Source organism: Chelonoidis abingdonii, chromosome 2 (genome assembly GCF_003597395.2).
Source record: "Chelonoidis abingdonii isolate Lonesome George chromosome 2, CheloAbing_2.0, whole genome shotgun sequence".
NCBI classification, from domain to species: domain Eukaryota; kingdom Metazoa; phylum Chordata; order Testudines; family Testudinidae; genus Chelonoidis; species Chelonoidis abingdonii.
This window is the reverse complement of record NC_133770.1, coordinates 281,787,336-281,859,424: the sequence shown is the minus strand read 5'-3', so window position 1 is coordinate 281,859,424 and position 72,089 is coordinate 281,787,336. Positions and strand designations below refer to the sequence as shown.

The 72,089-nt window shown below is 43.3% G+C and overlaps 1 long non-coding RNA gene across 1 annotated transcript; it reads left to right on the top strand.

Moving 5' to 3' along the window:
- Window positions 1-20,057: 20,057 nt before the first annotated feature.
- Window positions 20,058-64,313, top strand: LOC116826541 (uncharacterized). The gene is made up of 3 exons (XR_004374094.1): window positions 20,058-20,151; window positions 62,451-62,523; window positions 64,196-64,313. It is a non-coding gene; the product is annotated as an uncharacterized LOC116826541 (long non-coding RNA).
- The last annotated feature ends 7,776 nt before the right edge of the window (window positions 64,314-72,089 follow it).

Here is a 72,089-nt window from a genome sequence, read left to right as displayed (position 1 = left end):
GGGTAAGGGGCAGGGAGTCCTGGGGATAGTGAGGGGGCAGAGGTTGGGGAGGCGGTCAGGGGATAGGGAATGGGATGGGAGTTGGATCGTTTCCATTCCGGGGGTTTGTCAGGACTCAGTGGGGGGGGGTTTATGAGGGTCGGGGCAGTCAGGACGAGGAGCAGGGGGGAGTCCCAGGTTGGGAGTGGGGGGTTCTCTGGGGGACAGTGAGGGGACCAAAGAGCAGGATGGGTTGGGGTCTGAGGGGGGCAGTCAGGGGGCGGACGTGGTTGAGTCGGATAGGGCGGGCCAGGCTGTCTGGGAGGCACAGCACTTCCCTGGCCCTAAAGCTCATTCAACAGCTTGAGGCTTCAGAGAGCCAAGCTGTTAGCTTTTCATTAGGGCTACCACCCCTTTCCTTCTCAAATGCCAAATTGTATATCTTTTTTTCAGTTGCCATAGGGGATTCATGTCAGGGGAGGGTGCTTCATTTAAATTAACTGGGGAGGGATACATGAGAAGAGCACTATCTTCCCAACCCTACCAGGGGACCCCCCCTCCTGCATTCCGTGAGGCTCAGAGGGTTAATTCAGTGGTTCTCAGACTTTATACTGGTGACCCTTTCACATAGCAACCTTCAAGTGCTACCACCCCTTTATAAATTAAAACACTTTTTAATATATTCTAACACTATTATAAATGCTGGAGGCAAAGCGTGGTTTGAGGTGGAGGCTGTCAGCTCGTGACCCCAGTAACAACCTTGTGCCCCGCTGAAGGGTCCGACCCCCAGTTTGAGAACCCCTGGGTAACTTTATTTAGCACCCTGTGTCCATTCACACGCATGTGCTATTTTGAGCATTTGGTTTTCACAGATAGGCTCATCCCAGATTCTGGACAAGCTCAAATGCTGAGGTTCATGGAGTATGATACATAAGCAATATTTAACAGGACAAACCCCGACAGTAACCATCCCAACAGTTGTGAGGACCTGCCATGGAACCAGACTGCTCTAAGGAAAACAGATAAATCCATGGAGGTTAACTCCATTAATGGCTAGTAGCCAGGATGGGTAAGGAATAGGGTCCCTAGCTTCTGTACTCTCAGAGGTGGAGAATTAGGGGACTCAGATGTTCTGATTTTATAGGGACAGGACCCCAGTGTTTTGGGTCTTTTGTTCTTATGTAGGGTCCTATTAACCCCCACCGCGTCCGTCTTGGATTTCACACTTGCTGTCTGGTCACCGCACTGGAAGATGCATGACAGTGAAGAGATCATTTGATCTATTGGCCACTGTTAGGATTTACTCTCGTCTGCCCTGAGGGGCACCTGGCAATTGGACATTGTCACAGACAGGATACTGGGCTAGATGGACTTATGGTTTGAACCAAACAAGTACATAATGAGCTGTTTCTAAAGAATGTTCTAGAAAAATGGAAGCCCCCAGTTAAGAGGAACAGATATGAGTCAAGAAGCCAGCAGAGTAATCAGAAACCCTGAAAATCCTGACTGATAGGCTCAGGTGTTGTTCCATTAACAAGCTGAAGGTGTGTTCAAAGTTTTGGATTTTTAGCAGGATAAATTTTTTATTGTTATCTTTTAAACAATACAAACACAGCAAGCAGCAAACCATAACCTTCTGAAAACCCCAAAACCATAATTCAGGTTTCGGCAGACTAATTTCAGCTTTCAATTAAAAAAAACACCAACAAAATTTGAAGGAAAGAGACATTTGTTCTGTGTACTCTTATTTTTTCTGCTTTTTAAAAAACTCCTAGTTTTCGATCCAGGAAAAGTTTGATAGAAAATATATCTTCCAACCCTTTTAATTGAGCTTTAGTGCCTTCTAACACTAGTGATGCTGATGAGAATCAGTTGATACCTTTGTAAAGAAGTTTCTCAAACACTGGGTTTGTGCTGAGAGCAGAAGGTTTATTTTTTTCAGCACGGGCCGCCTGTGGGTGCGGAGCAAGTGGCAATTTGCACCGCGGCCCTGCAGGGGCCCCCATGAGGATATAGATTGTATAGCATTGCAATTTTTTTCTGGAAGGGGCCCCTGAATTCTTTTTGCCCCAGGCCCCCCAAATCCCTCTGGGCGGCCCTGCCTCCCCAACATTTTAATCACTATGCAATCTGGATGAAGTCGCTTCCACAGTATGTAACTAGAGTTGGTTTGAGGCATTCTAGACTTTTCTGGACACTTGACTTTTGGGCACTGCTGGCCATATCCTTCTGAATCAGAAATGTCCCCACAGAGTGTATGGTGGGAATGCTGGTTGCTGTTCGTTCCTGATTCTTAGAAATACCCGTGAGAAGAAAGCAAAACTTCCCAAGATCAGTGGATCCAGTGTTGTTTAAGCAGTTGAAGAATCATCCATTCTTTCCAGTGTGGCGAGGACAATCGACAGGGTGCCATGAAAAGATAATCTGTCAGATTTAGCAAAGGAGCAGAAAAGCTATGAAGATGAAGAGCAGAACAACAAGCGAATAAAAACATTTTCAATGGCTTAACTGTTTGACTACAGAGTTTTGGAGCAAAAACATAAAGAAAACACCCTACACATACAGGAAAGCCTTTTCCCTAAAATACTGAAAAACACAGCTGACTTACCCTACTTGAAAGCAAATAGAACATTTAATTGATCAGAGCTCAGCAAACTTAATCCACAAGCAGTACAGGTCCAGCCCCCACTCAAACTCTTTTTTTTACACACTAAGGCACATAAATTCAATACACATCTGCTCATAAACCCCCTCAGACAGAGACCAACACCTAACAAAATCTCGCACCAAGCATGCTTCAAAACACAATACTCCGCAAACAAGGATTAGGAAACAATCATACAGAGCCAACGTGTACCAAGAAGCCTCCTAACTGCAAGACAACCCAAGAAAGAAACCAAACAGGACATCCACTGGCCATCAATACAGCCCCAGCTAAACCCCTCCAACGCATCATCAGGGTCTACAACCCATCCTGGACAATAATCCCACACTTTCACAGGTCTTAGTGGTAGGCCATCCTTGCCCACAGACAGCCTGCCAACCTGGAAACGTATTCTCACCAGCAACTGACACCGTACCATAGTAACTCTACCTCAGGAATCCAATCCATGCAACAAACCTCGATGCCAACTCTGCCACATATCTACACCAGCGACCCATCACAGGACCTAACCAGATCAGCCATACCATCACTGGTTCATTCACCCTGCACGTCCACCAATGTAATATACGCCATCATATGCAGCAATGCCCCTCTGCTATGTACATAGGCCAAACTGGACAGTCACTACGGAAAGGATAAATGGACACAAATCAGATATCAGGAATGGCAATATACAAAAACCTGTAGGAGAGCACTTCAACCTACCTAGGCACACTATAGCAGACCTTAAGGTGGCTATCCTGCACAAAAAAAAACTTCAGGACCAGACTTCAGAGAGAAACTGCTGAGGCTTCAGTTCATCTTGCAAATTTTGACCACCATCAGCTCTGGACTAAACAAGACTGTTGAATGGCTTGCCAATTACATGAACCAGTTTCTTTTATCTCTCCATGGTTTTCACACCTCTTACTGCTAGAACAGGGCCTCACCTCCCTGATTTGAACTAACCTCGTTATCTCTAGCTTGCTTTGCCAGCATATATCTACCTGCCCTGGAAATTCTCCACTACCTTGCGTCTGACGAAGTGGGTATTCACCCACGAAAGCTCACGCTCCAAAACGTCTGTTAGTCTATAAGGTGCCACAGGATTCTCTGCTGCTTTTAATAAATTCAATGTTAACCAGAGAGACTCTGCTCCCTTTTTCTGAGAAAAAAAGCAAGACACTCTTCTACAGAAAAAAGTAACTTACAGAACAGCACTTTCTACCACACTCACAGTCAGAAAGAAACACTACATTAATACATAACAGATAACAAGCCCAGCCTTTTACAACTATCTTTCTCCAATTACCAGCTAAAGAAAAGACAACTCCTCCTCCTCCTCCCTCGCCAGTCACAGACCATTCCAGCGCATTGCCCTCTAACTGGTGGTTGCTACAATTCGGCCTTCATGAGAGAGAGAGCACTACGAGAAGCCCCACGTGAACAGATCCTGGCTCTCAACTTTGCCTTGCATGGCCCCCTTCCCTAGGCTGCCTATCAAAGCAAAGCTGCTCAAAGTAGCCATCTCTTTTCATTTGCATAAACTGAAGACACACACAGGCCACTCAACCAATCTTCTCCCTGCTCTACAGAGCCTAAGACAACAATCTTCTAGCTCAGTGGTCTCCAACACTGTGCCCGCGGGGCCATCTTAATGCCTCCGCATCCTGGACCCCGGGAGAGCACCAGCCAAAATGCCACCAAATTTCAGTGGCATTTGGGTGGGGACGCCTCTTGATGACACTGCTTGCCGTCGACATGTGACGACATCGAGAGGCGTCGCTCCTGAATTTCAGCAGTGACACCTCTCGCTGACGCCAGGATCCTCAATGAGGGATGTTTTCTGAACCTGAAGGCCAATCTTACCATTCTCCTACTAGCAGGAAATCCCACCTTTTCTGAAAATCATTCCAGAAACTTTGATAGGGCTTCCACACTCCTTAAACATCCCAGATGCAAGGTGGAAAATAGTGAATTTGTTACAACCCCCACCTCTCATCTTCCTTGCCATATCCTTCAGCTACCAAACAACCTCTTTATTGCTACAGTGGTTTATTCCTGTAAGAAGTCTTTGTGCAATTGGTGGAAGGATTCACATAGAATCATGATTGGAATGGACCTCAAGAGATCTTCTAGTCCAGTCTCTTGCACTCAGGCCAGGGCTCAGTATTATCTAGACCATCTCTGAAAGGTGTTTGTCTAACCTGTTCATAAAAACCTCCATAACCTCCCCAGACAATTTATTCTGGTGCTTAGCTACCCTGGTTAGGAAGTTTTTCCTAATGTCCAACCTAGACTGCCCTTGCTGCAATGTAACCCTTTTGTTTCTTGTCCTATCCTCAGATGTTAACAAGAACAATTTTTTGCCCTCCTTCTTGTAAGAACCTTCTATGTTCTTGAAAACAGTTGTCATGTCCCCTCTCAGTCTTCTCTTCTCCAGACTAAACAAACCCAATTTTTTCAATCTTCCCTCAGAGGTCATGTTTTCTAGACCTTTAATCATTTTTGTTGCTCTTCTCTGGACTTTCTCCAGTTTGTCCACGTCTTTCCTGAAATGTGTCACCTAGAACTTGACACAATACTTCTGTTGAGGCCTTATCAGCACAGAGTAGAGCAGAAGAATTATTTCTTGGGTTTTGCTTACAACACTCCTGTTAATACATCCCAGGATAATGTTCACTTTTTTTTGCAACAGTGTTACACTGTTGACTCATAGTTAGCTTGTGATCCACTATAATCCCAGATTCCTTTCCAAAGTACTCCTTCCTATGCAGTAATATCTCATTTTGAATATGTGAAATTAATTGTTCCTTCCTAAGTGGAGTACTTTTCATTTGTCCTTATTGAATTTCTTCCTATTTACTTCAGACCATTTCTCCAGTTTGTCTAGAACATTTCGAATTGTAATCCTATCCTCCAAAGCACTTACAACCTCTCCCAGTTTGGTATCATCCGCAAACTTTATAAGGCCATTATCTAAATCATTTATGAAGATACTGAACAGAACCAGACACAGGACCAATCCCTGCGGGACCCCATTTGATATACCTTTGACTGTGAACCACAAATAACTGTTCTATGAGAACTGTTTTCCAACCAGTTATGCACCCACCTTATAGTAAATCCATCTAGGTTGTATTTGCCTAGTTTGTTTAGGAGAAGGTCATGTGAGACAATCTCTTACTAATGTCAAGATATACCACATCTACCACTTCCCCCCATCCACGGGCTTGTTACCTTGTCAAAGAAAGCTATTGGGTTGGTTTGACACTATTTGTTCTTGACAAATCCATGTTGACTGTTACTTATCTTATTATCTTCTAGGGGTTTGCAAACTGATTGCTTGATTTTTCACTCCATTATCTTTCTGGGTACTGAAGTTAAGCTGACATGTCTGTAATTCCCTGGGTTGTCCTTATTTCCCTTTTTATAGATTGGCACTATATTTGCCCTTTTCCAGTCCTCTGGAATCTCTCCCATCTTCTATGAGTTTTCAAAGATAATCGCTAATGGATCAGATATCTCTTCAGTCAGCTCACTGAGCATTCTAGGATGTATTTCATTAAGCCCTGGTGATCTAAAGACATCTAACTTTTTAAAGTAATTTTTAATGTGTTCTTTTCCTATTTTAGCCTCAGATCCAACTGCATTTTCACTGGTGTTTGCTATGTTAGACGTCCAATTGCTACTAAAAAACTTTGGTGAAAACTGAAACAAAAGTCATAGAATCACACGGCTTGGTTACACTTGCAGATGTAGAGCGCTGGGCGTTAAACCAGCTGTCAAGGTTCCTTCCCCTCTCTGAACTTTAGGGTACAGATGTGGGGACCTGCATGGACACTTCTAAGCTTAATTACCAGCTTACATCTGGTATCGCTGCCACCACCCCCAAGCACTACTATTCTTCCCTGGGTATCCTTGAGAGACTTCACCAATTTCCTGGTGAACACAGATCCAAACCCTTGGATCTTAAAACAAGGAGAAATTAACTATCCCCCCTCCTTTCTCCCACCAACTCCTGGTGGATCCAGATCCAATCCCCTTGGTTCTAAAAAACAAGGAAAAAATCAATCAGGTATTAAGAAAAAAGCTTTTAATTAAAGAAAAGAAAGGTAAAAGAAAGCCCTCTGGGAGAGATTAGCATACCAGCTACTCTCACAGACAACAGATTCCAAACACAGAGGATGTTCCCCTGGGCAAAAATCTTAATACACACAAGAATACCCAAATTTTATAATTCCCTTAATGGTACCAAGACAAGTTACAAAGGAAATAAATATAAACCTATTTATCCCTTTCTAAAACTTACGACTCTGATAAGAGACTGGTTCCTTGATCTTTTTCACTCCGGTTGAAACTGAAACTGACTAAACAAAGGAAAACTTCCCTCCTTCCTTTTGAAACACCTTGTCCTCCCATTGGTTCCTCTGGTCAAGTGTCAGCTAGGCTAGGTGAACTTCTAAACCCTTTACAGGTAAAAGAGGCATTAACCCTTAACTATCTGTTTATGACACCAGCCTTCGGAGATCACAGCATTTCAGCAGCGGGTCCTTCTGTGCTCTGGAAGACCTGGAGCAAGTGAAGGACCAGCTGCCAAAGTGCCGCTGAAGACCTGGACCATCGCCAGGTATTCAAATCGGGCCCCGCTCTTCCAAAAGCTGGCCCTGGCCAGAGTGGTCTCTTACTATACTGCCTATTTTTCCTAAGCAGTGGGATAGTTTGCTCTTGTATCCTTAATAATATCTCTTTGAAAAGCTACCAAATCTTTTAAACTGTTTTTCCCCTTAGACTTGCTTCACACCCCAGAGTGACATAATTTACACTGACATAAGTGGCGTGTAGACATAGCCAAAATGTCTGCAGTGTGGTGCATGGGCAAATCTAAAGCAAGGGCTCTGGTTTAGAGCCAGGCAAAAGTTTTTCACTAAAATTTTTTTTCACCACAATTTTTTTTCCACCATGAAATGCAGATTTGACCAAAACATTTTATGAATTTGGTTCAATTTCACCAAATGTTTTAGTAAAAAACTCCTAAAAACTCTTCTGAAAAAAAAAACCTGAACGATTTTGTTTTGACACTTTCAGAATGAAAAGTCTTGATTTTTTCAGTTTGAGATGACCTTTCATTTTGAAATTTCCTTCAGTTTTAATTTAAAAAAAACAGGTAAGAAATCCTCAAATCAAAACAAAACATCTTGTTCTAGGGGAAATGAAACATTTTATTCAACGCAAAGTGATTTTTTTTACTTTTTGGCTCACAAACATTTTTCTGTTCCGGTTGATCCAAAACCAAACATTTTCAATATTTTGGAACTGCCAGCGAATCAAAAAAAAAACACAGTTATTTGCACAGCTCTACTTTACCTGCTAGTTTCCAATGGGAAATACTGTTTGTAGCATGTGGATGGGTAGGTTGTTTTATTCTAATTCTTCGTTAGGGTTTTAATTAGCTGCTGACTCTCTAAATGAACACATTATTGATTGTGTTGTATCTGATGGCACTACTAACCACGAAAGGATGGGTACAACTTGGGCGGAGTTTATCTGCCAGTGTAAACACACATTTCCAAATGCTAAATGCAATCACATGCAACAAAATGCTGCACAGCAAGATTCATCTGACAAACTTCCACACACAGTTGCTCTGGTCAGACATTCTGGGTGAGATACTGCATGGGGAAATGGGTGATGAAAGACTAATGATGATGATATTTAGTATCCTCAAAGAATTATAGGACAAGTAATTACCCCTGAGAGATAGATAAGGATTGTTATAATCACTAAGATTGTGAATGGGTTTATGCAGGTGGGACCACACACTGCGTGAGGGACAACTGGCAACTACAGTGCCTCCATATGACTTGTACTGGTGGTAGTGCTAGTCTTCCCCAAAAAGAAGTGGGGAGAGGCAAGTGGGGTCATGGATGTAACTCAGTCAACTATAGCCACTGGAGTTGGCTGGTCACAGAGTGGAGCATATATTATGCCCTCTTTTGGCCCAGCAGAACTGCTACTGAGACATGAATTCCTCCGGAGGAAGTACAGCGGCCAGAATTCCTCCTGGCTAGTTTGTGTTTCACTATCAGCTTTTTATGAAGACTCCAGTCCTATTGCAGCAGATCCCCTTCGCACACACTTCCTGCAGGGGGTATGGCTCTAAGCCACAATCAAGCTAAAGTTTCAAGACAATCCAGCACACTGAGTACTGAGCTTCCATGAGAATCTCACCACAAGTGAGACAATGCAAGCTGTTGGGTGCTGAATGCTTCTGACAATTGGGCCTTATCAGAGGGCTTGTCTACACTGGCACTTTACAGCGCTGCAACTTTCTCGCTTAAGGGGGTGAAAAAACACCCTCCTGAACGCAGCAAGTTTCAGCGCTGTAAAGTGCCAGTGTAGACAGTGCACAGCGCTGGTAGCTAGGCCCCTCAAGAAGGTATTTTTTTTAGAGCACTGGGAGAACTCTCTCCCAGCGCTCTGCCGTGACTACACAAACCACATTAAAGCCCTGCCATTTGCTGTGGTTACCTCTCTCCTCCCCTGGAGCTGTGTTACTCCAAGACATTTTGAGCAGTGTGGAGAATTAAATGCTCATTTCCCATCATTGTTGTGGGAAGTGAACCAGCACGCTGAAAATGTAGCCTTGTTTGAGAACAAAGAAACATTAAGATGAGTTGTAGACATCATTTGGAAATCAACTGCTGAGTTCTAACAGAAGGATCTATTTAAAATTTGCCTGCCCTAATTGAAGAGCTGGATAGAAACATTTCCAAAAAGAAAAGTAATAGTCCAACATGATATCCACAGCTCCAAACCTACTTTGATCATGATTCATTTTGCTTCCTAACAAGATATGTGGAGTATTGGTCCAACAGTACCAGAGTTTGCAACGTGCTCTGCTGCCTGCTTTAGTTACTCCCTGCTGAGAAATAAGTTCATTAATGTTTATCAATCAGCTGTTGTCTCTGCTTTTGTCTGCCCTTGTAACCCCAGTTTGCCTAGCTCCTGCCTTCTCCAGTATTACTTTGTTTGTTCGATGTAATTACTTTTTTTTTTATGATCTGTTCCCTTGGCAGAATCTTCTATATCAGCTTGTCAATTATAGTTGTAAGCTTTTGTGAGGACAGAAGTATGCTTGCTTGGTTTAGGCAAGGTTAAAGAAAGCACACTTAAAAACTTAAAGATTAAAGGAAGGTTTGAATTGTATGAATTCCATCAAGCCATAAAATCAATATGCTGGGGGGGGGGGGGGGGGGGGCAGGGGAGTGTATAACTGGGATTTTCATGACTCACACAAGGAAGAGACTAAAGGAAACATCAGTGAGCTTTCAACATTTGACTTTCATCCTTCCTTTGGAAGTTCTTTGTACAATCATGTTTACCATTTTTTTCCCCTCTTGCCCATTATTAATTTTCCTCTGAGGAGGAAGCTCAAGAGATAAAAGTTTGGGAAGAATTTATATTCTCAGTCTTTGCATCATGTGGAAATAACTAAATTGATACAGCAGTAGTTTGACTGTTTCAGCAAGATCAAAATGGATTTTTCTACAGCCTAAAGGCTGATTAATCGTCTAATCTTTGTCTTCCCATATCATGATTGGAAAATATAAGACACTGGGGTCTTTTCATATAGTGTTGTCAGGAAAAGTTCAGGTTCAGTCAAAAATCTTTTGATCAGCCTTATTTGTATTATCCAAGGAGCTAAGAACTTCAAGATGGTCTTCTGTGCATCAAAGATTATGCAATGCCGCTATTACACATGAGCTGCCATTCAACAGTCAGGCAGACTGAGCAATATGGATGAGAAGAAATGTTCGACTGAAACAAAAAGTAATTGAAAAATAATTAAACTTCCTAAAACATGACAGCCATTGCAGCTGGACTCCTTTTCACATCCCTGTGTTGCTAATTTAGAAAGGCACCTAGTGAAGGTATGTCAGTGTAATTCCCAGCCATAACAAATAATGTGCTTGATCCTGTTCCCACTCAAGAAAAGAATTTTTCCACTAACTTCAGTGGGACCAACATCATGCCCAGTGAATAGGTTAAACCATGCGATCCTCCAGAGTGCATGACTGAGGGGACATTAGGCCCCAAAGTCCTGTTTATTCAGTGCATAGGAGGAAGTCATAATTGGCTAGGGCAGGAAAGGGCAGCTACTGCTGCCTGCAGTGTTAGGTGACCTTACAGAACATTTCTAAGCAAGGTCATGGCCCTTCCTCCCCTGGTACCAATAAGCAGCTGCAAGGAGAGCACAGACTACGTGTCCGTCCAGCAGGGACACAAAGAGACAATGCAAACCATGCTCCCCACAGACTCCCATGACTTCTACAGCTGTAATTCCGCTCTCCAACTTACCCTGGGGCACAGGCTGCTCCCTACCCCCTCATATGCTAAAATGGATAAATCCAGAGGTGAAAGAAAGCCGATAAGCCCCTGTACAGTATACTGGCAAGAGCCAGTGCACCGTACTGGGGTGGCCTGGCTTCCCCAGGCAGCAATTTAAATTGCAGCCAGAGACCTGCTGCCAGAGCTCTGGAGTAGCAGCAGGGCTCCAGGGGTTATTTAAAGGGCCAGGGCTCCCACTGCCTCTAATGCCCTGGGCCCTTTAAATAGCCCCCAGAGCCCCGCCACCGCTACCCCAGGGCTCTGGGGGCTATTTAAAGGGCCGGGGTGGTAGAGGCCCTTTAAATAGCCCCTGGAGCGCTGCTGCCGGAGCCCTGGGGTAGCAGTGGCAGTCGGGGGCTCCAGCAGCGGTTTAAAGGGCCCAGGGCGATAGCGGTGGACAAACCCTGGGTCCTTTAAACTGCTGCCAGAGACCCCGGCTGCCGCTGCTATCCCGGAGGAGGAGGGGGAGAGCACTTACCGGTACAGGGCAGGCCAGGGCTGGCTCTGACCCCCCCCATCCCCACCCCTTCTGCCCGAAGCCCTGCCCCTTCTGGGCACCAGAGCCAGCCCCAACCCAGCCCTGTACCAGTAAGTCCCTATTTCTACTTTCACCCCTGGATAAATCCATAATTTAGTTAGGTGACATATTAATGGGATTGCAGATATTTACCAGCAGATCCCTGTTTGAGTGGATCAAAAAATCCTACACATTTTGCATGAAATCCACCCCTGTTCAGAGAGACCAGCACAAGGCTTAGGTGCTACTTCAATCTCACCTAAGAGGGATATAAACCCACAGGCCCCAATCCTGCAAAATCTTATGCAAGCACTTAACTTTAAGCATGTGAGCAGTCCAGATGATGTCAAATAAAAAGTTCAAGAAAGCAGACCATTATGTAGCATTCATCATAGAAAAGGGCAATATGGCAAATATATTAGAGCATTCAGTGATGAGGGACAGGGAGGCCGACACGTCAAGGCAAGGACTGCAAGACGTCTGGTCAGGTGAGATTTGAAAAAAGGTGGAAGTCAAGTCAAATGCCCTCAGCTTGGCATGTGGACTTGGAGAAAAATTTCAGAGAAGAACCAGGCAGACTCCCGATAGAAGCAGCTAAAGTGGGACTGCTACACTGGGAGGGGAGGGGGAAAATAGGATGCAGGTTGGGCCAACACCTCCCTGAATCCAGAACTGTGCAGAGGACTCTGCCGACACACTTTGGGGTCACTGGGACCGAGGTGGTGCCTAAGGTTGCCAACTTTGGTTGGCCATATTCCTGGCGTTTCATCACATGACATAATATTTAATTAAAGATTAACCTTTAATTCCTGGAGACTCCAGAACAATCCTGGAGGGTTGGCAACCCTAGTGGTGCCTCCCCTTCCCAAACCATGTATCTTCGAAAAAAACTGCAGAGAGCAGCCAAGCCAGCCAGAATCTCCAGCTGGCAGAAGTAGAGGCAGCAAAGCAGGGACCTTTGTACAGTCAGAAAACTTTCTGTAGTTCTGAGCAGACTTTCTTGTAGGTCTAACAACTGACATGAGACAAGTCTGAACAAGCCAGAACAAAACAAGTAATTCCAGAAACAGCTACCTATTGTGAATGTTTACAGTAAATAAGGGAGGCAGAAACGAACTAAACTAATCTGGGTATGTTTATGGTAAACAAAGCAGGCAGGAATGCCCTGAACTGATAAACTTGTTTTACACAATCTGCAAAGTGACTGGTCCTTACATGCAAAAAGTAGAGATGTCTGTAGCTAGGAAAGATGTATATAAACTGAGTAGTATGTGACTTGAATTGGAACTGTGGTAACACCCTGTACCTAAACCTCCTGTGTCTGGGTCTAGAGTGGGCAAAGAGCTGTTACAGGCCTAATAAAGTAACCCGACTGATGCGCTGGAGACTGAGTTTTTTGGATCCCAGAGAACTGTATGAAGTATTCTTCCAGGACTGGACAAGGTGTTCTAGATAAGCTGACTGGAGAGGTCTCGGAGGTAGAGTGACTAGGTGTCCGTTTTTTGACCGGAACACCTGGTTGAAAAGAGACCCTGGCAGCTCCAGTCAGTGATGCTGCAGCGCTAAGGCAGGCTCATCCCTACCTGTCCTGAGGCACTGTGCTGTGTCCCAGAAGTGGCCAGCAGGTCCAGCTCCTAGGTGGGGGGGCCATGGGCTCCGTGCGCTGCCCTTGCTCCAGCACCGGCCAATGGGAGCTGGAGGGGCAGTGCCTGCAGGAAAGAGCAGTGCATGAGGTGCCTCCTGCCCCCCTCCCCCGCCTACTAGTGCCGGACCTGCTGGCCGCTTCTGTTGTGCATGCAATGCGATGCCAGGACAGGCAGGCAGCCTGCCTTAGCCTCCTCCCACTGCACTGCTGACCAGGAGCTGCACGAGGTAAACCCATGCCCCAACCCTCTACCCCAGCCCTCAGCCCCCCAAAACCTGGAGCCTCCTCCTGCATCCAAAGCCCTCATCCCTGGCCCCAGCCCAGAGCCCGCAACCCCAGCCCAGAGCCCTCACTCCCTCCTGCACCCCAACACCCTGCCTCAACCCTCAGCCCCTTCCCACACTCCAAGTCCCTCAGCCCCACTCCCCAACCTGGAGCCTCCTCCTGCACCCCAAACTCTCATTCCCGGCCCCACCCCAGAGCCCGCATCCCCAGCCAGAGCCTGAACCCCCTCCCGCACCCCAAAGCCCTGCCCCAGCCCAGTGAAAGTGAGTGAGAGTGTGGGAGAGCTAGCCATCAAGGAAGGGGGAATGTAGTGAGTGGGAGCAGGCCTCAGGGAAGGGGTGGGGCCCTGGGAACAGGCGGGGCTAGGGTGTTCAGTTTTGTGCAATTAGAAAGTTGGCAACCCTACTCGGAGGGAATCCCAGCATTTCTCTGCCCAGTGCTGACTGGATGTTTGCTCCAAATCTCCCCTTTCTATCTTGTCATTTGAATTTCACTCCGTACCTGTCCCACCTCTTACCCTCTTCTTCCCAGCCCTGTCCCCCTATAGCCAAGAATAAAAAATATTAAATATATTTAGTATATAGAGGTGAAATGAAAGTTTTAATTAATGTTGTAACACAGGGCCAGAGGCCTCAGGCCTGCAAAAAATTTAGCTTAGCCATACAAGGCTGTAGGCCTGAAGCAGGTTGGCATGAATAGTTGACCGAAAGACAACCTTGTCCCAGTAAAGTGTAAGATTATAGTAAAAGATGTGTTAAGTGATGATGTTCTGAAAATTATGCAGCAATAGTCTGAAAAATATATTGTAGTGTGCCAGTTAATACTGTAGAATGTAACATTTCAGGGGATTCTATAGTAACCTTAAGTTGCTATAGTAGCTCGTTGATATAGCTGTTATAAGACTAAGGGAACTGAGAGCAATAAGAAATGAGGCACAGCTAAATTAGTGGGGTGTGAAAGCATGGATATGGGGAAAGGGATTGGAACCCTTATGCATATGTGTAACCTGAAAGTGAGAACTGGTGTTCACATGGCACTGTTGTAGCAAGTGTTGCAAGGTATTTACCTGCCAGATAAGCTAAACGTTCATATGCTCCTTCATGCTTTGACCATAATTTCAGAGGACATGCTTCCATGCTGATAACGCTCATTAAAAAAATGTGTTACTTAAATTTGTGACTGAACTCCTTGGGAGAGAATTGTATGTCTCCTGCTCCATGATTTTACCCACATTCTGACATATATTTTGTGTTATGACAGTCTCGGGTGATGGCCCAGCATATGTTGTTTGATTTAAGAACACTTTCACTGAAGATCTGACAAAACACAGGACTCAACCCAAGGTTTAAGAATCTGAAGTGCCTTCCAAAATTGGAGAGGGACAAGCAACACTCTGATGCAGAAATTACAGAACCCAAACCACCATAAAAGAAAATAATTTTCTGGTGGTGGCATCTGACTCAGATGATGAAAATAAAGGTGCACCAATCCATACTGCTTTGGATCATTATCAAGTCCAGAACCCACCTGTTCTCACTTTCAGGTGACGTTGTGAATAAGTAGCGGGCAGCATTATCTCCCATAAATGTAACAAACTTGTTTGTCTTAGCGATTGGCTGAACAGGTAGGTCTGAGTGACCTGTCGGCTCTAAAGGTTTACATTGTTTGGTTTTTTTCAGTGCAGTTATGTAAGGAAAATAATTCTACATTTGTAAGTTGCAATTTCACATTAAAAAGATTGCACTACAGTACTTGCATGAGGTAAATTTAAAAATGTTATTTCTTTTGTTTTTCATTATTACTATGCAAATATTTGTAATAAAAAATAATAATATAAAGTGAGAATGGTACGCTTTGTATTCTGTGTTGTAATTAAAATCAATATATTTGAAAATGTAGAGAAACAGCCAAAATATTTATAATGAGTTTAAACTGGTATTCTATTATTGTTTAACAGTGCAATTAAAACTGTGATTAATCATGATTAATTTTTTTTAACTTAGTTAATTTGTTTTGAGTTAATCGCTTGAGTTAACTGTGATTAATTGACAGCTCTACTACAATGGCATTTTTAGGAAAACATAGAGACAATACACAAAAATCAAGACGTGGCGTCGCTTCCAAGAACTCAAAGAGTCTTAAGCAATAACACAAACTATTGGCGTGTATGGCAAGAAGCTCAGCAACAGAGCTGGGGCCCTGAGAATAGAGGTTGCTAACATTCAGATGCTATGAGGACAATGTATTCAAGAAGGCAATTCTGAGATGTGTGTAACTAGTGTTTCCTCCTGGGTGGTAGGAAAAAAAACTCTTGGAAGTGCTGTGCTGCAGTGTTCATTGCAGTCTAATCAAGAAGAGGATTTGTAGCAGCTGTGAGAACACTATTAAACTTGAATCTCATGGCTAAACAAAAGAGGTGCTTGTTGACAGAGGTTGTTAGATGGGAAGAGGCCAAAAAGGATATGAGCCACTGGTGCAGATGATACCTTGCAGAAAAATTAGGTTTAATTTATTTCTTTGCTTGGGAAAACAAATCCACCTGGAACCAGGAGAGCTATTTGGGTGAAATCAAAATTAAAAATGGAAGCGTAACATCCACACATTAAAATAAATGGGGAGGGGGAGGAATGGACAAAGAGGTTAGAAATATTTGTGTATCAACTAAAAATACTGGACCAGTTCCTGAGCAGTAATAATTCAGCATAGCTGAAGTTGAGTTCCACCAGTTGAGGATCTGGTCCATTATTCCGAGACGTTTAATATTATTTCATGTTTATCAAAGAATCATAAGACTGGAAGGGACCTCAAAAGATCATCTAGTCCAGTCCCATGCACTCATGGCAGGACTAAGTATTATCTAAAGTCTAGACCATCCCTTACAGGTGTTTGTCCAATTTGATATTAAAATCTCCAATGATGGAGAGTCCACAACCTTCCTAGGCAATTTATTGCAGTGCTTAACCACACTGACTGTTAGAAAGTTTTTCATAATGTCCAACCTAAACCGCCCTTGCTACAATTTAAGCCCATTGCTTCTTGTCCTATCCTCAGAGGTTAAGAAGAACAATTTTTCTCCTTCTCCTAATAACAACTTTATGTACTTGAAAACTGGTTATCATGTCCCTTTCAGTCTCTTCCAGACTAACAAACCCAGTTTTTCAATCTTCCCTCAGAGGTCATGTTTTCTAGACCTTTAATCATTTTTGTTGCTCTTCTCTGGGCTTTCTCCAGTTTGTCCACATCTTTCCTGAAATTTGATGCCAGAATGGACACACGCTCCAGTTGAGGCCTAATCAGTGCAGAGTAGAGCGGAACAATTAATCTCATGTCGTGTTAACACTTCCTTGCGATACATCAGATTGATGTTTGTAACAGTGTTCACTGTTGACTCATATTTAGCTTGTGGTTCACTATGAGCCTCAGATCTCTTTCTGGCAGTACTCATTCCTAGGCAGTCATTTCCCATTTTGCATGTGTGCAACTGATTGTTCCTTCCTAAGAGGAGTATTTGCATTTGTCATTATTGAATTTCATTCTGTTTACTTCAGATCATCTCCAGTTTGTCCAGATCATTTTGAATTTAATCCTATCCTCCAAAGCACTTGCAACCCTCCCAGCTTGGTATTGTCCGCAAACTTTATAAGTGTTCTCTATGCCATTATCTAAATTGTTGATGAAGATATTGGAAGCAGGAACAGACAGAGCTGATCCCTGTGGGATCCCACTCATTATGCCCTTCTGGCATGACTGTGAACCACTGATAACTACTCTCTGGGAACGGTTTTCCAACCAGTTATGCACCCACCTTATAGTAGCTCCATCTAGGTTGCATTTCCCTAGTTTGTTTATAAGACGGTCTGCAAGACAGTATCAAAAGCTTTACTAAAGTCAAGATATACCACATCTACCACTTCCCCCCATCCACAAGGCTTGTTACCTTGTCAAAGAAAACTATCAGGTTGGTTTGACATGATTTGTTCTTGACAAATCCATGCTGACTGTTACTTGTCACCTTATTATATTCTAGATGTTTGAAAATTGATTGCTTAATTATTTGCTCCATTATCTTTCCAGGTACAGAAGTTAAACTGACTGGTCTGTAATTCCCCTGGTTGTCCATTTTTTCCCTTTTTATAGATTGACACTTTGACAGTGTACCCCATAAGATTTTATGGGGTGGGGTTGCTCATAAATGTATATATGATATAACTGGAATAGGGTTTTGCTACATATGCCATGTAACATATCTATGTAAAGGTTATGATCTACTGGTTATGTTCATCCTAGTTGTATGCAGGCACCATTCATGTGTTCAAAGTTATGAACATTGGCTGTATAATTGCTTGATTTCTAAGTAGCCTTAGTTAGAACATTTGGTCACTTTTTGGGAGAGGAATGTGCAAATTAAGTGCTCAGTCCAGAAGCACTTAACAGACAAAAGAGCTGGGAAGGCTCCAATCCACATAAGAAGTCTTCCTGGAGACATACAAAATACCATGTGGAAATTGGCTTCTGCCTGTAAAGACTGAGTCATGCATAGACATGTGACTTGCCCAGGTGACTCCAGAACTCCATCTTGGAGCTGGACTTTGCATAAGAGAGAGGAGGGGATCTCCACCCACAAGAGAAAGTCTATTTAAACCAGTGGGAGACCCCTCCATTTTGTCTTCAGCTGGCTAAAGAAGAATCCTCTCCACCTCCCCAGGATACTTAAAGGAAACGGGAACAAAGGATGCTAACTGCAGGGGATGTGAGTGATTGCTGGACCCAGGCTAAAAGGAGATTAATCTGTAAAAGAGAGCATTCTGGAACTGGTGAGGATCTTATCTGTATTTAGTTTGATTAGACATAGATTTGCGCATTTTATTTTATTTTGCTCGGTAACTTACTTTGTTCTGTCTGTTACTACTTGGAACAACTTAGATCCCACTTTCTCTATTTAATAAAATCACTTTTTACTTACTAATTAACTCAGAGTATGTATTAATACCTGAGGGAGCAAACAACTGTGCATATCTCTCTATCAGTGTTATAGAGGGTGAACAATTTATGAGTTTATCCTGCATAAGCTTTATACAGGGTAAAACGGATTTATTTGGGTTTAGACCCCAGTGGGAGTTGGGCATCTCGGTGCTAAAGACAAGCACACTTCTGTGAGCTGTTTTCAGGTAAACCTGCAGCTTTGGGGCAAGTAAATCAGATTCTGGGTCTTTGCTGAAGTAGACAAGAGTGTCTGGCTCAGCAAGACAGAGTGCTGAAGTTCTGAGCTGGCAGAGAAAACAGGGATAGAAGTAGTCTTAGCACATCGGCTGGCAGTCCCAAGGGGGTTTCTGTGATCCAACCCGTCACAGACACTATATTTGCCCTTTTCCCAGTCCTCTGGAATCTCTCTCATCTTCCATGACTTTTCAAAGATAAACACTTTTTCCTGTGGGAATCCAAAATAAAAGCTATTTACATACAGCACAACTAAAATGCACCATCAGTGGGGTGAAAAGGTGGGGAAATAACAGTGGTGATAAGGGAAATACTGGGTGAAGACAGGAAGGGAAACCCAAATTCTTACAAAAGTGCCATGGCATCTTTAATATCCATTCTGTTCTTTTCTAATACAGTCTTCATCTCATAGTATCCTTGCACCTTCAGCATGACTGGGGTATGTCATGTGTGGTTCCACGCAGATTAGCTAGGACATTGGGGCCTAATTCTGATCTCTTTGATCAATTTTATGGCATTTTTACTTTGATGTGAGTGCTAATCCTGATGTACTTTTAAGTGAGATCAGACTTGGACCACTGGTTTTTTGGGTCTCATGCAAAACTTCACAGTTATCTGCCTTGGGAGCAGAGATAGGTCAGAACCTCAAGGTTCAGAGTTATACTGTCCCAGTGCTTGGGCTGTTTGAATATGGAGTTGTGGTTTGATATCGACTGTGGTTACAAGGACGAGGTTGACTCTGACAGAATTTGATACAGTGGTTCCTGTCCTTTCAAACTTGATCTCATTTGCTATCCCAAACCCTACATAAAGATGATTTCCAAGCTGTGTAGACATTTTTATAGCAAGGCATAATACTGAAGGCAGTGAGAGCTAGTGTATCTAATTCTGTATTAAATTAGGTTGCCCATTATTTCCCTTCATGTGCCTGAGGCTCAGTAGTGTATATCTACCTACAACTGGGGCAATCCAAGAGAGTTCTGTTTCTGCATTGTCTGCAGCTCAAGTACAATGCATTCGTTCTGCGCTGGGTAATATGCACTACCTAACCAGTCTCAGGCTTCTTTAGGTCTATATACCGCAGCACAGCCATAAAAAAGCACAGCATTAAATGTGCAGGCCTGTCAGCTGGGTGGGAATTTGGCAATTAATTTTCATGTCACTAAATGAGGTCTATTGTAAATAATAAAAGTTGCTGGCCAACAGTGTTCTCTGAAAGAATGAAATAGCGAAATGGATATAATTCCACAAAACCTGAGAAAGGCCCCAAATTTGACATATTTTTCTGATATCACTTTGGGAAATCAATAACGGCTGGGTTGCTTTAGTCTCAAAATAAAAATCCCACATCTGTTTTTTCTTTCCAATGCCAGCTGTCCAGTACCGTGAGCCATTGTACAATAATGAGCTGCCAGGCCACTGCAGTGCAGAATGTAGGAATCAAAAGCGTCAGCAAATTGCAAAGAAGCAACTGTAAATAATGCCTTTGCATTTAGCAACAAAGTATAATGGGGAAATACCTATGCCAGGGTACCTGTTTTTTACAATAGAGGCAGTGTGCGTAGGGCACTGGACTGGAACTCAGAAGACCTGGATTCTTCCTGGCACAGTTACTGACCTTCTGTGTGACTTCGGGTAAGTCGATCTCAGGGCCATCTTTCCCCTCCCATCTTTTGTCTATGGAGACTGCAAACCCCTTACAGTAGGGACTGTCTCTTACTGTGTGTGTACAGTGTCTAGTGGCACAATGGAGCCCTGGTCTCATTCGGAGCCTCTGGGTGTTACTGTAATACAAATAAATAATAAGAATAAATGGGGCAGTGGAGATGTCTGCGAAAGGTGATGGGCCTGCACAATAAATAACATTATAACAAACCATCAGGGCCAGACTGTATAGCAACAAAGTTATTTATCATTAAGAAGTTTCACACTTTAATACAAATCTAAATTAAAAATAAAATCAAGTCCCCAAGTCAAATTTTGCTCTCAGTGACAGTAGTTTCAATGTAGAGTAACTCCAGTGAAGTCAACAGAGCTACTCTGGATTGAATAAAAAGCAGAATTTGCCCCATATCTAGCAAATAATTTTATTTACTTTCTAAGTCCAGGTAATAGAGGTATGGAATGGCTTCCGTATGAGGAGAGATTAATAAGACTGAGACTTTTCAGCTTGGAAAACAGACAGCCAATGGGAGACATGATTGAGGTCTATAAAATCATGACTGGTGTAGAGAAAGTAGATAAATAAGTGTTGTTTACTACTTCTCATAAAAAAAGAACCAGGGGTCACCAAATGAAATTAATAGGCAGCAGGTTTAAAACTAATAAAAGGAAGTATTTCTTCACACAATGCAGTCAGCCTGTGGAACTCCTTGCTAGAGGATGCTGTGAAGGCCAAGACCATAACAGGCTTCAAAAAAGAACTAGATAAACTCATGGATGATAGGTCCATCAATGGCTATTAGCCAGAATGGGCAGGAATGGTGTCCCTAGCCTCTGTTTGCCAGAAGATGGGAATGACCAACAGGGGATGGATCACTTGATGATTACCTGTTCTACTCATTCCCTCTGGGGCACCTGGCACTGGTCACTGTCAGAAGACAGGACATTGGGCTAAATGGACCCTTGGTCTGACCCAGTAGGGCCATTCCTATGTTCTTATGTAACACATATTTTTTTTATATATGAAATATGTTTATTTTCCATGTCCCATCATTCATCTGGTTGGTTTTTTTCTTCCAGTGTATTTGTATATTTGAAATAAATCCTTCATTAAAAGGACCAGAACCTCAGCTGGCATAATGCAGTTATGCCAGTTTACACCAACTGAGGATCAAGCCCATGGGGACAAATCCTGAGGTTCTAACTCCCGTTGACTGTAGTACTGTCAGTGAAAGGAAAGACTGAATAAACAAGAAGTAAACTCTGAACATGAATCTGTGGATTTGGCCCATTAGTTCTTGCTTGACAGTAATTTTATTGCTTTATTAATCTGATCCCCAAACTTCCATTTATGGCAGGTTGCTGGAATATGCATGAAGAGATTCAAGAGGCTTCTTAATTGCTATAATTCCTCCCCCTCTCCAAAAAAACAAAAACAGAAAAACATTTTTCTATTATCCAGGGCCAGTGATCAGTTTCATTTCAACATTATGTATATGTCACATAGTGATTCAGGGCCTGGCCTTGCATCTGAAATGCAAGTGTAGACGCCTTCACTCAACACTGACTTCAGTGGAAGTCTGTATAAGCGCAAAGGTTTATGCTAGCAAATCGCAAAATAGGCCTAGGTCTTTTTGGAATTGGAAAGGCACTATTAGATCTAGTCTTCCACTGCCAATACAGGAATGCTCCCTACAGTATGTTCTCCAGCTTTTTATTTTGCCTAGTTTTAAAGGACTCAAATTATGGAGCTTCCACCTCTTCCTTACAGACACAGTTTCACAGCCTATGTTATGAACATACAGTTTAGGGTAGCATAAAATCCCTCCTGATAAGCTGTACTGAATTGCCTTACCTGTAAGGGGTTAATCAGTTCAATTAACCTAGATGGCACCTGAGAAGAAGGACCGATAGAGAAGGAAGATACTTTCAAATGTGGCGGGGCGGGGGGGTGTTGTTTGTGCTCTCTGTGTTTCTTCTCTCTCTGGATGGAGAGAGAGACCAAACAAGAAAAACATCTCCTGAAAACATTCCTGAAATGAGCATATAAGATTACAAAAATTGTAAGTAAGGGAAAGGAAATGCATTAGATTATCTTTTGTTTTGGTTTGTGAATTTTCCCTATGCTAAGAGTGAATGTTATTCCTGTTTTTGTAACTTTGAAGCTGAACCTAGAGGGGAATCCTCTGTGTTTTAAATCTTTTTATTACCCTATAAAGTTACCTTCCATCCTGATTTTGCAGAGGTGATTCTTTTGCTTTTTTCTTTATAATAAAGTTCTTCTTTTAAGAACCAGATTTATTTTCAGTGTCCTAAAAACCAAGGGGTTTATTCTGTGCTCACATTGTAACCAGTTGGTTGGTAATTATTTTCAAGCCTCCCCAGGAAAACGAGTGAAGAGGCTTGGGGGGATATTTTGGGGGAATAGGGCTCCAAGTGGCCCCTCCCTAAACTTTTGTTTAAATCACTTTGGTGGTGGCAGCAACACCGTCCAAGAACAAGGAAAGAAATTTGTGCCTTGGAAAAGTTTTTAACCTAAGATGGTGGATTATAAGCTTAGAGGGTCTTTCATGTGGGCCTCCACAACTGTACCCTAGAGTTCAGAGTGGGGAGGGAATCCTAACAGCCTGCTACTGTAGATCTCAACAACAGGAAGTATTTTCTGACATCCAGACAGCCCAGATTTTCCTATAGCTTTGGGTGAGATTGAATTTTGCATGGTGGTCTTCATAGCCCATTTTTTCCTGTAGATTTTCAGAATTTTAATCACAGCTTTTAATTATACCAAATTAATGATTTTTCCATAGATAATTGGAATATGAATTGATAGCATTTAACCATCATCTCTCCCCCATCCCCACAAAAAATGTTTTGAGTTGTCAAACAGTGATTTTTGCAGCACTAACTCATTGCAGAGGCTTTAGATTGCTGATTCTATTTTGTCTTTGATTATGCCAGTCAAACCACTATTCAGTTTGATCTGTATATAAATTGTGTTTTTCTGGCTCTAATTCCAAGAGGCTAATAAAATTTTGGGCAGCATTTTGACAAGGGAAGTATATCTGATTTGTCCAACATATTTTATAACCTGATGCTTTTCCAGATTTTGATATTATGCTGAGTGATTTTGGTGGTTTGTACATTAGATTTTTAACTGTAAGCAGAATCACCTGCATACATTAATAATATATGGGCATTTGTCTTGTCCTTTTTGTATGCTTTTTTGGTTCCAGTAGTGTGTGTTCACGTTTCAAGTTCTAAGATGAATAATTGTGTTTTTCTGTGTATTGTTAGTGGCAGACATTTTGCTATCATGGTTCATGACAGATGGGCATGTGTATGGTGCTTTGATTAACTTTCCAGATTTATATTAAAAGCTGCATTTATTGAGCTTGTAGTATAGATAGACTAGAGTGAGACTATCAAAAGATTTTTCAGTGTTTGGTGATTTTGTTGCTCTTGATGTTTCTCTCTTTCCTCCTAATATTGTATCATTAATGAGAATCACTAGATGTAGCTATTACAGATGTTCTTGTTAGGTATGTTTGACGTGAGTGACCTGAGAGCACAACTCTCATTGACTATGTCTACACTGCTGCTGACAGGTGTGATTCCTGGGGCGGGGACAGACAAACTCCCACCAGCTCAACCAAAGCTAGCATGCAAAAAATAGCGTGGATACTACAATACTGTCAGTGGCTTGGGTAGCTGCCTGAGTCCAAGCCCACCCAATCCTCTGGATCTGAGCTCAGGCAGCTAGCCCGAGCCATCACCAGTGCCACAATGTCTATATTGCTATTTTTAGCTGAGCTACTGTGTAGACATATCCATTGACTTTTAATATAATTTATGCTCAGCATCTAAAAAGAACTGCATCACAGCTGTGAATAAGCATTTCATCCAAGAACTAAATGTTTATACATTCAGGGCAGGATTTTCAAGAACATCCAAAAGACAGAGATGCACAAGTTCTACTGACAGTCAGTCAAGTTAAACAGGTAGCCCTTGAAAGAAATGCTTATTGTCAGCTGTGAATTTTATTTTTTTCAGTTAAGCATACCACCAAATAAAACCTCTCCCCTGTGCCTGAATTTCACCTAAAACTCATTCTTAGGTGTAGTTGTTGCCTACTGGTTTATATCCATGCTATCAAAACAAAACAGTACATCCTGTTGAGACATTACAAATACATGCTTGTTTGCATACATTTTGTTTGGTGTTGATTTATTAAAGGGAGTTTTAATTAAACCCAAGTAAAGACTGCAGGATTTTTCCCTATTTTGTTTAGTCAAGCCTGTATTCCTCAAAAGATGGTTGTTGGGGAATTTGGGTTAGTTATCATTAGGGTGACCAGATAGCAAGAGTGAAAAATTGGGACACTTTTTTTGAGAGGGGGTGTAATGGTTGTGTATTTAAGACAAAGCCCCTAATATCAGCAGTTCCGATAATATCAGGATGTCTGGTCACTCTAGATATTATCATCAGACTGCTCCAAATCATTTAGCTTTTTGCTCCATGAAGGGCTGCCATAACAATAGGGCTCAGTAGATTTTGCTTTTTCCAATATTGTTGCAACATTTCATTACATTCAGTGCCATGGGTTGCATCTTTAAATCAATCTTCGCTGCACTCAGAACTCTTCAGAACCAGAGCTTCCCACACACTGTCAGGGCTCTAATGTACTCTTAAAGCAAGAGAACAGATGAAGCACTGCACTCAATAGCAGTGTGTCACGCAAAAGCATTCTGTATGATCACTTCATTCTGTAGTCCGCGTTCCTAAGATTACTCCTCCTAGCACATATGAACAAAATACACCCTGTAGTTTGTCTGGGATTTCCAACACTTTCAGTCATATTTGTCGGAGCCCTGCAAACAATCTCACCCTCTCACTCTTCCTTTATAGACAGAAACAGATATATAGAAGCATCAAGTGTACTAGGCAAGATGTTATACTTTATGGCACCCTTGCAAAATTTTCATTCAGAAGTACCAGTCCAGGCACAATATCTACTCATCCACCTTTACCTTAGTGATGATATTTTACGCACCTGAGGTTAGCGAGAGAGTCAAATTTTGCAAGGCTGCTGGATTGTATGGATACATTCTGTCTTTACACAAGCAGAGCAATCTATGCCAATAGGCCAATTGCCACTGCAGGAAAATTTGAAATATTGATGAACATACCTCAGGGGCCCAGAATCTCATATTCATCTTCCTCTTTTTCCTCCATTGAATCAACTGAAGTGAGCAAAAACTGCTTTAGGGCTAACAGTACATAAAGTGCTTAAAGCAGATGCTACCATCTGTATCTAATTTAAAAATACCAGCAAAGAAGAAGAATATAAAAATAAACCCTGGGAGTAATTCAGAGTAAGGGTGAGGTAGGAGCTTATTGGTTCAGCTTGTTATAGAAGAATGATTAGAATTAGTGACAGTGGTCCTTCTCCCATTGTGGGAATATCTGTGAGTGATTTATCTCCAAGTGTTGATGGATGGATGGTTATAGCTAACAAGAACCATCCTAAATATCTGTTTGCCACTGCTGACTGAACATGTCACATGCCAGTCTTGAGTCAGGATACTTGAAAGACAGCTGAGTATGGCAGAAGAGGGTGGTGGTTGAAAGAATGAGTATCCGTTCCTCAGCAAATTGGAGAAGAAATTATTTTCCCCTCTCACTACTTTTCTCTTACCCTTTATGGTCAAATCCTGCTCTCACTTGGAATTACTAGTGTAAATAGAACCAACAAAAAGGGGCACTAGTCCTCTACTGAGGGTTATAATTAATTCGCAATGAGAGTTACTTATAGTGGGGAGATGGATAGCTCAATGGTCTGAGAATTAGCTTGCTAAACCCAGGGTTGTGAATTCAAGCCTTGAGGGGGGTTGCTTAGGGATCTGGGACAAAAATCAGTACTTGGTCCTGCTAGTGAAGGCAGGGGGTTGGACTTGATGACCTTTCAAGGTCCCTTCCAGTTCCAGGAGATTGGTATATCTTCAATAATAAAACCTCATAGCCTTCAGCATGAGAATCACATCTCATTGTTGTCTCTTCTGTACTATTTGGCCCCATCTAATATTTTGTTCTCTTGAGCAGGTATAACCTGTTGGCAGCAGTTACATCTAAAAATAATCTAGTCAGAAGGAGATATTCAGGCAGAACAGACTTTGCTGGAGATATGCTCAGTTGTCAAAAAGCGTTTTCCCCAAGATTTAACTTCAGCATAACCCACTTTGTTCGTTTGAATGTACTATCGGTAATAGCACCACCTGGTGACTTCCAGTAATGTTACATCTGCTTCTTTAAGATCGGAGAGGTGTTAGTAGTCCCAAAACACTTTCTAAAATAACTCCCTAAGAGTATCACACACACAAATTCCAAAATAAAACATTTTGGATACATTTTTCTCTCTGAGTTTAAAAGGTAGTACAGATGATATTTTGAAAAAGACAGGTCTCTTCCATGATGAAAATTGCCTTCTTGATAGCTGATTTTTTTTCTCGCATTTTGATGTTGCTATTTTTTTTTATCCCTGTGATTTTTAGGCCTCTGTTCCATGATATAACCATGGAACATTTTGACCCAGATTCTGACAAGTTACTCTGGATGAATCGGACTTAGGGCTATATGCACAAAAGCGCTTAGGTACATAACTGCCACTTTAGGTGGCTAATCCCAACATTTAGGTGCCACGGAGGTCCTCAAAACCCCTGCTGAGTCGTCACCTAACTTTGTAGGTGTCTAAAATCTCTAGGCACCTAAATGTCCACTGGTGAAGTCTCCTAGGTGTCTAAAAATCTGAGCATCCACACAGCCATCTCAGTCTAGATGCCCAAGTGCCAATCACCTAAACCCAATGTCATCCTCAAACTAAGCATTTCCCCTACCTATCGATGCAGTAAGCTGCCTCAGAAGCTGCCTACCAGATTGTACTGCTCACAAAATGCCAGAGGAGGTGGTATCCCTTTACAATGTTCAGGGCAGTCATTAGAGCTCTCACCCCCGATGGGAGAGACTCTGGTTCAATTCCCTTCTCTGCCTAATGTGGCAAAAGAATATGAACTGGAGTCTTCCTATTCCCAGGAGAGTACCATGACCACTGGGTTGTGCAAATTTGCTTAGTCTCTTCTCTTGAAGCTGTTCCAATGTATATAAACCTGGGGAAAGCAACCTTTGGCACATGGCCCATCAGGGTAATCTGCTGGTGGGTCATGAGATGTTTTGTTTACGTTGACCATCCACAGGCACAGCCCACTGCAGCTCCCAGTGGCCGTGGTTTGCCGTTCCTGGCCAATGGGAGCTGTAGGAAGTGACGCAGACTGCAGGGATGTGCTGGCCACCAGTTCCTGCAGCTTCCATTGGCCAGGAACAGCAAACTGTGGCCACTGGGAGCTGCGGGAGGATGTGCCTGCTGACGGTCAATGTAAACAAAATGTCTTGGAGCTCGTCAGTGAATTACCCCGATAGGCCACGTGCCGAAGGTTGCCAACCCCTGGTATAAATACTTAAATGGGCACTGGGACAGAGAGAGTCAGAATGACTCTACAGCCCCTTGGTTAGTGCACTTACCTGGGATGTAGGAGACACATGCCTCCCACTTCAAGGCTTATTTAGTTATTTATGCACAGTGGAACAGCTTTAACAGGAGAGAATGAGAGCAACCTGAATAGCCCATCGGGTATTCTCCTGGAAGTGGAGAGACCCAAGTTCAAGTCCGATGAAGTGGACTGTAGCCCACGAAAGCTTATGCTCAAATAAATTTGTTAATCTCTAAGGTGCCACAAGTACTCCTGTTCTTTTTGCAGATACAGACTAACATGGCTGCTACTCTGAAACCTGTCTTTGTGCTACTTGTAAACTAATGCGTCCATCAGGGAAAACCAGATTTTTCACTGCAAAAAGGATCTTTCTCTCCATAATCCCTTGGTGCTCATCTTGTGCATGTGGCACCATTTGATTTTGTGATGTAAGCGAAGGCAGGATTAGGCTCTGACTGTTCCACTGTAGCTGACAGCTCTGTAGCTTTCCACTACGTTGTAGAGTTAAGCTGTTTTTTTCCTTTGTTTACACTGGCCAAGGTTTTCAAAAGTGATTCATGATTTTGGGTGCCTTGATTTTGAGGTGTCCATGTTGAGACATCTCACAGGGGGCTGATTTTTCAAAAGATGGGTGCTCAGCACTTTCTCGGGATTCAGTTGGGTGCCTAAGAACTGAGGCACCAGAATCACTAGATACTTTTCAAAATCTTGGCCCTTGCTCCTTTTTGTGCTCTTCTGTTGTTTTTCCTCTTATTTTGTTCACCCAAGCAGCTATTGCACAGACATGGATGCTGCTGCAGCTACTGTATCAACTGAGCTTTATTCTTCCACCTGTTAACTCTGACCCCCACTTGCTGTACCTGCCTCATACCTTCAAGGCATAAAGCTGACTTTCCTCAATTCTCATTTAAAAAATGAAACAAACAAAACTTTTTTCCCCCATGAAGAAAGGCGAAAACCAGGCATTTCTCACAATATATAGACATTAAGTTATATTCCCACAGATCTCTTGGCAAATGGCATGAAAGGACATGATGAAAAATTCAAGGAGTCTTTACTGAGTTTTTGTAACAATATTATATACTTTAAAGAGTTTGCCTGAGAGTAGAAGTGATTCTGTAAAGGAGCTTCTTGCCTTAGATGTGGAACAGCTTGACAGGGAGAAATGGTGCTTTGAAGAATACCGCTTCAGGACAAAATGCTATCATATGAGAGAGAGAAAGCTCATCAGATGGCTCTATTATGCCTCTTGCAAGGTTGAGGCATGCCGTGGAGGCACTTAAGCAGCAGTGTATTGTGGCATTATGTTTCCTGGGTATTGAGGGTAGAGCCCTGGAAAGACTGGATATTGAGGGTAGAGCCCTGGGAACACTGCTTGCTCCCCAGTCCAGCTCTAGTGGTGCATTGGGGGATTCTCCTCACCCCAGCAAGCTGTCCCCTCCCCTTCATGCTCTTCTGGCTATTTGTAGGTGGTGTACTGTACTTTCTGCACATCCCCCCTACTTGCAGGCAGGCAGGGGAGGTATAATTTAGCGCTATCTGTGGGGAGAAAATGGCCCTAGGAAGCCATTCTCAAGGAGCCTAGCAGTCCCCACTTGCAGCGGAAAGCACAGTGGTGACACTCAGTGCTCAGTACTGTGCACCAGAAGTCTGACAAGTTATACAAAATCACACACGCACATATATTTGTGAAGAATATTAACCATGCAGTCAGCATAGGCTAATACTTGGCATAGAAGGAGGGATAGCTCAGTGGTTTAAGCATTGGCCTGCTAAACCCAGGGTTATGAGTTCAATCCTTGAGGGGGCTACTGAGGGATCTGGGGCAAAATCAGTATTTGGTCCTGCTAGTGTTAGGTAGGGGGATAGATTCAATGTCCCTTCCAGCTCTGGGAGATAGGATATCACCATTATTAATTTTTTTATAGTCTACTCTGCTCCCTTAGGTCAGTCTAATCTGTTTAGCCATGGAAAATGGCACGATGACATGAATATATCATAGCGAACACCAGTCACAGGTTACAACCTTCAAGGCTGAGTGTAATAAGCCTGTAAACAGCCTGGAGCAGAATAAGCAGGACAGGGGGGATACCTAAAGATACTGGAACTCGAACCCAACCCAGTGTAAGATGGATGCTGGAAATAAATGGTCTGCTGGGAATGGGTATGAGCCCAAGCAGGAATTTCTCTGTATGAATGAGAACCATCCACGCTTATTCACAATCCACATAAAGTGGAGGAACATGGCAGTGTATGCCCGAGTGCATGTGCTGAATGAATACAAGCCTTGATCAAAATTCAAAAGGCACTGTAAAGATGTCAACACCAGCTAGATACAGAATGTCTCTTGATTTCCAAAGCAGTGGCCAAGTGGCCGAAATATACTAGTGCCTGGTATGATTTATCTCTTCAATAGGAGAGGGAAAGGAGGTACTTCCTCACTTTTAAATTTATAAAGCATTTTTGAAAGACTGCTTGTAGAGGAAAGATGCTATATAGCATGATTTAGTATCACACAGAATGAAGAGCTTGCCACAGCAGATCTGAACATCAGTTCACCTAGTTCAACATAAGCAGTAACCTTAGCCCCATTGTCCTGCCCTTCTGGCAGACCACTGCAGCACTCATTTGACAGGACTCCTTTGCAAGGAAGTCTTTGCCATGTTCATTTGGTGTCTGAAACTGTGATGCTCATGGTGAACTGCATCTTTAAATAGCTAGCTCTTTCCTACTGTGTGCTATGTGCTTAGACTAACCCAGACGGGTCAGAGAAGACACACACCACGAGTTTTCTCAAGGCAAAGTTACTTTTGTTATTCTATTAATCTAAAAATATGTTATTCAGACCAAAAGGATCTGTTCATTTTTTGCGCATGGTAAAACAACATGTTCTATATCTATCAACTAGTAAAAGGAATCTGCTTTAGTACTTCAGATGTTTCTTAAAGATTGCCAATGTTCCTTTAACAGCACTGCAACTTTAATTCACCACTGATCTTCAAGCATCTATAAGAACATGCCAATAAAGCTGGATTTAGCTTGCCCCTAAGCAAAGTATAACTTTTATCCCAATACATTATCAGCAATGCGTACACATCAGGAGCTTGCAATGTATTTTTTGAAATCCAGTAACTCACTAGAGCTGCTACATAGATTATTTAGCAAAAGGAATCAAAAGAGATTGAATTTGTCAAATGATTTGTTGTCTACACAGAATCTGACATGTCAGGATCCTGTTGTTTTGCTGCCAAGTCATGTTTTTACAATATGTTTATCCTGAATATATAATTAAAATATAATTAGCCCTACTTTTGCTTCTCCAGTATCTTTATTCAGATGCTACAAAAATACGTGGCAGATTTTTTTTTCACCTCCAGGCCACCCATTTTCTTACCAAATCACAATAGAAGTCATTGCATGAAAACTCTTGTGCTGGGTGTTAATCAAATGAAATCAACAGTGTTTCAGATGGTATAAAATTTGACACAGTAATATACAGAAATGAACCATATTCCTAAATGCAAACATGGGGAAAATGTCTGGATCCGGATGCTTCCAGATCTGAACCTTGTGGCAGCCTATATAATAGACTGAACAGAGACCCCTTAACTGAAAATCCTCAAACTTTGGGAACTTCCATATCCTACCCAAACTTCATGTCTCTCCCATCTCTAATAAAAATGCACAATAAGCTTCACTGTTAATTAGCTCAGTTTAACTAATCTTTAATGCCTTATCTGAATGACATTATGTTTGCATCCCAGACATACTAGCATTCCACTGAAGGTTGGTCTTTAGGATTTAAAATATTGAACATGACAGCACAGTACCATCGTCCCTGATTTGATTGCTATCTTTTTGTCTAGAGTGCTGCAGGCTCATTCATGCCTTTGATGCATTGTAATTAACAAAGTGTTTGTCTTGGTGAAAAAGATCATCACTGATCTATTTTTCTGTATCTTTTGAATGTTATTCTGCTCTATTTTTCCATAGACTTATTTTTTTTCTCTGACATAAAGAGAGAGAGAACCCCCCACCCCACCTCCAGCAAGGTAAACACAGTCACAAAATTTATCATAAAGAATTATTTCCTCCATTTTGCTTACCTGAAAACAATGAGCAAATGTGTTCAGTTACACCTGTGCAAAACCACTGCTATCAACTGGAGCACATGGATGAAATGTGACCCAGGGTCCCTGTTAAAAATCCAGTCTTCTCATTGCTGCGTTCACATAAGTTTAAAACAAATCCTGATCTTGGTTGAATTATTGTAATTTCAAAATGACACTATTGAAGTAAATGGAATCACTGAGTTCACACCAATTTGATGGACAGCAGACTGGACCATCAGTGCCCAATTTATCTCTCACTTACACCAGTATAAACTAGGATTAACTCCACAAACATCTATGATACTTCACTAATGTAAAAACCTGTCAATGTGAGTGGGGAAGAGGCAGACCCTTCAAATTTAAAATGTACTCTGGATCCCAGAAGAGGTGTATGTCTCTCTGCAAAGTGAATTCAAAACCACAACAGAATTAAACACCCCTATTTAAACAGAAAAAAACTCAAATTGAAGTTACGTCCACAAATTAAATAATACATAACTTAATGATTATTAATACATAGCATTATTATTAGTAGCACCTAGAGCAGAGGTGATGCACGAGGTGAGGGGACATGTCACATGGCCCCTCAGATTCTGCTTTCCTTTTCCCACTGCACCTAGAGACAGCAGGGGACTGGGTGGGCTTAGTTCTGCTTGTTTCTTAACAATTCAGCGCCTTCCACTCTCCACTGGGGCACAAAGCAACTGATTTAATGGAAGCACAGTCTGCACTGAGCTCCCCTCCTCTTCCCCTCGCTCCCTGGGTTGGGCTGTCTTCCACCACTGCTCCCAGGTTCACACTCTGCAGGCAAAACAGCTCCCGACCTGCAGCATTGCCTGCCTCCCCTCGCCAGCCCACTGGCCAGGCACCTCGCAGGACAGGGCTTCTCACCTGAACAGCTCTGCTCCAGCTGCCAGCAAAAGTCCAGCCAAAGTCACCAGGCTAGTTTCAACTTTCCCCATGTCTCTTCCCCTCCCAGAGGCAACACCAGCCTTTCAATTGTGTCCCTCCACCATCAAGAGTTACTCATCATCTGTGGCCTAGAGGTTCTAATCAGGGGTCAAGGTCCCCATTGTGCTAGCTATTGTACACTCTAGACAAGCATTATCCATACAGTCTTACCTTATGATCTGAGAACTGGTGGATACATCAAACAAATAGGGGAAAAGGTGGGAAAGGACAAAGTAAGAGAGAAGCAATCTTGGTAGGCAGCTTTCACAGCACATCAGCTACTTAGCTACTGCTGAGTGTTTTGTAGGCCTCATGGCAGGGGATGGTTTTAAAGGAGGATAATGTGATGCCTTTATGGATTTTTACAGGGAGTGCCTCCCATGTATGATGGACAGCTTGGGTGAAAGGTGAAGGCCTGGAGGGTAAGTTGGATTAATAGGCAGCGAAGTCTGGCATGTTTGGCTCAGCAGTGACAAGAGCTGATGGCTCAGTAACTAAAGAATTAAATCAAGTAAAGTTTATATTAAATAAGCCTTAAAGTGGCAGCGTAGGAGCTTGCTCATGCATAGCTGCCATCATGAGCTCATCCTCCAGTTCTTCTCCCCAGTAGTAACTGCTGTATGACACCTTATGGAATCACAACTTTAGAAAGCATTCCCTCCTGCTGTACTCACAGGGCATCCTGACTCTAGAAGGAGAGGCCCCCGGGTGTTGTCCTGACACCAAGGGGAGGAGAATGGATACTCCCTCCTGCCCTTTTCAAGGAGCTCCAGCCTAGCTCGAGCCCCACTAGCATGAGTCCATCTATCCACACTCCACACTCCAGGAAGAATTGACGCTGTTGTGTATTCGTATGAGGTTATGCACTAAGAACAAAATTCACTCATATTAAGAGGGGCCGAGAAAGCTCACAGTGCAGAGCAAGGATCCCAATTCTGCTGTGCAGTGCATGGGTGGCTGCAGTGAGGGTATGCAGCAAGTCTTTGCACACCCCCATTTGCTTGCTGCACAGCTGAACTCAGAGGGGGTAGTTCAGGGCAGGCCAGAGAAGGTCGTGTTCATGTCACACAGAGCTAATAGCCATAGCCCTCAAATTATTTCAGCCCAGGGGCTGGAGTGGTCGCTATGGAGCGTCTGCCCCACAATCAATGGGAGTTGTAGGTGAATTCTGTACCCACAGCCCCAGCATAGACTTCTCCCACCCAAAAGCCATTTCTTCATGCTCTGTGTAGAGCCTGTATCTTGCAGGGGAGGAAGGAAATCTCACACTAAGATGCCAGTCAGTTTGAACGGGACACCACAAAACCAGTTGGCTGGGGTTTTCCCATTACCACAGTGTGTGTCCATTTCAAAAGGTTTTAAAGTGTTAATATTGCTCATGCTGAAATAAAAACATTTGCCATACTCTGTCTAATCAACCACAATGAAAGTGCCTTCAGCACCCTCCTCTTTTTCCAGCCACAATGAAATTGTCTAGAGACCTTATTTTCAAATGAATCCCCACCTATTTTTTTAATGACAATAGCACTCTTCAAGGGAAACCATGAAAGGCAGCCTGAACTAAATGCTTTCACACAAATAAATGCATTAACTAATTATTTTGAAATGTCAGGATGTAAAATAGTTTGGGATAAAACTTGATCCTCAGAGAGAACACAAAAAAGACCCTCCCTGCCTCTGGACCTTATCACATCTCTCAGTGGGGGTGCACACAGACTGAGCCATCTTAGCATTAGCTGGCATGGAGGGGACAGAATAGGGGAGAATCTACGGTTAACACTAGAGTTGGCTGAAATTTTTTTGAAGGAACAGTTTTCTGTCAGAAAATACAATTTTGTCAAAATCTAAATGTTTCGAGGGAATGCATCAATTCTGATGAAATTTTCAATGAAAAAATTTCAGAATGGTTCAAAATCAACCTGGATTATTTTATTTTGTCCTGACGTTAGCATTTAGTTGTGTTTCAACTCTTTCATTTTGTTCCAATTTTCTCATTTCATTCTAACTTTCTCGTTTCATTTTTGACTTTCTTTTTTCATTTCAACTTGAAGTGGAAAAATTTCCATTTCAGGGTGGTGATTCTTGTCACATGTTGCCCAGGGTGTTCTTTCATTGGATGAGGGAATGCTGTTTCAGGATGGCTCCATTTAGCCGCACAAAGTCACAGTGTGAGTGTCAGCTCTCTGTTCCTGGTCACGCTCCCTTGATTAGGGTTTGAAACTGAATTCCCAGCAACAGGTACTGCATCAGCTTCTCTTATCCCACAGCTGATGGCTACTGCTGTGAAGCAAGACATATTCATTGATCCCACCTCACATAGCCTGCCCCCCTGTTTTGAATGATGAAAAGAGGGAGCTGGAGGGAATTCAGGTCGGACTCACAAACAAATAAAAGGAATTTTCCTAATGCTACTCCCAATGCCAGCAGTGTTGCCCTTTCTCTCACGCTCCCCATCTGAGAGCTGTGTTAGAGGAACCCGCAGACCTCAGCATGAGGCTGCTTGGAAGCAGAATTCTTCTATGTTGCAACTTATGGTGGGGAAGAAGGTCAACTCTTGAATCTTGAGGTTGCTCAGTGGAGAAGTTGTTGTGGACGCTCTGCACCATGAACCCCAGGAAGCAAAGAGAGGGGAACGAGATTTCCTTGAGGACGGGGAGCCAGCAGAATCCACTTGGCCTGAGGCACACAGCTCGCACTCAGAGGAGTATTTCTCTCAGGCACCATCAATCACTCAGGTGCTGGAGGTGGTGATAGCAATGATAATGAGCAGGAGGAGGTTAGCTCAACTCCATTTAATCCACCACCACGTGAGGCTACTTCCCTTCTAGAGGCTGACCCCAGCAGGCTAATGTCCGGAGACCATCATCTTTCTCTAAAATTTTGCTCCACTAGTTTGGCTCTGGAGAGGATGCAGTTGTTAGACACAGCTCCTAGGTGAAGGGGAATATCACTGCCTTCACCTCCGCTGGACAAGGTTTGGGTGGGAAGACTTGGGAGGAAGCTCCCACTGTATACAGGGGAGCTCCTTTCAGAGTGGTGCCAGATGATCATATTTGGTTGTCAGATGTTGGATCACCACATGGAGTGACAGAGGGTCCCTCAGGCTCTTCCTCCCTACCCCTTATCTCCCATTATAGGAGCGGGAAGCATTTATTTATTTGTTGTTTATTTAATTTTATGTATGTCAATCAGTCCTACCTAACCAACCTGCCCCTTGCCCTTCCCCTGTCTAACCAACGCATTAGAAATTGAAGCAAAATGGCCACTATTTGGCTTCCTGTTCCAAGTCAAATATGGTAGAAACATTTAGTTTTGACATTACTGAAATGAAATAGTTTATTGTTTCCGAAGTGAATTATTTTGAGAAAAACTTTGAGCTTGAGGCTTTGTGTCCCAAAGGGAGACCAAACAATATTTTAAAATCTCAAAACTTCTTGCAAGGCAGAAATTCCATTTTCTGGCCAGTTCTATTTATCACAGACCCAGCAGTTTCAAACTCATGAAGGGGCAGCATCCATTATTGCAGCTCAACCCATGGACCCAAAGCCTGAGCATAGTAGGCAAATGAATTGTCCTCTTCCTCTACCACCCAACCACCATTTAGTTCCCCAGATGAAGCTGCTTGACAGATGGTTGTGCAGAGAATTTGGGGGTGCACTTAAAAAATCAGTTAAATCCATTTTGGATGGACAGCATTTGAAAATAATGTCCACTGCAGAATCTTTCCATCTCCTGCAAGAGTAGATGGACATACACATTTTTATAAACCATCCACCAAGTAGGTTCATGGCTTTGTGTCTTTGGTGGGGATAAAATACCCTGTTCCATCCCTATAGATGCTTCTCATGATTACCTATATTACAGTTGAACCTAAAAGCCCAATCAGGAATAGGTCCCCTTTGAATAGGTGCTGAACAAACAGGTGAGAAGACAAAATGCTTTATGTTTTATCATTTCTTAGTAATGACTTTGGGGCACAACTTCCAAAAACTTCTGGGTTCAAACCTTGAGGGGTAGAAAGATAAAAGCAGCTCATGTGTAAATCCCAACATGGGTTGCCTGACTGGGAATCTAAGGAAGAGCTGGAGACATTGTTATCAATTGTTGAGAGACTGTCCATCGTTGGGTCAGGGAGGATTGAGCTTCCAGATTGGCCTCTATCCTAAGAGGGGAGCTCAGACTTATTAGGATGTAGATGAGGAGTTGGCACAGAATTACAGCCTCCTGAAAGCAACTATCTTTGGATGGGATTTTAAGAGGATGAAACCACTCAGTTTGAGGAGAAGACAGCCGCACCTGCAAGGTACCCCACAATAACATGTTACAAGGCGGTAACGGGTGTTGTGAACTAATATTTTTTCCAGTGTTGTAATTACAAATAGATACCAATACCAGAGAATAAAAAGGATTTGTAGACTGGATGATGATATGACAAAGCAAGCGCGAGTAAAAAATTATTAATATTTTTTTCCTCTGCTCCCTGACAAACCAAGATTTAATACCTGGAGCTATTATTTTATTTCTGCTTTATAGGAAATCCTAGTTAGGAGTTCCTGATCAGACCTTACCTTCTGCAAACCACTGATCCTCTATACCAGTTCTGTGTGTGTGATGACATGTGGGACTAATGCGTGGGGCGAAGTCACATATGAGGTGAAGAGATCTATAGTGTCAGGGCCAACCTCTGAGATTAGGAATCTTTTTTTTTTCTTTCTCTCTTTTGTGTTCTCCAGCTGGAGCAGTTCAAAATAAAGATGCTCAGGAAAAAGGAATTTTCAGCTAAAGCAATCCCAGGATTTCTACTTCAGTAAGGCTTGTGGCTAAGCGATATAGTCAGAAGGACCATAAAACCCCATTAGTTAAACAAGGAAATGGGGGATATGATTAAGTGATTGGTGTGCTCCAACAATCCCAAAGAGCTGCACAGTAGCAGTTCATGTGGTAACGGTAGCAAGCCAGTTGATGGTCCAAGAATCACAGCAGCAATAACATGAACAACTCCAGAGACTAGCTACTGGGGCAGCTTTATGTGGGGCCCACGGGTGCAACTGCACCACAGAAATCAGGCTGGATCAGCTCAAACTTGAGTTGCACTGTTTCAGTGAAGACAATCTTCTAGAAACACATTCGACACAGCGGATCCCAGCACGGACTGCCTTATTTATGGCACTTCCTAATTGGTGGAGAAGAGGAGCTAAATACTACTGTGACACTCTGTGCCCCAGAGCAACACTCTGGCACTCGCATATTCAAATGTTTTGTACAAACTATGCTTCCTGAGGCATCATGCTAAAAGTCTTGATCTGTCGAACATTAATATCCTGTTGGATTATATGTGCTGTCATTGTATGTGAAGTTATAGAAGTTTGTGTGTTACTGAAATATGTTCTGAAGTTGGAAACACCCACAACTGGCCTTTCAGGTACAACAGTGAAGAAGTTCGGCTGTGCTAATGGCCCCATTAAAGGGAAGCCACATGCCCAATGACTATCACAGGGATTGTTTGCAATGTAGGCTTCCCAGAGAGAGGATGTAGGCAATGGAGGATGCTTGACCTAGGGTGTTGACCCCTATGTCATAAGCAAAGATCTTTCCAGCAAGCTGGAAGAAGCTATAAAAGAAGGGAAGTGACATCATCACTTGGCCTCACGCCCTTTACAGTTCAAGACCTGGAAACACCTTAGGAACAAAGACTGAACTGGGGAAAGAGGCACCAAGGGGGAAAGAAGGTGATCCTAACTGCGTATGGAAGATTGGAGGACTGTTTGTACTGTCAGAGTGAAACACTGCTTAATTCATATCCAGTCTAGTTTATAGAACTTAGATTGTGTTTTGTTTATTTCTTTGGTAATCTGCATTGATCTGTATGCTCACTATTTATAATCACTTAAAATCTGTCTTTCTGTAGTTAATAAATCTGTTTTATATTTTTCACCTAAAACAGTGAAGTGCATGGGAAATCTACTCAGGGAACAAAAACCGGTGCATGTCCTCTCCACATTGAGGAAAGGGCCAACTCGGTATTAATTTTACACTGGTCAGGCTTTTGATCAGGGCAGGATGGTACAGTCCAGGGATGAAAGGCTAGGGAGCTGTGGGGAACTGGCTGGAGTCTCTCTGTTGTTAGATTTCAGAGTGGTAGCCATGTTAGTCTGTATCAGCAAAAACAATGAGAAGTCTTTGCGGCATCTTAGAGACTAACAAATTTATTTGGGCATAAGCTTTCATGGGCTAGAACCCACTTCATCAGATGCATGGAGTGGAAAATACACGAGCAGGTATAAATACATGAAAAGATGTGAGTTGCCTTACCAAGTATGAGGTCAGTCTAATGAGAATTCAATTTACAGCACGATACCAAGGGAGGAAAAATAACGTTTGAAGTGGTAATGAGAGTGGCCCATTTCAGACCATCGACAAGAAAGTGAGAGTAACTTTAAGGGGAAATTAGTATTGGGGAAATTAAATTTAGGTTTTGTTAGTTCATGAATGGCTGAGGAGAAGCATTCATGTAACTGCAGCTGGGTGTGTCCCTGCCTGTGTAAATGTTTGTGTGAGTGCAGGACTGGGAGCAGTCTGCAGCTTGTCACAGCATTAGAGGGGGCCAAGATTGGTATACCAAAGGGCTTAGCAGCACCCCAGTTCCAGGTTGCACCCTGCTCACTGTGCTTGCTCCTGCCTTACCTGCTCTTGTGCCTGCTTCAACTCCTGCCCTTCTCCATCCTTGACTCCCCTGGTCTGCTTTCCAACCATGTCTCTGGCTCACTCATTGGCTTGGGCATTCGGCTTCTGATCCCTGGTTCTGATCCTTGGCTCTGCTCTCGACTATGCCCCTGGGTGTCCTGTGGTCCTGATCCTTGACTCAGCTCATTTGGCTTCAGCGGGTGACTCCTAGGCTCAAGCAGAAGAGCGAATTGTCCACATTTTAAGGAGCCAGGCAATCATATGGCATATTTCTAATGTTATAACTTCAAAGACAAATACAAAAAGAGGAAATTCAATAGCACTAGTCGTTTTCTATTGGAAAATACTGTTTCAAAATCTTAATGTTTTGTAGGAAGGTGGTGATTTTGATGACATTTGCAATGGAAACATTTTTGAAACCCTTTGAATTAAAATGGAGTATTTTGTTTTGCCTCTCTCACTTTGATTTAGCTTAATTTGTTTAACTTGTAATTAACTTTAGTATAGCTTTATTATATTATTTTTATGGCTTTATTTAATATTCAAATTTATTATAGTATAATGTTTAGACATTAAATGTTTCAGAAAGATTGTTTGAATGCTTCTGAAATGAAATATTTTGGAATTTCTGTTCCATGGTAAACGTCAACATTTTGGCCTGATCGGGTATGAAAGGAAATTTCAAAGTGTTGAAATTTTGTCCCGCAGAACTGAAATTCCATTTTCCCCCCATGTGGTGGTGCAACGACTCACCGGCATGGCGCCGCCTGCTGGCTGTCTAGGAAATTAGCTCTTTTCCAGCTCTGGAGTGTCTTCTGCCAGCTGATGTTTCACCTGCCTCTGGCTCCATGTCCTTCCCAGACCCCGGTGACCTTTTCCCAAGGGTTCTGCCCACTGCAGTACCCCCTCACTCTGGGTCTCCCCTCCCAAGGGAAACCCCACCCTCTATCCCCACCTCACCTCAGTGGCTACTTCCAGTCATCGTCTAGCCCAGCCCCCACTCCCTGAGGCAGACTGCTCTGTAAACCACTCATCATCAGCAAGCGGGGTTGGACCAGCTGCCTCTGCCTATTTCTGAGCTTGGTCTGCAGCTTTGCTAGGCTGGAGCTCCCCAGCACTGCTCCACCCTAGGTACCCTTCCCAGCTCCCAGGCAGCCAAGTCCTTCTTTCTCTGTAGCTAGAGAGAAAGTATCTGTCTTCAGCTTCTGGCCCCAGCCCTCTTATAAGGCCAGCTGGGCCCTGATTAAGCTGCCCACAGCTGTGGCTGCTTTCCCAATCAGCCCAGCTTTCAGGGCTGCAGCCCTCTCCAGGGCTGCTTTATCCCTTTCAGGCAGGAGCGGGGTAACCACTGCGCTACACCTCAGCTCTAAAACATAATGATTCAGAGGAAGAGGAGAATCTGGGCAACAAATCAGCCACCAGCACAGATAATAAATTCTTTTATTTTCTAGTGCAATGATTTGATCTTCTACACAGCTCCTGCCTACATGGTGATGCTCAGTCTTAATCCAGAGCTGCAGTCCCAATGCAAATGAGGAATCAAGTACTGAAGACAGTGAGATTGGCAGAAGCTGGGTGTCATAAGGGAAAATACGCTGCTCTGTAACCTATCACCTTGTTCTTGAAGCCAGTGCTGGTGTTACAAATTTACCTTTCACATTTCAGTACTTTGAGCATTTAATAACCCAAAAAGAAAAGTAGCATAAATAAAATAAAATAAAAAAATAAAATAAAATAAAATAAAATGGGAGGGGAGAAAGGAGACAAGATGTGCTCTGAGAAAAAGCCTAAAACTTTAAAAATGAAAAATGTCAAGCAGTACACTGAAAGTATTGAAATACATTGTGTGTATAATTGATACACCAAGACTCCACTTCAAGGGAAGAAAGTCTTGTGGAGCTTCTTCAAGTTCTCTGTGTCTGTTTTATCTGGGAGTTAAGTTATATAATTAGTGCCCACTTCAAAAACTAAACTTTCTGAATAATTTATATGACATGGCAACACGGGTCAAAGTTAGGGGAGCCTGCAGCTAATCTCTGCATATCAGAAAAAGACAGAGGAATCTATTAAATAAAAAGATGCAATTTTGGAAAAAAAAACTCCTGAAGGAGAATAAAATACAGAGCTGGAAAAGGATAAAACTACAAGCAACTGGCATCACTCACAAATTGCTATTCTCAAGGATATGACCTTACAGTCACTGGGAAAAAAACTAACAAGTACAATTATTTTCAACTGGTCGCACATAATTTTTAATTGGTTGATATGGCTAAATCCTTGACAGAATAATGAATTGAAGCCAAAGGCAATCTTTATCTGTCATTCTGATTGAACAGCCTTAACAGTGAAGTGAGCCTGTTGCCACGGTGTCGGCAATCCATAAAATCTTTGCTCCCAGACAAGCCCAAACTTTTTTCAATGTTAAAGCTTAACTGAATGTGAAGTGAATTCAGCTAGGCACATGTGGTGGCTGAGAAGCTACATTTTCGGATAGAGTAGCCTGAGCACAGGTCTGCAAGCCAGAAAATCATTTCTCTTCTCTGCTTCCACACTGACTCACTCTGGCCTTAAACAAATCATTCAGAACCTGATCTTCACTTCAGCTGAAACCAACTATTAACTTCAGTGGTGCAGAATCCAGCCCTTAACCACTCTACATTAATTGTCCTCATCCGCAAAATGGAGATAAAAATATGACCTTACAGGGCTGTTGAGAGGATTCACTAGTCAATGCTATGTTACGTATTACGAAGTGATGATACTGATGCCATTATTAGATGCTATCAGTCTTCTCTTTATCTTACTGTATCATTGTATTGTAAGAAAATTATTTTATCACAAAGTGGGGATGTAGTATAGTGTAGCAGAGGTAGCAAAATGGTGATAGAAAATCACTGAGTTTTGTCATTTCAACCATATGGCCTCGGTTCAGTGTCATGTGGTGTATTTTGCTGTGCATGTAACCCTATTACAACATAGACACACACTGCAGTCAGATAGCCTTAAAACAAAGGTGAACTGTTTTAGTTCTCTCAGAGGAATACAACTGGTCAGAAGAACGCAGTGCTTTCAGACCTGACCACAGTGATCCACACATATATGACATCCAGACATGGGTATGAAGCTCCTTAGATTTAGGAATGAAGTCACACACATACAGCTGCACTATGTTTTAACTGGTGCAAAACCAGAGCAGCACATCTGGTTAGCAATGCAGGTCACTGTGAGCAGAGCAACTTGGTACTCTGCCCTCTGTGCTGGCTTCCTATGAAATACACAGTCCAGTTTGAGGTCATTGTCTTGATATTCAAAGCCCTGCATTGCATTGGGCCTGAGAAATCACCTCTCCCTCTTCAAAATATGACTTCTCATGGCTGCTGTGTTCCAACAGAACCTTGAAATTGTTGACCAATAGCAGGAGACTTGTACGTGCTGGAGACAGAACTGGGCCTGGACGATGGAACCTTGCAAGACTTAAGTCTCACCACATGCAGAACTAAGTGAAAAACTAATTTCTTTGATTTGGCTTCCCCTCAATAATCTCTTCTAATAGACACACAACACACCCACTCACCCACTTTAAAAGAATAATCCTAATCAAGCTATATCTCCTACAGGCTAAGAAGGAAGAAAGAGTGAATAAGAGATTGCCATTGTTATTTCTACTTTTAAAGTCTTTCAAGACACTCAGATATTACATTGGTGGGCTATATAAGTACTTCTAGATTGACAGTTCTTCAAGAGACAGGCTGTTTTTTTCATTATTTGCCTGTACAGTGCCTAGTACAATGGGACTCTGATTGGAGTCGTTAGGAAGTTGTGTAATAGCTAATAATAATAGATTCAGATTTAAAGATCTTTCACTATGACATTTTAAAAAGGAAGAGAAAAGGAGATATTAGAGATAAGCCAGAGCCCCAGAATTTGGATTGGATTTTGAATGCCTAGTATTTCAGGGATGGTTCAGGTATCATAAAGATAAAAGTTAGCTGTGAGAAGCCAGCTCATGCAGATCTGGATTGAAATTAGAACCTTCTCCAGTAACATCTGGCCAGGTGGATTTCTTGGGGCTTTTTTTTCCAGGGCAAGGCAATTATTTTATCAGCTGAAGAGTGCTGGAAGAAAGTTGATGGCTGTCAGAACCTAGTCATTAGAAAGCCTATTACAGAGTTTATCGTTGATACTAATCCAAAATTACTTTCCTTCTCTACCATCAGAGAACAAGAGATTCATCTCATGACAGTTTGGGAGATGAAGAAAATGTGAACTATGTCAGGATTCCTAAGGCACTGACAGAACAACTTTGGTCAAGTTTTTAGTAAACATTCTGAAGTCTGAGTTGGTCATATACCAGTATAACAGCTGCATATTTAGAGGGGAAACCAAATAATAAGACACATTCTTTACCAAGACTTCTCTTTAGCTTCCTTTTCATGCTCTGTTGAAACAAGGACATGCAACCAACTGTATGCTGTCCTCATTTATTTTAATTATGTTTTAGCCATAGGAAACAGACAGCAATAGTGTGAGGAGTATGTACCACAGAAGTATATTTGATTGCTACTAAAGTTCAGATGTAGCAGAGTGACTGTTTCAATGTTAGGCCGAGGTGGTAGTCTGAGGTGCTAAAACTAAAATGTCCAAGGGAAAATAATATACCTGTCCTTTTAAGATTTTAGCTTGTCAATTCTGAGGGGGAAATCCAGGCTTCCCTCAGTTCTCTAAGCCAAGGCAGCAAGTCTTCTGCCACAACCCTGGTGGGCTCTTTCAGTTCTTTCCAAAATAAAATGAGAAATAAAGCGATTGCTTCTCCAGGCCTTTTTTGGCAGAGTTTAGAGTTTTAGGCAGATGAGCAGCATTGATGCTGCAGGCTCTGTGCTAGATATGATTCCCTTTCTGTTCTTCTTTACACTGAAAGTAGATGAGAGAAGATTTGTTCTCCTTCGCTGCTGAAAATTCACTCTTTGCTTCCTATTTCTCCTGGACCCAGGTGAAAGCATCCTCCTCCTAAATGTCAGAGAATCAAGGTGTGGTGGGGCAGGACCACAGCCTGGCTTTTCCAGCTGGGAATTGATTCCTTTGTCTCTCTTATTCCTTGTATGGTATGTACACTGTAGTGCAGGCTGTTAGCAGGAAGAAGCTGACTGACACAGTCATTTAGCCATATCCTACTCTTGATCTTTGTATAAACCACCATTGATGTAATAGGAGTCCCACACATGGCACATGTTTCTTAAGAGTGACAGTGGTATTGGGGTTACAAGAACTGTCAAGTGGCATGGTAAAGGAAGAGTTGCTTTCTTCTCTGACAGCGAACAAGCAACTTGATTAGACTAAGAAAAGTAGTATTATCCCCAAAGCTTCATCTCTTTGCTTCATGGAAGCACATATCCCTAGTACCTTCCCCAGCTTCTCCTCCTGACTGGCTTCCTGTCATAGATATAAACAATGCACCCATTTCAGAAAGCCACACAGCCTTATTTCATCATGCCTTATGGATCTCTGTGCACCAATGTGTCTCATTTCCACTGTCAGTTTGCCAGCTCATTAGATCTAGATGTTGCAGATCTTCTAGATTTGTACTCCCCCCTTCACATAGCTACTGTGATTAGATCATTGTATATCTGAGGTACCTTTTTTATTATGGTCTTAGCTGAAGGTCTCTTGTACTGGTTGGTTCACGTTGGGGCTAACTCCTTAGTTAATCTTCTAGTGAAGGTCCATATGTATTCCCCCTCTGGTGCAAGATCAGATTCTTCTGGCCAGCGGTGTCCGTTGGAGCCAGGCCTGTGCCCCAGATGCATTTGTGCCTTTTCACCCAAAGGCATAAAATTTTGAGTGGGCCAAACCATCACTTCATTCCTTCATACCTCTTGGGACTGTGAGATGGAACCCTTCTTGTGAGTGCTGTGTGATTTAGATCCCTTCTGTATATAGTTAGTAGTAGTGTAAATAGTATCATTGTAGCTCATTATTTTTAATTATTACTACCCAGCCACTATTCAAAACAACCCCCCTCAGAGTTAGGGTTTTCTCTGGTAATAGGTTTTAGCCCCTATGTCTGAAGTGAAGTCCCCAGGCTTCAAAACTTGCTCCTCTTCTGACTATGCAGCTGATAGATGGGCACTTGAGGTAGGCACTCCCCAGTGAGTATTCAATGTATCATTCTCTCTCCAGAACAACTCAGAAGGCTATAGAAACCCAACGTAAGCTTTTTCTCCTGGAGCGCTCAATGAGAGCATCCTTAGCTCCAAAGGAAAAAACTTGTAACAGACCCAAGCAGATTGCATCTCTGAGCGCTCCTATGAGCAGCAGCTTATCCCTGAATTCTTGGCCTCATTCCTCCAAGAAGGTGTCATCTTCTGAGAGAAGCTAAGTCCTCCTCCACCCAGCCTTCTGAAAGGGGTAGGAAGGAGCAGTGAGCACAGACTGAGGTCATCCTCTGAGGGCTCAAGTAGAGACAGGCGTACATAGATGGTCTCAAACTGCTCAGTTAAAGACTTGTTCGTGACACAAATCAGGGTTCCTCTGGCACCTTCACAGAAATGGGTCACCTACCACTGTTACTCTTGAATGGAGATTAGTCCTTCACCCAGTACCAACTGTTTAGTACTATCATTGGTGCACAAGGTGCTGATGACCTCACTACCCATAACCCAGGTACCCATAACCCTGGTACCGACTATTACAGAGCAATTGCTTTTGACATAGACCTTCTCAGCACTGTTTTTTGGCAATGTGTGATTTAAAGATGACTGCACAGCCTAAGTCACCACTACTATCCACTGTGAGAGTGCTGTGCACAGTGCTACCTTGAACAAGAGGCTTTTAGCTGCATTATCCTGTGTAAGAAAAGCAGCAGCACCAAGGAGAGCAATCAGCCACGCAGCTGTAAGCATGCAGAGAGGGCGAAAACATCCTTTCATCTGCCCCAGTTAGCATAACAAAAGTTGTGACAGAATCATAATGCTTAAACATGCACAAAAATGTAGTTAGTTGTAGATTTAAGGCTTTTTATAAATATTAAATAGTGGTAGTTTAAGGTAAGGTTAACTAGAAATCCAAAATGATGGCTGCAATGATTTTACCTCAGAAAATCAAAATGGAGGAGTTAGGGTGAACTGACCAATAGCATACAGGTTACTGGAGTGAAGTAAAATTCAGCAAGATGAGATTAAATTCACTCCAAAATATCTGAAGGGAGGCGTCAGTCAAGTGAGAAGGAGGTTCTCAGCTGAGGTCTGACTCAAATGACAAATGAAGCTGATTGGCCAAACCCACCAGGAGGGGGCTATGCTAATTGCTAGCAGAGAGAGAGCAACCATTCAGAAAGGGTCAAAAATCTTATATAAGGCAGAGAGCTGACAGGCTTCAGTGTGGGTGTTTAGCAGTTGGAGCAGATCAGAAAGTGGAGATTGGAAAAGCAGGCAGAAGAATCTATCAAAGAGCTGAAGGCATTTTGACAGAGCAGAAAGATCTAGACAAATCAGAGGGATCTGAAGAAGAGTAAGTGTAAGTATAATCATCTTGAATATAAAGAATGCATGGGTATGGTTGTAAATAAAATGGGATGTCTACATCCTGAAGGGATTTTACCCAACTCGTTCTATGATTGCCGGATCACCACTCATAGAATGCTATTTACTTAGCAATGTTATTTAACTGTAATGTTATCTTATACATATGTATAAGGGATTTGTATGTTACATTGTAATAGGTTTTGTACTTTATTCCAGCATTGCATTGAGGCTTTATACATACATATAAGGGGTTATGCGTACTGTATTGTATATGGGTTGTATAGTTCAGTGGTTCTCAACCATGGGTACGTGTGCCCCTAAGGGTACTTAGTGGTCTTCCAACTCATCTGCATATACACCTAGTTTTACAACAGGCTACATAAAAAGCACTAGAAAACTCAGAACACACTAAAATTTCATAGACTGATTTGTTTATACTGCTCTGAATACTAGACACTGAAATGTAAGTACAATATTTATATTGCAATTGATGTATTTTATAATTATATAGTAAAATGAGAAAGTAAGCAATTTTTCAATAATAGTGTGCTGTGACACTTGTATTTTTATGTCTGATTTTGTACGTTTTTAAGTGAGGTAAAACTTGGGGGTACACAAGACAAATCAGACTCTTGAAAGGGGTACAGTGGTCTGGAAAGGTTGAGAGCCACTGGTGTAGTTCATTGCATCACCTTCCTGCAGTTTGGGTTATTGAATTATTCTGTTGAATATATTGTAATTGATGTATGTGTTTAAATAACCATTAATTTATTTTCAAAGAATTAGTGCTTGAGTGGCAATCCTTGAGCGGCGGGCTGTATTCGTATCCTCCTCAGGTAAACAGAACTAATCTGTTCTGGGGAGTCCTCTAAGGGTAAAGCCTGGGTAATTCCCCAAGGGCAGGCCACCTCCTGTTACCCATTGCAATGGACCAAATTGACAATTGACTTACAGCCATAGGCTGGCCATTACTGGGGTGGCTTGGGTCCATATTTCAGGGTAACAAACTAACCACACTGTGACAGGGCCAAGCACATCTTCAGTACTGACAATACCCTCAAGCCCCTGTTAGAGTAGCCCTGCCACTAGAGGAATACTTTCTTACACCTCTCCCTCAGAGCACAGCAGAGAGTCACCTCCTACCCGCTCATCTCAGCCCCACTCTTTGACTCCTACTGGTCAGACAGAGAATCTAGGGCCAGACATTATAAACCGAGACCTAAAGGATCTAGGGAAGAGAATTCACCTTAGTACGCACCCTGAGGCCCTCAACCTCTTACTCCTATAACATTCAGACTTGGTCCTACTCGGCCCCTCAGAGCATGCAATCTACAAGGAAAGCAACCCCCACTACCCCTGAAAGGCTAAAACTGCCTCCCCTACAAAGTCCTCCTCCCCAGGATGCACTTCCTCACACTGCAGCAAGATGAGCGATAAAATGAGGAGGACATTCAGACAGAGTAGCCGTTATTTCCAGCAGCCATTTCCTTGTCATCCCTAGATGAGGCAGTAGTGCCCACCGCTTCTTGTCGCCTGATGAAGCCTTTCCGAGAATTGCTCCATCAAATGGTATATCCCCTTGAGATCTCAGTTGAAACTGCAGGAAAAATCACAGAAGCTACTTGATCTTTTGCATCTGATAATGCCAGGGAGAATGCTCAGGCCAGTTAAATGAGCAGTTATTAGAGCAGTAATTACAAAACATTTTTTGCAAACCTCAGCATCTGCAGAGCCCATCTTAAAAAAGGCAAGGAAGCAATATCAACTGGGTTCCAGTACTGTTACAATCACCGAGCCCAAAGATTCATAGTGATTGTGGCTGATCATGAGCAGTCCAGACAGAAAAGGCCTCTGAAAGCAACTCCAGGGGCTAAAAATCCTCCCAACAATTTTGTTTTGAAGTTTAGAAATGTATATTGCTAATTATCAGTCCCTATTAGCAAAATACAATTACCTACACTGGGACAGAGTATCTAACTTTATTGAAAAATTTCTTCAAGAGCACAGAGAAGCACTAAAATTCGTTATCAATGAGGGTTAGTTTATAGCCAGTACTTCTTTTCAGGCAGCACCAGATGCATCAGACACAGCAGCAAGATCTATTGCCACATCCATTGTCATGCCCAGGGCTTCATGGTTACAGGATACCAAAGGAAGTCCAGACAACTGTGTCCTCTTTAACATCAAGACTGATGAAGTCCTGCACTTCTTGAAAGATGTATAAACCCCCAAGGATGAAAGAGTAGCATGCACAACAGCATATAAAATAAAATAATCCAGATCGCAAGGTTATTGTAGACAGAGGCCCTCAACAAAGATCCTCTGAACAACCTAGGGAAAAGCAGAAATTTCACTGGAGGAGACCCTCTTCTATGACTACTCATCCTGCATTCACCTGAAGATAGCAAATTTAATGCTTTGATCAAGAACTGTTTGGAAAATTTTGAGGTTCTATTTATTCTCAACCTGCAGGATGCATACTTTCACTTATCAATCCATCCAGTACACAGAGAATACCTGGGATCCCAAGTGGGAAATTCTCACTATCAGTACATAGTCCTACCCTTTGGTCTTTCAACAGTGCTAAGAATATTCACCAAAAGCTTGGCAGTCATGGTGGCTTACCTGAGAAAGCAAGGGATCCAGGTACACCTATAGCTTGATGATTGGGTTCTTTGAGGGAAATCACCAAAACGAATGATTCCATTCACATGTTCTTAAAACTTTTCACTATCCTGGGTCTCAGAATCAACAAAGAAAAGTCAATTCTAGTATGACTCAGATAATAGAGTTCATAGGGACAACGCTAGATTCCACAACGGCAAGAGTTTATTTGCCACAAGACATATTCAATGCCGCAGTAGACCTCATCAGCCAGCTTCAGGGTTACCCTCAAATGTCCATACGAGCCTGCTTCAGCCTTCTCAGTCACATGCCCTCCTACACTTATGTCACACAGCGTGCCAGACTTCACCTACACTGCCTGCAAGGGTGGCTGAAATCTGTGTATCTACCATGGATGGGCATAAGTGTACAAGTTCCCGCAGAAGATCTCTCACCATTAAATTGGTGGAAAGATCTTCTCTGGGTATGCATAGGTCTGTTTTCTCCACCTCTTCCCATCAAGACACTGTTGAAGGATGCTTCTATGCTTGGGTAGGGAGCACATCTGGACTATCTTCAAACCAAAGTCCTCGTGAACTGACTTGCCTTCAAGTAAATATACTAGAGCTCAGAGCTGTTTGGCTAGCGTGTATCACATTTCTCTTCATGCTACATGAACTGACAGTCTACGTCGTGGCAGACAATGCAAAAGCAATGTTTTATGTCAACTGACAGGAAGGAGCATGATCGTCCCTCCCTTTGCAAAAAAACTATTCATCTCTGGAGCTGATATCACAGTTCTGGGCAATAACACTTCTGTTGAGCTTCTATGGTTGTGCAAGGGCACCCACTCTAGGCTTCAGGCTTTTTAGCCATCACCTCTCTTGGTGAAGAGACACTTCTCTCTTCCTCCTGAATGGGGTATTTCCAGGTTGCACAGTTCCCTTACTATGCTGTGATATGCCAAGCAAAAGGCAGATTGCCTAAGCAGGCCTGGTTTGCCTTCTCTTGAGAGACATACACAGTGTAACTGCCACAGTGCTTTTGAAACAAGCTTGTTTACTCTTAAGGTTAAAATCATTACCGAGAAAATGTTTAAAAAAAATCAACAAAAAAACGAACCTTTAGCTCAGTTGATTCATTTGCCAGGTTTCTTTCCCAAATCCCACTCCGGCCAGGGGAGAAGCAAAACCACACACCCTTGATGTAGCTGGTATTCTGTCAGTTTACCTGGCTAGAACAAAGTCATTCCATCATGGCTTTTCATAGTGTTTGCAGAGAGTATGAGAGGTCAGGCAATGTCTACCCACAGACTGTCTATGTGGGTGTCTAATTTTATTAAATCACGTTATGAGTTATCTAGATTAGATCCACCCATGGTGTTTAGAACCCACTCTGCTAGGGCTTGAGCAGCTTCTGCGGCTTCCCTGAGAAGCATACCAATCTCTGCAATGTGCAAGGCAGCTCCGTGGGAGGTGGTCAGTCTAAACTTTTGCAGAGCATTATTCCCTTGTTGAGGCATCAAGATCTGATGCCTGTGTTGGCAAAGCTGTCCTACAATCATTATTCAAATAGACTGTGCACTTCTTCCTACAAAGTCACTGGTTGTGAGGCACCACATACAGAATACATATGGAATACCACTCAAGAAAGGAAAAAAAATTGTTTTAGTCTATAGTTACGGTGGTTCTTCAAGATGTGTTGTTCTCTTTCCACACTACCGTGATATCCTGTAACACTTGGATTTTGTATTGGTGAAGTAATTGAGGAACTTTTGGGCCCACTCCTCCATTTAGGTTGGGAGCAGGAATGCATCTAGGGCTCACAAGACTGGTCACCTACATTGACTGGAGCCCCACTGTGCCAGGTAATCTTACTGTACCTCAGGGCAGAGGGGAAGCAGAGTTGAGACCCTGGGGCTCACAAGATCAAGACTAAGAGACGATGACTTCAGAGGACCCAGGAAAATATAGCATTGGCCTGGTCTAATCTGATATCGGCTCCCACTTGTTACACAGTGCATCAAAGGGACAAAATGTTATCCTTGAAGAGTTCACCATGCACTCTACTTTATAACAATGCCTCAGTGGATGATTGCAGAATCTACAGCAACCTTTCTAGGGATTGCCTAGAGGTTGGTAGGCTATAGCAACCTCTGTCCATCATCACCGAAGGTTGTTGAAAAAGCATCTATCCTGACTCATTTAATTATATGCTAGGTCCCAACAGATTTCACAGATCAAAGTACTGATATTTTGATGTCTTTTATTTATTAGCAGCCATTTTTTCATCTGTGTTGAACTTGTACAAGGATGTGTCAAAGTGAGTCGGTCACCAAAGATTTGAAAAATGGAGAAAAATAAATATAGAGAAAAAAAACCACTAGCAGTATTTGGAAACTGTGGAAGTTAGCATGGACATCACAAAAGGCAACTGAAAGCAAGATTTATGACTGGACTGTGGAGATATACCCAGCAATTATTTCATTATGGATCTGTCTGAAGGATCTCATGAGGCATTCAAGCAACAATAAAGCAAAGGAAAAAGAAATAAGCACTAAATTAGTCATCAAAAGTTCATTTTCAGAACCTATTTCATGATGTCTGAAAAATTCAAAGTGCCACACTCAGTCATTAGTTTTGCTGTATTGCTGCATTTCACCATGTTTAATACAGAAATAAGCTATATGAAATCTTCCTATTTATGAAATCTAGTTTGCTTTGTTTTAGCAAATGGAAGAGGAATAATAAAATAAACTGAGCACAGGAGGCACTTTTTCATTTTCCTCTGGGGTCTCTGATACTCCTGCTAGGTTTCACTTGACACCCTGAACCATAGCCTCTGGCAACCCCTCCATGCATCCACATGCCTATCTGTCTTTGGAGTCCTCCCAAAACTTTTACATTTTAAGTTGAAAATTACTAGACTTGAATGTTGCGTTCCTGAGCTTTGCATGCTTGTACTTGAAATTTAAACATGGTCTGCCTTGTGATGCCTTCAGGGACTACACCAAATCCTCGAGTGCAATTGAATTCAGAATAAAGGACTATCCATAGGATTCAGCAATGGAGTGGGTTGCCATATAAAGAGAGCTCCTCTCCGTGCCAAAGTGATAAACATTTTACCAGGAAGAAAACAGACATATATCCACCCTATAAGGAAATATAATAATGGTCATGGGCTGCCCTTCTTGGAAATCTGGGATAAATAAAACACTTTGATGTTTTCTTTCCCTGTAAACTGGCACCTACCAAACTAGGTAGATAAGCTTCTGGAAAAACTGTTAGAGGAGCTAAACACAGGGTTTCTTACAGAATCGAAATGGTCTATTGGCTGCATTTCCATTTAAGAACCCTTCATATTTTCATGTGGAAGCCTTGCAGGGTGTTATAAAAAGAACCTTTAAATATGGCTACATTTGCAATCATTATTGGTTCTATAAATCCTTCCTTGCTCTGGGTAATATCACCTTTCCTAAGAATACACCACCCCCTTACATAAGATAAGAGCAGTGGAGCATTGCAGTGAGCAGATGTCCCCATTTCTCTGGGTTAGTGAGTATTTCTGTTTTCTCCTCTTAGGTTTTGCTGCCGTTCTGGTTTTGGGGTCATCAGTAAATTTGATGCCAATTTAATTTACTTTCACTTTCCTCTTGGTCCATTAGAATAATGTAGATTTGCAAACTGACATCTGCTGTCTTCCGTTTGATACGAGTGTCCAATTGTGGGTCTTTACTCTCAGCATTACTCTATTTTCAATTCTGTTCATTTCTGGCTGGGTCTGAACCCTATTTATGTGGCATTTTATCAAATGAATGCTTTTACTAGTAACTAACTGTACGTTTTCCACTGCATTCATGTATCTATTAAATCAGTCACGGTCTGTCTTTAGCAGTGTAACTCTTATTAGTGTTGCTTTTTTGTTATTAGATACCAGTCTCTCCAATATTAATATACCAGCTCCCTTTTTTTATCTCCAAATGTTTCCCAAAGGATTGTTACTTGGCAGATACTCTCTGGTTATTCTTGCCTACATTTTTCTAAAGAGATCTACCCCATTTGCCTTTTCGTGAGCATCAGGTTCCTTTCCTGACTCCCATCTCGGGGTACAAACAAGGTGCAGATGTCAGAGAGCATTTATTATTGTGCAATAGCCTTGTTACAGCATGCACCGGAAAAGAATAATAGAATCATAGAATATTAGGGTTGGGAGAGACCTCAGGAGGTCATCTAGTCCAACGCCCTGCTCAAAGCAGGACCAGCACCAGCTAAATCATCCCAGCCAGGGACATGTCAAGCCAGGCCTTAAAAACCTCTAAGGATGGAGATTCTACCACCTCCCTAGGTAACCCATTCCAGTGCTTCACCACCCTCCTAGGGAAATAGTGTTTCCTAATATTCAACTAGGGTGATCAGATGTCCCAATTCTATAGGGACAGTCCCGATTTTGGGTCTTTTTCTTATATAGACTCCTATTACTCCTGCCCCCGTCTAGTCAGCCTATATCCAACCTAGACCTCCCCCACTGCAACTTGAGACCACTGCTGCTTCTTCTGTCATCTGGCACCACTGAGAACAGCCAAGCTCCATCCTCTTGGGAACCCCCCTTCAGGTAGTCGAAGGCTGCTATCAAATCCCCCCTAAATCTTATCTTCTGCAGACTAAATTACCCCAGTTCCCTCAGCCTCTCCTCATAGGGCATGTGCTCCAGCCCCCTAATCATTTTTGTTGCCCTCTGTTGGACTCTCTCCAATTTTTCCACATCCTTCTTTTAGTGTGGGGACCAAAACTGGGCACAGTACTCCAGGTGTGGCCTCAACCCAGTGCCAATTTAATCACTTCCCTCGATCTCTTGGCAGTGCTCCTACAAATGCAGGTCCATTATGCTGTTGCCCGCTTCTAGGCAACAAGAACACACTGCTGACTGCTATCTAGCTTCTTCGTCCTTTGTAATCCCGCAGTCCTTTTCTGGCAGAACTGCTGGCTTAGCCAATTAGTCCCCAGCCTGCCACTTGTCCTTGTTGAAACCTCCAGTCAGATTATTTTGGTGCCAATCCTCAGTTTGTCTAGGACACAGCTGGACTATTCCCTACCCTCCAGCATATCTACCTCTACCCCCCAGACGTAGTGTCATCTGCGAGACTTGCTGAGGGTGCAATTCATCGCCATCATCCAGATCATTAATAAAGATGTTGAACAAAACCGGCCCCAGGACGAACCTCCGAGGCGCTCCGCTTGCCAGCTAGATATCAAGCCGATGATCACTACCCATTGAGCCCAACAATCTAGCCAGCTTTCTATCCACCTTATAGTCCATACATCCAACCTATACTTCTTTAACTTTCTGGCAAGAATACTGTGGGAGACTGTGGCAAATTGCCGGCACTATTTTGATGGGTCTCACGCTTTCTCTTCTTTGGGGGGGCGGTTCAGGGCACCATTTCTTGCCCCTGCAGTGGAATGTTAACTGCCCCACTAGTGTCCTAGAGGAGGGGAGTGGAGAGGGAGGGACCTGGGCCCACCCTCTACTCCAGGTCCCTCCCTCTCCATTATCCCAGGGGCCCTGAGGATAGTGGTAAACCACTTGAACTGACACTTCCTTCCCCTGGGCTACTTCCCTCTCCTTCCCTTCAGCTTGTGGGGGGCTTCCTTCCCTCCCTCTGTATAAGCCAGGTGCCCCTTACCTAGGGTCTTGGACTTCTTAGCTCACCGCAGCACTTCTCCAAACTGTCCTCTGCTTCCCTTCAAACTGTTCTCTGCTCCAACACCAATTCCTCTCTGTTCCAACTCCCACAATGTCTGATTGAAGCAGGGGTTTTTATCATGTGACTGACTTCAGGTGCTCTAATTGTCTTCAGGTGCTCTAATTAATCTATAGCAAACTTTCTTCCCCTTACAGGGAATAAGGCTCCCTTCTAACCCTCTCCTGCTGCCCTTTGGCCATGTTGTATCACAGAGACCATATCAAAAGCTTTGCTAAAGTCAGGATATATCACATCCACTGCTTTCCCCATATCCACAGAACTAGTTATCTCATCACAGAAGGCAATCAGGTTGGTCAAGCATGACATGCCCTTGGTGAATCCATGTTGACTGTTCTTGATCACCTTTCTCTCCTCCAAGTGCTTCAAAACAGATTCCTTGAGGACCTGCTCCGTGATTTTGCTGGGGACTGAAGCAAGGCTGTAGTTCCCCGGGTTATCTTTCTTCCCTTTTTCAAATATGGGCACTATATTTGCCTTTTTCCAATTGTCCAGGACCTCCCACGATCACCACAAATTTTCAAAGATAATGGCCAATCGCTCTGCAATCACATTAGCCAAGGGTGCTAAGGGAGTTGGCTGCATTAGATCTGGCCCCATGGACTTGTGCATGTCCAGCTTTTCTTTTTGAGTTTAAGCTCAACAAAGATTTCACTGTTAATCCAAGCTGGTCGCCTGCCCTATTTGCTATTCTAGTACAAGTGCTGGAGGAACCAACTAGGGGCCGTACTTTTCTGTGCCTGAGCAACTTTTTTGTGGGGCTCTCAGGAAGAGACATTTGGCCTTCTTGAGCCAGCAAGGAGTCTCATCTTTGGGAGCTCTGATGCCTATTACTTTGACAGCAACTGACAGATTTGGGGGTTCTAGGGAAAAAAAGTTACATGGACTCAAGGTACTACAGACCAAAAATGTGGTGCTTCCCCCTGGGGTAAAACCTATAGACCAAAACTGTATCACTGTAGGAAAAAATAGCATTGAGTGAATTAAAAATAAATAATAACTTTGAGAAACAAAACACCAACTGGAGGGAAAAACTCAGGTGGTAAAGGTACATTTTCACTTATAAAATAATCGTAAAGTCCCCCCAAATAACTCATGTTCTCTAAAACATGTTCCCTAATGATAAAGCTAAAACTAAGGATGGGTAGCAAATATTTAGTGGGATCAACTCTGAATGGAAACTAGCAGAATAACTCTGCTTCCTATACCTCAAAAGCAGAGACAAGCCAAAGCAACCTAGCGCACACTTCCTGATGCTTGGCAAATTCATTCCCCCAAGAACTGAATTCCCCATACAGCCCCATTGGGTAATAATACCCTCATTCTGTGCTCAGACAACCTTGTGGTCATCCCAGCATTCTGCTATATACAAGCCCTCCCAGCATGAATATTTTATTGCTGTTTGATATCTAATCTCTTACATTCCTAAGTACAAATATGTCAAATCAAACAATGAACTCACAGGTTCACCTGTCAGAGATGCCAGACTACTACAGCACTAGCCTGATTCCTAAGGGGAGTGTCAAGTGTCTGTGTGGGAAATCCATGTTGCTTGGTTTCATTCTAGGTCTCTTTTGAGGTGTTGCATAAACTCCTTTACATTTTTGTCAATGGAATCTGGATTTTGATGGCTCTGTGATATGCCATCTGGCAGAACCTCAGCTGGATTCCATTTCCCTGCACTTTAATAATTCCCTGGGACTGGTCACTCAGTTTTGCAGATCTCCCACAGGTTAATAGCAATCCCTGTCTCAGAGATTAGGTACAATATATATGAGAACTGATGCGCAAATAAACAGTATTTAATAGGTTTTAGCTTTAATTTAGCAGTAAATAAGTGTTGAAAAACTCACCAAAGCTTGTTTAGCATTGCCTGTACACTTTTTCCAAGAACAATAGCATCATCCAAGAATAGCCCTGCTTAGACTCTGTCCAAAAAGTGTTGGAATGTTACCAGGGCATTGCAAAGTCCAAATAGCCTGATATTCTATTCAAGAAAGTCCCTGTGACTACAGGATGTGGCTACTTTATGTACTCTTGGGGTCCCTGTGACCTATCAGTAACCAGATACCAAATTCAGAGTAGAAAACCAGTGACTGTTAATGTGTTGAAGTGTGTAGACAAGCGGACTCACCCCTGCGGTACCGCCTGCTGGTAACTCCTGGGAATTAGCTCGGTTCCAGCTCCGGAGTGCCCTCTGCAGGCCGGTGATCCGCCTGTCCTTTGGCCCCCGTGTCCCTCCCTGAACCCGGTACCCTTTTACCTGGGGTGCTGCCCCTGGCAGTAACCCCTCAGTCTTAGAGTCTCCCCTCCCCAGGGAACCCCCACCCACTATTCCCACCTTGCATCAGTGTACAGCTACTGCCAGTCATTGTCTAGCCCCCACACCCTGGGGCAGACTGCAGTATCAGCCACTCATCACTGACAAGTTTGGATTTGGACCTGCTGCCGTGGCCTACCCCTGGGCTGCCCCCTTCAACTCCCAGTACCTTTTAGCCCAATGCTAGGCTGCAGCTTGGGTCTTTCCAGGCCGGAGATCCCCAGCTCCACTGCCTTCCCAGCCCTGCTTCACTCAGGTACCTTGTGTCTAGCCCCCTGCAGCCAGGCCCTTCTTCCTCTACAGGCAGAGGGAGACTGCTTGCTCCTGGCTTCCCTGGCTTTCTTATAAGGCCCTGTTGCTCAGTTTGGGGCATGACCCCAACTGCAGCCACTTCCCCCAGTCAGCCAGGGTTTTACCTTGCCCTCTGCAGGGCTTTTCCAACCCCTTCCAGGCTGGAGTTGATGTGTTGGATTTGTGTTGTATTGCATTTGTGGTGATGGGCAGACATCTTTAACTGTACCATCAATGAGAGCCTGGTTTATCAATACACAAGATGAAGATTTGGTCCTTTTTATCTACTATTCTAGATAGATTCTTATGCCACCTTCAGCACTGTAGCATCTGAGCATCTTTAACTCCATACCATCACTAAGGCCCTTTGTTTTAAATTTTTATAGATTTCCCCCCAAAATTCCTGGGATTTAAAAAAAAATATATTTTCACCAAATTTGGGATCCTCCAGAACTTCTTGGACTTAGCTCCCCATTCCAGAAGGAAAGATGACAGCTCAGTCTCCTTTCATGGTGTTCCTGCTCAGAGGAGGGTAACTGCTATGCTGCAGTGGGGGAACGAGATGGGCAAGGTCACCTGACTGCTGCAGCAACAGACCCGCAAGGAGAAAAAGGTTTCTTCAACTGCTACATCCCAATGAATACCAGGCAACCCCCATCAGTCCCACCTGCCTTGCCCCATGAGTACTGGGCACCTGCCACCTGCTGCTTTCCTTGAGAGCTGATTGAAACTTTCAGCCATCATATGAAGTGCAGAAGAAACGGGAATCCTGTTCTTCAACAGACAGAACGTTCTCTAACAAAGGTGTGTGGCATTTTGATCAACAATGTCTCTGTGGAATTTTAGCACAAAGCACATCTGGCGAAAGTCCAGGAAAAAAAAAAAACTTTTCATTTCCTTTTTGCCGGTCAGTGAGCAGAATGTGCTCGAAAAGGCTTTCCAAAGACCTTAACGCAGAGCTGTCAAGGAAATGGAAAGCTACTGTCACTCATACTATGTTCCCTGAAGCTCTTTAGAGCAAGCTATCATTCTGGAAAGTCATTGTGCTATTTGATCTCCCATTGCAAAAGGGTGGCCTCTACTGATAAATGTCATGATTATTTTTGTATTGGACTCCCCATAGTGCCTCCGAATGAAAAAAGGGCTAAACTGGAAAGTGAATTCCATGTGCACATAACGATGCTTCCCTCCAGACAACAGTGACATCACTCCATTGGAAATATGGAAAACCCACTGCACCAAATTCCCAGAGCTGAGTCATGCAGCTTCTCACATCCTCACTATCCTGCCTGGCTCAGCTAATGTGGAGAGAATATTTTTCTGAATACGGCTACATCCAGAACTGCAGGAGGATGGACCTTGGAAAAGACACTGAAACAACTTGTTGTGCAGCTACACCACACAGGTCTTTTGGAATTCACACTGGAGCCCCTTCTATCAAGAGTAAGAAACAGAAAACTGTTTTAAAAGGAAGCTTTATTTCTGCAATGGGGATTAGAGAAATGGTTTCATAAACTCTTACTTTTCTCTTTTCATTGCTTTTTTTCTGATCTTCTGTCCCCCAATATTTATCTATAAAACAGTGAAGTTAATTTTTTGCACTGAATATCACCCATTTTCTATTTGTTGTAATAAACACTGATAAACTCCTAGGAAATTTTAAACAAAATAAAAGCCAGTAACAAAAGACCTTAACCATCACAAATGAGGAAGCCCATATGCTGTTGCTTCTCTGATTCTAAACTAAATTCAGTCTGATCAGCTATCACTCACTCACTTAGCCACAGTTTCACAGGGAGCTCTCCTAGTTTGTATGCCATGCTACACTAGTCAAATCTTTAGGTCCTGTGGAAAACACTTCAGCATATATTGTGGAGCACCTGAGTCAATCCCAGCTGTTCCTTGCAGCAAAGTTCTGTGGAACGGCTTTCCATCATTGTATTCACCAATGCTCTGGGATAGCAGAGAGATCATCCTTACCATGTTGCTGAACAGTGCTGACAACTATTCCTTCATTGCATCTGTCAGTAAAAATACTTTCCACTTGTTCTATCTCCCTAGCCATAGCAACCTTCATTAAAGTTTATGGCATTGGTCACATCTTGTAGGTTCTTATAGGAACATTTTTTGCAGTCTATTTGCCAGGGTTCTGGTTTTTAGTACTGTGAAACTCTACATAAAACTTTAAGTAGTGCTGAAAAGAGCCTCATCTTTTACTTGGCCCTGGTAGTAGACATTTCTAGATACTACCTATTTCACCCACCCCACAAATAAACCCAAAGCTACAGTTCAGACTGTGCAGAGTTGTGGGCTTTTCCTTTGTAGCTAGTGTAAAATTCAGATATTCTCTTCCCATAAAGATTTATTCTATGATCTCCAAAAATCTAACCATATTGTGGACTATATTGTTTCTCTGCAGTAACAGTCACAAGGAAATTTATATTGTCTGTTTGTGTGCCAGTTTGCACTGGCAATTTAATCTTGCCAGCCACCTGAACTGTGGCATGGCTAATACCCTAAAGAGGTATCTCCAGAGATCTCTAGTTGGCATTTTTGGTAAACTGCAGTAATTTTGGAGGGGAAGCACATTTCTCTCTGCATCACTATCACCACAGAGCATGTTTTTCTATCATGAAGGAAAATACGAACCCGACTGGCTAAGCACTGTCCTCTCCATGTCAGGGCAGCATTATTAATCCAGATTTAGGTTTTCATTCTATTTTATTTTATTTCATCTCACTGAAGTTTTTCCATGAGGGTATTTGTCATAATACCCTACCCCTGAGTTATGTGGCAAATATTCCTAGATCAGCCCTTATTTCAGCTAAGTGGAAATTAACATCCAAATATTTTGAGTTCTCTCTCTGACGTATTCACCTAGGAAATGGTTTTGATTTTGGCCTACCCTTAACCAGTCTAAAATCAGTGAACACATGTTGAACCTTTGGCTAAAATCAGCAAGACAATTTGTCTCAAGTTTTCTTTCCCTTTGAGGGGATTTTCTGGGCCTCACCACGGGAACTTTATGTTCTGACATACCCTTCCCACCCACGTGGAGAAACCAGCTAATCCTTTTCTCATTTTGCCTAGTAGCTTGAAATTTGTGAAATACTTCACAGGCTTTGGCTAAAGTGCGTGGCTACATACCCTAGTGTGTGTGTTAACTTCTGATCACCTAAAGGTTCCTGCTAATGTTCAGGCATGTCTCGGTACATAATAGAGGCCTTCTGATAACTATCCCAGGGAAATTGAAGCACTTCATGAGACTGAGAAGCTCTCTAACACAATTCTATTGTTAGAGGCACAGCATGGTTAGAAAGCCAAAATTGGCTTCCCGCTCTGGAACCATCCATTGTAATCCCAAGCATCAGATTAAGAGGCATAGGGCACACCAGACGCTGCAGCCCCTCACAGACAGTTTTAACTACGTGGCCTTTGTACCAGTAGCTGGCCTTTATGCAGCTTTCAAATCAATAGAAGTGTGATGCTGTGTCCGTGAGGATTCTTTCCTCAAAGGCTGAGTTCTCATCACTGCTATCTGGTGAGGTGTCACTATCATGATTAATCCCATGTCAGTGCTTGATTTGGAACTTTGGTTGGGGATGCTCACAGATCCAGATTAAAGAGGCATGTGCATATTTACAAAACAATTGTGAAGTCTCCCACCAAAAAATACCCATATGCTTCCAAAAATATTTTACTTCAGATCTTTTTACAACTAAAACTAAGGGTGTATGGTTAAGCAACATTTATCAGGATTAAGTCTGGACAGAAACTAGCCCAACATGCCTCCTCCTTCTAGATCCCTAGCCCTCAACAAGAGAGGGAGAGCAGGGAACCCAGAGCCCACTTCCTGATGTTCAGCAAATACATTCCCTTCCTACCCAAAAGGTGAACTCCCTCTGCAGGCCCAATCAGGTAATATGTTGCATGGTCTAGTCATCATCAGTCTCTGTCCAGGGACCATGCACTCCCATCTGCCTGGAGACACAGGTGCTGGAATTAAAGGTGCTGGGGGTGCAGCAGCATTCCCTGGTTTGAAGTGGTGTCCATCATATATAGGGTTTACAGTTTGGTTCAACAGTTTTCAGCACCCTCACTATACAAATTGTTCCAGCACCTATGCCTGGAGTAGAGTTGCCAACCCTCCAGGATTGTCATAGAGTCTCCAGGAATTAAAGATTAAACTTTAATTAAAGATTAATTCATATGATGAAATCTCCAGGAATTTGTCCAACCAAAGTTGGTGACCCTCGTCCTGGAAACCTGCCTGAAGAAGCTCTACCCTGCAACTCTCCACAGCAGTCTTTCTATCTTCACTTGCAGCTGCCAAGCCACTCCAGAACCTAGATGTGTTTGGGTCTGAGGCTTCATTCAGAATTGTCCTCTCCTCTCTCAAGTAAGCTCACTCTCGCACTTGGCAGTTTCTCCCATCTTCTCTGAAGCATTCCATTTCCTGCTACTCCTCCATCCCCAGGAACTCCCAACCATTCTGCAACAAACACCCATCTGTCCACTACTGGGGCTCTGCCGTGGCAGCCTCCCCACCTGTAGTAAAAGCACTGCCTGCACCATTCTCTGCATCCTACAGTTTCTGAGTGTGGTCTTCCTATAATGTTGGCCCTTCAAGTCCTCTCCCTTTTCTCTTCCAACCTCCCACCCCTTTTCTTCACAGGCAGTAGAAGCTTCTGTGAGTGATGTTTTGGGTACCCTGTGGCACAAGTCCTTTCCATGCCTCTTCAGATTACAGGCCAACTACCCATCCTCCTCTCACCACTCACATCTCCTCCTTCCCTTTCCTGCCTGTCAACTTCCCTTTGCACTATGGAGTTGGATTTAGTGGAGGGCAATCAGGATTAGGACTCATTCCCCCTTAATTTGTACCTTCTGCAGAATCAAGTGCTGAGATGTGCTACCAGTTAGCTCCTGACCTCCCTTGCCACCTAGGTCATTGAGGTCCCTAAGGATGGGATCCACAAAGGGACTTAGGCATTCCTGTGCAGAGTGCTGCAGTGCCTAAAATATCACGGGAACATACGGTAATCCACAAAGCCTGCGTTAGGTGCTAGGCTTCTATATAATGCATGGGGAGACATAAACACCATAGAATGAACTCTGTGAAAACCAGAATGCTGGGTGGGGAGCAGCTAAGATAACCAATGGGAGATACCAAGGAGAGGAACACGTGCTAAGCCTGCCCCTCTCTTGGAAATTGACATTAAATTCTGTTAGTGATCTGTGAATTGGAGGGGAAGAGAGGTGCTGAGCCACCTTAAACTGTATGCAGGACAGCCAGTAAGGAGATCCTCCCTTATAATCTTTAGCTTTGCAGTGAGGTAGTCACCTAGGATGTGGGAGACCCACCTTCGCCGCTTATTCAAATCCCTTCCCTGCCAGAGAAGGAGAGATTTGAACAGGGATCAGCCACCTCTAAGGCACATGCCCTAGCCACTAGGCTATGGAACAGTCTAATGTGTGTCTTCCTCAATCTCTCCACTTAAAGTTTTTCCATTTTAATTAAACAATGGAACAGAGGTGCTGGAACTAGGGGTGTGGTGGGTGCTGCAGCACACCCTGGCTTGAAGTGGTTTCCATTATATACAGGGTTTACAGTTTGGTCCAATGGCTCTCAGCACCCTCACTATCCAAAATTTTCCAGCACCCCTGCGATGGAATACTTAAATATTAATTGGGTCAGAGAAAGAGTTAGAATGACACTACTGCCTAGTACTGTCATCTCATGTTAGGGGGGCAGATTCTTATTCAAATCCCTTCTCCCCTTCAGGGGAAGAGGGACTTAAACCAGGGGATTCCATATCCTGGGGGAATACCCTATCCACACAGTTTAAAAGGAAGGGCCTTCCCTCCCCTCCTAGCTGTTTTGTGTGAACTCCCCTGAGGAGCCTGATCCAATAGCCATGCTCAGAGGCCACCTAGGCACCTACAGGGTTAGGCAGCAACTGAGCAGGATGTAGGCACTTAAATACCTTTGTGGATCCCAGCCCAAAAATAAGGTCTTTAAAAGAAAGTTTTCCTCCGCCTAAAACCAGATTCCTTTCTCCTCCACTCAGCCATCCTGCATGTTCTGCCCTTCTTCGGCTTCAAGATCCTGGCAGAGCAGGCTGTCAGCCTGCATAGGGAAGGGAAAAACCTCTGTCTCTATGATATGCTCATTTGAACCTGCTCAGCTATAAGATAAATCCATGCTATTACATTCTGTAGAATACTGTACTCCTGAAGGAGCCATCTTCCGTGTGGGCCATACAAGAGAGCTCCTGATCACCTTTGATCCCATCACACTTTTTTGAAAGAGTAGGGCATTAGCCCTGGCATTTTAACCATGTTTCCTGCATGTATGCCAGTACTTGCATTCTGCCTACCTACAGGTCAGAGTCCACAGAGCTCCTAGGCACCAGTAAGTTCCAACCTGCTGCTCACTGACCCATTAACAGTCACCAGAGCTAGAAACTCAACTCTGACGGAGGACTTCAGTCCTGGGATCTGATTGGTGGAGCTCCAGGGGTCATGATTCTTTCCCCGTGTAACTGCTTTGGGGTTTAGAAAGCATGGCCCCTTTAAATCTTTGTCCTGAGGGGTGGGGGGAAGTGCTAATTGTTCCAGGAAGAGGAAGTGCTGTTTTTTGAGGGGGTAGGGGGGAGTGGAGCAAGAGGGAGAGTAACAGGCTCCACACAGAAGGACTGCAGCAATAGGGTGGCCAGTTTTCAACTGGAAAGTCTGGTTGAAAAGTGGACCAGAGATGTCCAGCCAGATCTACTGACTGGACACCCCAAGTCCAGTTGCTGTGAGTGGGGGAGGCAGGGAGGCACGGAGGCAGGGAGGCACAGAGTCATCACCTGCTCCAGCCCCTACTCAGCCGAGGCTGCCTCCTACCTTTGTTGGGCAGCAGCACCTCCCAGCCCCAGCGCCACAGGTGAGCCCCTCCTGACCCAGGCAGCAGGGGGTGAGAAGGGAAAAGCAATGAGCAACAGGGGGAGGAAGAGAAGTGGATGGGGACGGGGCCTCAGGGGAAGAGGCAGGGCAGGGGTGGGAGGTTGGGAGAAGGGGAGAGGCAGGGACAGGATTTTGGGGAATAGGCTGGGCAGGGGTGAGGCCTGGGGGGAAGAGTCAAGGCAGGTGATGTTCCCGCACTCCTGCTGGAGTGTCTGGTTTTTAAATATTATTACCAAGTTGGCAACCCTATGCAGCAAGCAGGCTCTCACAAAGTAAAGCATCCGAGAACCTGCCCGAAGCCTGGGAGGGACAGAGCGGCTGACTGAGGACACTCCAGGACAGGAGCCAAGAGGGGCACTGTGCCAGGGAGGAAATTTCCCAAGAAGGACAAACTGGAGTTGGACCCCAGTACCACTGCTGCCCAGAGCTGTGAGTCCTGAGGCGTGACACCTTGCACTGGGAATAAAAAGGGAGGCTGTTAGCTAGATAAGTGGGGAGGTTGTCGCTCTGTGCCAGTTTGCAGAAAGTGGCAGAAGATGGCACCGGAGGGGGTTGTTTGTTAGGGAAAGTTTACTAGTGCCCAAGATACCAGGAGCACCCAAGACTCGCCACTGGATTGCAACTTTGCCCAGGACTGCTAAACACAGAGTGCAGGTGCATTGCTCAGTGTCTGCCCTTTCAGAGTCCACCACTGGACCTATGTGGGCCTCGTGTTGAATGCAACCGAGTTTTACTGCTCCTTCTGTCTTTCCCCCTGATGTCTTTCTCCATTCATCCCTCTGTAAATACGTATTTCCCTTTCCTATATTCATTGTCCTATTCTGGTGTGTGTGTTCATTCCTGAGTGTGCTGGGGGGAACAGGTGCCCTTGGGGTGGAAGGGACTTTCCCCGCTACATTCCTGCACATGCCTTTTCTTGGTCAGAGCTGCCTGCAGAACAGACTCTATCTTGGTCGTGCGGGCACTAAAGTTACACCTGCTTCTGTTTAAATCAAGAAGAGGAACAGGAAGTTGTCTGTGCAACTGCTTAGAAGTGCTTCTGTTGTGCTATCTGCTCCTGCTGTTTACTCTGACCTACTGGTATCCTAACCCAGCCCCCCCGTCTCAGACTTTGATTTCCTGCTACCTGATATCTGAGTCTGCCCTCTGGCACTGCCGCAGACTCTGATCCCCTGGTATCTGAGCTGGCCTGACTACAGCTTAAGCCATTAGGTCAGACTGCCTGCATCCTGGTAGTGACAATGACATTTCTGAGGCACTTTTAATTACATTAGCTATTCTTGGTGTTCTGTCATAAAACCTAACGCCTGACATATGTTGTATTGTGCACAAGGCTGGCTGTGTCTCAGTGATGGGAGAAGTGGTTCTCTATATATAATCTGTAGAGCAGTTTAAATTTGTCAAGTGCTTTGTAATCCTCCAGGATGGAAAAATACCATATAAATGTAAAATACTCTGTTATTGTTTATTATTCCAGGCATGGTAAGCACCCCTGGGATGTTCTCTTTGCTGTGCATTAGATGTAGTGTGTTATGATGCTGATATGCTACCCAGCATTGCACCTTGCTACAGCAAAAGGAGCTTCACACATGAAGAAATTAGATAAATAAGTCAGCTCTCCACCAGCCAAGCATTTTGCATTTCTTATATCTTGTAGTTTTTGCTTCTTAAGGTGTCTGGAACTGACACTCTCATATTCACTGAATGAAATTCCTCTTCTTTGTCTGTCTTCCTTCAGTCACTGCTGCTCAGTTTGACATGGATGAAAGTAACCTGTGGTTCTAAATATTTGGGGTGTGCTAGCCTTGAAGCACTGCTCTGAGAGTGACACTGATGAATTTTTGTTTCTTCCCACAGAAGGGACAGAGAAATGGCAGAGAAATATACGTTTCAGTTTTAAAATGAGGTTCTATGATGTTTTGGAAAACATATCTTGAACACTCCGTTCTGTTTTGCCATCCGTGGCCTGTGCACATAGGTGAAGCAGTCAGTCTCTACTTCATACAGGTATATGTTTCAGATGTGGTCTTGTCACATGATGATCCAGGCTTTCATCACTACTAGCCTAGCCCAGCGAGGTCCACCCAGGGCTCAGAGTGAAGGTGGTATGAAAGCTTCAGCTTGTTCAGCAGGCAGATGGCTACCTTTTAGGTCAAACATCCCATGAGATTAGAGTCTGGGCTGGTCTACACTGGGGGGGAAATCGATCTAAGATACGCAGCTTCAGCTACATGAATAGCGTAGCTGAAGTCAAAGTATCTTAGATCGAGTTACTTAACCATCCTCACAGCGCGGGATCGACGTCCGCGGCTCCCCATCGACTCCGCTACCGCCGTTCGCGTTGGTGAAGTTCCGGAGTCGACAGGAGCTCATTTGGGGATCGATATATCGTGTCTAGATGAGATGCAATATATTGATCCCCAAGAAATCGATTGCTACCCGCTGATGTGGCGGGTAGTGAAGACGTACCTTCTATCACATGCTGTGCTTTACAATGACTCTTTACCTCATTTCTAATCAGTTTCAAGTTCCTTGTTCTTATCTTTAAAGTCCTCAATGAAATATTGTTCGGAGAATCTGAGAGAAACCTGTCCATAGGGTTAAAAGACCATGGCGCAGAGTGTTCTGAGTGGGGTACATAAAAACATAAGAAAGGCCATACTGGGTCAGACCAAAGGTCCATCTAACCCAATATTCTGTTTTCAACAGTAGCCAATGCCAGGTGCCCCAGAGGGAATGAACAGAACAGGTAATCATCAAGTGATCCATCCCCTGTTGCTCATTCCCGCTTCTGGCGAACAGAGGCTAGGGACACCATCACGGTTCATCCTGGCTAATAGCCATTGATGAACCTATCCTCCATGAACTTATCTAGTTCTTGGTTGAATGTTGGAATGGGTAATGTTGACTATAGAATACCCTGCCAGCAGGGAGCATGATGCACCTAACTCATGGCACTTTTAGGGAGCAATGTAATACTCCTCTCTCCAGGCCTAATCCAAAGCCCACTGAAGTAATTGAAAAGATTCCCACTGACGCCAAATGGGCTTTGGATCAGGCCCACTGTGGGGCTCTTCACCCTGCTACTGTGAATGCAGTTGCTTGAAGCATTTATCTGGGAGACAAATAACAAGAAGGCTCCCACTTAATAAATGATTGTAAAACAGGGGAAGGGGAGTAAGAGTATGGTCCATTTGGATGGAAACTATAATTATGAGAATTCCTAGAACTAAACATAAAACTCACCTCTTTGATTCTGCTTTCCCTCAACAAGTTACACACACACACAAACACACTTATAAAGGAATACAAAACCCACTGCTATTCAAGTTCTTTCTCTTGAAGGCTGAAAAGGAACACAGCTTATTTCTACCATCAGTAATATAATAACCCTTGTTGCATGCAGTGTTGTTGTAGCTGTGTTGGTTACAGGATATTAGAGAGACAAGGTGGGTGAGGTCATATCTTTTATTGGACCAACTTCTGTTGGTGAGAGAAGTAAGCTTTCAAGCTTACATAGAGGTCTTCAGGTCTGGGAAATGTATTCAGAGTGTCACAGCTGAACACAAAGTGCAACAGATTGTTTAGCGTAAGTAGCTAGGACATATTTCAAAGGAACATACAAGGTGAAGTGATCTGTTAACACTTCTCCAATCACAAGGGGGTGGGGAATATGCCAACCTCTTCATGAGCCACCTTGAAGAAGAATTTCTGGACAAATACACCACAAAACCAGTGATGTACTTGAGACATATCTATGATATTTCATCCTCTGGATGGATGACCTAAATTCTGTCTTAGATTTCCACCACAACTTCAACCACCACCACCCATCCATTAAACTCTCTCTGGAACACTCCCACACTAGCATCAACTTCCTGGACACCACAGTCAGCTTCAACAGTGGAACCCTACAGACAACTATATACAAGAAACCCACAGATCACCACACCTACCTTCACAGATCCAGTAATACACCAAGAAATCTGTTATCTACAGCCAGCCACTCATACCACAGAATATTCTCTGAGGAGAAAGTCCAGGATATACACCTTAACATTTAAACTGCCTTCACCAATCAAAGACACTCTACCAGAGATGTAGATTGCATTGTGGAGCAGACCACCCAAATACCCTAAGAGAACCTGCTTCAATATAGGAATAAAACTGTCTCCAGTCGCACACCCCTACTTGTTACCTACCATCCAACACTGGAACCCATATGGGGTATCAAATAATTACAACCCACACTCAGTGGGGACCACAGCCTGAAAGAAATCTTTCCTGGCTCCCTCTTCTGGCCGTCAAACATCCCCCGAACTGCTCCAAGTTTATCATCAAAAGCAAGCTCCCCCTAGATCAGGACACAGCAACTCAAAGCAGCACCAGATGCTGCCAGAACAACAGATGCAAAACCTATAGACATATCTCCTCAGCTGGGATGAAAAACCCACACATAACACACCTTTCAAGATTCATGGGTCACACACATGCCTATCACAACATGTGATGTACCTCATCCAGTGAACTAAATTTCCCAATAAAACTATATGGGTGAAATGTATCACAACACTCTATTATGAACTCACACAGGAAAATGACAAAAGACAAAAACACCATATCACCTGTGGGTGAACCCTTTTAACAAGTATCAGAGGGGTAGCCATGTTAGTCTGGATCTGTAAAAGCAGCAAAGAGTCCTGTGGCACCTTATAGACTAACAGACATATTGGAGCATGAGTTTTCGTGGCTGAATACTCACTTCATCGGATAAAGCTATCACCCTGTATCTGACTTCTCAGTCCTCATCCTCAAAGGAAACCTGCACAACACCTTCAAAAATGTATAACGTTGCTAGCCACTAAAAATCATGGACTGAATAGACAATGAATTTATGGCTTATTACAACCATCTATAACCAATGTGATGGGGCAAGGCCAGATGGCTACTGTAAAGTACTGAGGAATAGGTATGTTTGCCCCAGGCTAAACAAATCCCTAGGACCGTGGTAACCAAATGGCAGTTGCTTCAGGTTAATCAAGGCACCTGGGGCCAATTAAGATCTTTCTAGAAGGCAGTGGAGATAGCTGCTTTAATTAGAACACCTGCAGCCAATCAAGGCAGGCTAATCAGGGCACCTGGGTTTAAAAAGGAGCTCACTCCAGTCAGGCAGGGAGGAGCCAGAGGAGAAGGAGCATGTGTGAGGAGCTGGGAGCAAGAGGCATAAGGAGCTGAGACTGAGAGGGTGTGCTACTGGAGGATTGAGGAATTATCAGACAATCAAGTGTTATCAGACAGCAGAAGGAAGGTCCTGTGGTGAGGATAAAGAAGGTGTTTTGGAGGAGGCCATGGAGAAGTAGCCCAGGGAGTTGTAGGTGTCATGCAGCTGTTACAGGAGACACTATAGACAGCTGCAATCCACAGGGCCCTGGGCTGGAACCTGGAGTAGAGGGTGGGCCCGGGTCCCCCCGCACCCCCGCCAAACCTTGCAACTCCTGATCAGACACAGGAGGAGTTGACCCAGACTGTGGGTTCCGCTAGAGGGGAAGATCACTGAGGTGAGCAAATCCACCAATAAGCGCAGGACCCACCAAAGTAGAGGAGGAACTTTGTCACACCAACTACTCTCATACCCCACCTCCCTACTACCCATGACTGGAAAGCTTGTCTCTCTTGCCAACAGAAGTTGGTCCAATAAAAGATATTTCTTTACCCACCTTGTCCCTCTAATAACGTAATAACATAGATATAATCTGTTTTATAACTGGCAGGGAAGGAATATGTGCAAAAGTGAGGGCGTAGAAAGAAGGGAGTGGTAGTCAAATATTACTCCTTCATGGTAGATTTTAATTCATATAGTCTAGCTTTGCTGTCTCTAGGAAATGTGTTGGATTTGGATTGGGAGGCTAGGAAGAGAGATGGTCTATAAGAGCAGTCCATTATGTAAATATTTTTGCAGATTATTGACTTGGGAAGCAAACTCTAATTAATAAAGAAATAGAAGCAAGTAGCAGAAAATATAACATGGAGACGAGTGAATCCCCTCACATAAGCTACTTGTAAACAGAGTTGAAAAGATTTTTACTTAATACAGTTTTAAAAGTTGCAGCCTATTGATCTGCAAAAGCTTACCCCAGATATAGTAAATAAGTAGGTACATCAGTTTTCACCCCTTCCAGCTGTTGGACCAGAGAGTGGTAATCATGTAGCATCTTAGTAAAATTAGTAGACTATGATAAAGACAATTTTTTCTTTCAGGAAGCTGATACATAGAAGCAGATTTGACCTTCCTTTATTTTTATGCCCAAGTCACTAAAAGTTTGCACTAATAATAGGGAATGCCATTAATCCTTAGGGCCATGTGGGCTCAGCTGTGACATTTAGGCATAGCCCTGAGTCAGTGTGGCACAACCCTGTATTGGAGTTGTGAGGAGCTGGCCGGCCTCTGGAGCAGCTCATGAAGGAATTCTCCACAGTGAACAAAAAGAAGTATGCCTTTGTGTGGGCTTTGCAAGTGAGGCAGACTCTCTGCACCATCCCCATCCTCATCCTCGCAAAAAACGCACTGACCTTTTATGGCATCCAGATGGATGAATTTAGTATCCATAGAGCTAGAAATTGGAATCCAGAAGCGGTGAGGAAGGTCTAGTTTAGGTGTGTGTTTTGAGTCAGCAAATAGGCCCAAGGTGTTTAGGATGCTGAAGGCATCTTGGTCAACCTGAGAAATGTTCTGGATGAGTGCAGTGTTTAACTGACAGGGTTATGAGCACTTTATCTAGATGTAACACATTTATCCCAGGCTATCTATCTAAGGTATTTATATATTTACCTGAGGATCTGAGTGTCTCACTACCTGTGAGGTAGTGATAATCCCCATTTTACAGATGGAGAACTGAGGAATGGAGAGACTAAATGATTTACCCAAGATTACCCAGGAAGTCCAGGGAACAGAATTCAGGTCTCTTAGGCTTGTGCACCTAATCACTAGACCAGCCTTCCTCTCTACAGGGTACA